Below are 62,597 nucleotides of genomic sequence, written 5' to 3'. Positions count from 1 at the left end.
ACCCCTCAGGGGGTCGTGAGGTTATTATGTGGGAGGTTCACAAGCTGTCAGCCTCCATCCCAAACCCCGCTTTGCCTCCAGCATTGAAATGGTGTTAAATATATAAAAAAGTGTTTTTAATTTATAAGGGGGGGTCACACTCAAAGGCTTTCTCTGTGAAAGGGGTCACCAGTACAAAAGTTTGAGAATCACTGGTTTATTCATTGCTCTCTAAATGGTTGATCGTGCCCAGTGATTGGACTTTCTCCCACATTTTGGCATCGGAGAGTCCATTGATATCAGAGGCTCAACCGGAAGCCTAAGAGAAATTCTGCAAAAGGTAAGCTGAAGTGTTTGTCCTGCTGAAAAGGAAGAGTTGTTTCCTTCTCCAGGAAATAGACACTGTGGTTAGAAAGGAGAGATGGTCCAGTGGTCTGACATTGACCTGGCAGCCAGGGTCTCCTGTGCTGTAACCGCAGGTCTGACGTGGACTCCAGCTGGGGGTTTGAGCAAGCCCCTGAAACTTTCTGTCCTGTCTCTCAAGGGTGCTGGGAGGGCTACTGCTAATGTAAGTCTGTAGTGTACTCCAATGGTTTCGGTGCTAATATAGTTTCCTACCATGAGAGTGAGCACATGGCAGACACATTCCGTGTTGTAATAACAGCTGTATATCATTTTATCAGAACTCCCCACTTTGTTCAGAAATCCATCACATATTGCATTGATACACCCAGTACTAAAGGTGCCAATACAGAACATGCAAGTGCCTACAAATGACTACAGTGCCACAGGATGCACTCCAAGAGCATTTAATACAATTGGTGGTTTTACTAATACATACAAAAGTTGATCATAGGTTTTTTTATGTGTTTGGATTAGTGCTTTTCTGTTAGGTTTTCTTGTTCCCTCTCCAGTTAGTGCACACATACCAGAGAGCTAAGACCAACTAATTCTGTCCTCAAAAATCTATATCTTAAACCAAACAAACACGCACTATCACATGTAACTACACACAGAACACCAAGTCGCAAACCAATGATCTGATTGTCAGATTTTCAGCTCTCTCTGACCCCGAGTGGAAGTAGCCCAGCTCAAACTGGATCTCAGTTTTGGAAGCCCTGAGTTTCATTAATGCAGCCAGAGCCTCTGTGCTCACTCTCTCTAGGAGGGCCCATGCGTCTAATCAGAGACCAGAATTTCCAGCACTGTGCAAAAGTGGGCGTCTAGTCAGAATACTCAGCCCAGAGTGGTTCACGCAGAGTGGATATAGGAGCTATTCCAGCAAATACTTGGGCAGCTGCTGAAGATTTGGTCCTGGCCTTAGTTTCTGTTGCCATCTGCTTTTAGCCTGTGATTTGGGCATACGGCATGCTGATGTAGGAGGAGTAACTGAGTGGAGGGTCCTGGAGAAACCCTACATGCACCAGGCAGCTTGCACCATGTGCTTTCCCTTCTCTGCCGACTACCCACAGCACTGCGGGACCAACTTCAGTGGCTTTGAGCATGTGAGTAAGGGTTTGGCAGGCCAGGCCGTTTGTGCAGCGCAGTCAGGAAGGTGGCCATCGTCCCAAGAGGGCTGCCCGTTCCACCTTGGAGTGTTGCTGGTTGGCTGAGGTGTTCCCCCCGACCCTTACTTCATCTGCCTAGTGCTCAAGTGAACACCGCAGCCATACCTGATGCTGGCCCTGTGCCCGCGAGAGAAGAAGGTCTGTGACCCATGCACTCCAAACTGCTCTCTTCCTGCACCCAGTGTGGCAGGTTTCAGATTAGCTGCCCCCTCTCTCAACAGACAACATGGCAAAATTACAGCCAGAACGACGGGAGAGCACAAGAGTTTCCTGAAGCGATAGAAGATGGTTTGAGGTCACAAAAATGTCTCTAGTCAGCCACACCATTAATGTTCTAATTCTATGCCGCAGAAGTCAGACCTAGCACCGCACGGTCCTTCCCCCTGGGCCATCCCAGCCCCTTGAACAAGTGGCCCAAAACCAGCCCGTGAAATTCAAGCTACAGCTAGAAAAAGCTGCTTTTTTATAATATCCACACATCCCCCCTCCCCCACCTCCCACCTGAGGCTACATCCACACTAGGAGCACTTTACCGGTATAGGAATACCAGTCTGCTACGCCAGCAAAGCTCTCCTAGCGTGGGGAGCAGCTTTACCAGCAAAGCTGCACTTTGTACCAATATAGTAACCTCCCCCCCATGAACGAAACAAGCTACCTCCCCCCCGTGAACCAAACAAGCTCCCCCCCCCATGAACAAAACAAGCATACCCCTCCCCCCCATGAACAAAACAAGCTATTCTGGTACTAACATTATCACAATACAAATTATTCCCTGGGAAAAATTCAGGTTTCTGTTTCAATTGTTCCTTTCAAAGATTGACTAAAGCCAGCTAAAGGGCCGAATGTGCCCTTGCTGTTGGCAGGCATGACCCTAGGGACCTGGCTGAAGCTGTGCCTGTTTGTGCCAATGGTAAATGTAACCCTAAATTGCTCAATAGTTCGGCGGAGCCCTAATAGGCTAATGGGTGGATTGTTTCCCCAGGACTCATCCATGGAAGGGCCACTACACACAGGGCCACTGCACTCATCATCCCCCCTGCCCTGTGCTCCAGTGGGGTCCTAAGGAGGCAGTCCGAGGTTTTTTTTTTTTTTTCATAGATATTTAGGTCAGAAGGGACCATTATGATCATCTAGTCTGACCTCCTGCACAACGCAGGCCACAGAATTTCACCCACCACTCCTGCGAAAAACCTCTCACCTATGTCTGAGTGTTCTGTGTGTATTTGTACAGGGAGAGGTTGAGCAAGGGGCATGAGCGTTGTCATGGTAAAGCTACCTGAGTTAACATAGCCTGAGACTGCATTACCTTCTCCAGGGCACCCATAGGGTGCTGCCAACCCCAGAGAAAGAGTTCTGGAGCCATGTGCCAGTGTAGGAAACCCCACTGCCAGGGTGTGGGCTGGCGGGCGAATGGAGAGTCCAGTGACACAGGGCCCTTGTGTGAATAAGCTTCACCTCCAGCCAATATCTGGTGATGAGCAGGTTCTGGGAGTGGGGCAAACCCTCCTTCCAGCATGCTGATCTGGGGTCAAACTGCCCTAAGCAAAGCTTGCAGGGAGACTCTTTACCTTATGTCCTTCCCTATGAGTTTTCCCACTGGCTGAAGAGCCCCCTAGGTGTTAAGATTTAGCACCGATGCAGAATCAGAGGCTTTTCAGACAGCAGAGCCAGTCCTCCCACTTGGAGTTCTCCCACAGGATGGCAGGTTGGGCCTCACTCAGAAATGTACCATGGCATTTTCCTGCATCTTCAAAGGGTCAATTTCAGAACCTCTGTTTTGCTATAGTCTGTGAGATTTTTTTTCCCCTTGAAAAGATTAATTGCCTCACTGGCCATCAACCGGTTATACACAGAAAAGCTCTCCTCTTGATATCCAGGACAAAAAGATTATGACATGAACCTACATTCTTTCCCTACAGTGGAAATAAATTACATCAGCAATTTGTTGGAATGACCTCTAACACTCTGGGACATAGAAAGATCCCTAGATGTGAATACTGATTTTCCCCCTGGTCATATACTCCAGTAATCTGCTTTCAGAATCAGCCTTGCCAATCATTTCAATGCATCTACTTATTAACTGGAATATGAGCTGTAGCACTTACTGGAATTGCCTGGGAGTCTCAATATGAGACAGTTTTAATCCAGTTGGGTTTTAATACTTGGGTTTATAACCTAATCTCTCCTTGCAACAAAAATGAAAATTAAGGGGGACTCAGAGGCTTTTAATGGATCCTCAAATGTGCACGCACAGCCTTGTATGTGTGCAGTATGTACACATGCCAGAGTCCATGTTAGTGCATGCAGACAGCATGTGTCTGCAAAGCTGGTAGGTAGACATCTGACTGACCTGCACATGCAAAAAACTGAGCATCCACAATTCTATGCAAAAATCGGCTGCTCTGGAAAATGTGACCCTCTATGTCTAGGAAGTTTGTCATCTATTTCGCATGAAGCAACAGATTATTTTACAATCAAATTGAGTGGAAATATGCTGGAATCAGTGTTGATGTAGGAGGCTTCTCTATAGCGCTGAGATGAATAGAGTTTAATGTCTGTCTCAAACAGCTAAATCAGGGACCCTGACTTGGTGGGTCAGATCCTGCAAGCCTTACTGATGCATGCTCACATGAGTAATCCCATTTAACTCAGTGGGGCTACAAGTCTCACGTGGTCGGGTGCACTGCATTTGCAGACAGCCATGTAGAAGGCTGGGAGGATATTGGTAATGCACCATGCACCAAACTGTTCTCCAACGAGCAGAAACAATCAAACTGAAATAAGAAATGACCACTGACCATCAAGTTACTGTAAACCACTAAATTATAGCTAAAGCTAGCATGATAGGTGACAGAGACTATGTGCATCACCATCTGTCACTATAACCACAGCTCCCAAGAGAGAGACAGTCAGAGGCAGACAGAAAGAGAGAGAACTGGGATGAAGGTGAAATAACACATGGCTAGATAATGGTTAACTCATTCTTTAAAAACCAAACCAGCTCTCTCTCAAATCTCATTCTGGTTGTTAATAAAGTCAGTAATCCTTGGCACTCCTAAACTCCGGCATACTCCATACTCTCTTGGTTGGCTCAGTGCCTCGCTCCACGTCTTCTGAAATGGTCTTGATGTTGCTGCTGAATGGGGAAATCCTGGCCCGGGATTTAAATGTCATTAGGGACAGGCTGGTTTTGTGCTTTGTGTTCCACTGCCTCGCAAGCTTCTTGGCCTCTTCTTCCTCTTTGATTTTCTCAGTGGCTTCCTGCAGGACAGAGCGGAAGAGCCGGGCTACTTCCTGTACCTCTGGCTCATATTCAGCAATAAGTTGCCGGAATCTGAAAAAGTACAATCAATGCACAACTTTAATTTTTAAAAAGCTGAGCATTAGTCCATAGTTTGATATAGAAATTCAATTCCCATTGGGAATGGATTTGATCACTTTAATTTGGGGATATTTCATCAGCTCATAATATATGATAAGACAGTTAGTTCAGTACAAATTTGGTATGGCACTGGTCTGTGCTGCAAATCAGGGTGTATCTATAATAATAATGCTTCTATGGTACCTTTTCAGGGAGGATCTCAAAGCAGTTTACAGACACTAATGAATTTAGCCTCACTACAATAGTGGGGGATAGAGAGACAGTATTATTTCATTTGAGAGGCAGGAAAGCTGAGGCACTCAGAAGCAGAGTGACTTACCTAAGGTCGCACTGTGACTCAGTGGCAGAACTAGGTGCAGAGCCCATGACTTCTGACTCCCAGTCCTGTGGTCTAACCACTAGGCCCACCTGCACTTGGAGAGCATGTAGTTCCACTCATCTGACTCACATACTGGTAGCATATATATTCTAGTTCTAGTTAAATGCTAGTGAATTACACTCAAACAGACAGACATAACTGTTTAACGCTGAGGACTGCATATATTTAATAAAACCAAAACTATATGATGCTTGTAAAGCATTTGTAGATTCTTCTATAGAATTTAATAGTGATGAAAGCAATAGATTTCTCTAGAAATTAAATATGATGCTGCAGAAATTGTCCTAAAAACCTGAAGAATTAAGTTCTTTCTATAGGTTTTTGAACCATCCTATGGAATGTACTGGGAAATTACATCTCTGCAATAGAATTGTATAGTTTCATTTAAAATCCTACAGAAAGATTATCATTCCCTTGTATTCCAAAGGATTTTTCCATATGGGATGAAGTAAATCCATGTGAAAATTCAAACTGTTTGACTTTTACTGTGCAAGAATATCATTGTGAAGCACGACTATACTGGTGAATGGCACTGAATGAGTGTTTTAACAATAGTTTTACACAGCCAAACATCTCAATGTGCTTTACTTACAACGCTAGCACAGTAAACATATAGGAGCACTGCCCATTGCTGCCTGGTGCTGAGTGCACTCAGCTCCAATAAAAGTTAATGGGAGTTGAAAGTGCTGAGCACCTTCCAAGACTGAGCCTATAGTCTCTGATCCAAAGCCCACTGAAGTCAATGGAAGATCTCCCATTGACTTCAATGACTTTGGAACAGTTCCTTAATGCAGTAAACAAAGCCCTTATGAACTTTGAGTAACAGAGGCTCTGAGAACCCCTGCACTCTCCCGATTGGACTGAGAGGGTCTGATTCCACCAATCCATACTGACATGAGCGTTCAGGATGCACATAAGCAGCACATGCTTTTACCATTTAAAATAATAGGCCGAACTGACTCAGATGCAGGGACTGAACAAATGGGGGAAGGGGCAATGCTTACGGGTTAATGTGTAATGGTGTTAATTGACAGAGACAATGTTGTTGTCACATTGGCAAAGTGTTGCTTTTAAGTAGTGCCCTTAAACTGTGTTCTTGTCTCTTTGCTTGGTCCAACTAAACTTCCAGAGATGGGACTATCCAAAAATGAGGTCCTTTCAACACCAATGAAGTAGCCTCAGCATGTAGGAAAAGTGCTCTCAAGGGATCTTTCACCCCACAGGAATGAATTTGATGATACATTCTTGTGTTAGTACTCAGAACTCAGATTAGTACAACTGAAATAATTTTCTAAATCAAATTAACTTCTCACAATCCTGACTATCTGTTGGACAGTGTGGCCAACAAGACTGGAATGGTCAGTTTCACTTCTGTGTTTTCATGAACAACAGAAGTCTACAGCATTTGAATAGGAGCATGTTTCAATGAACATAAACAACCCCAAAGCCTATTTTCACTGACATTTAAAAAAAGATTGAAATAATTTATCTGAGGTTTTGTGCTTTTTAAACAAAATGGGAATGTAGATTTAGCTCCTTGACTCTGTCCATTAAAATGTCAGCACATTAGGGGCACATAAGTGCAGCAAAAGGAATTGCCAAGGGTGACACATGGCTAGAACGGGTTAAACCTCCTGCAAAATAAATAACCCTCAAAAGACATGTGGGGAGATAATGTTTGTGTTCTTGTGTATTTACATAGGTATAAGTAGTGTGGACAATGTAACCAACAGTCCCTGTCTATGGTGTATTCTGATAGTTCAGAGATCAAAAGAACATCCTAGCATTTAAATGAATTGTAAACACGGGATATCTCGGTATTCATCTCTCTTTGAAATGTACCATGAATGGTGGAGGAACAAGCAAATTGCCTACATTAATTCTATAGCTAAGTACCGGAGATGGACCTCCTTAACAGTCATGCTAATTACCTTTTGAACTCCAACTTGTCAAAAGACATGAAATTGTATAAAAGATCCTTGGGTCCTGATTCTGTCATCTCAGATCTGCTTAGGCTTCATCAGGGAAGTTTGAGTGACAAGACTGAGGTTCCAGTTATGCTGGTATGCTCTGAATATGATATTTGGACATTGGACTGTAACCTATGAACTACTTCAGAAAGAACTCTTTGCAACTACAAAGCTCACCACCTATGCTATGAATCTGAACCTCAGTGGACTGAACTCATGTCTCTAAGTATATTGATCTTTTAACTATACTCTCTCTCTGTTGTTTTTAATACATTTTAGTTTAGTTAATAAGAATTAGCTGTAGCGTGTATTTGGGTAAGATCTGTAATATTAATAACCTGGGAGGCAATGTGTCCAATCCTTTGGGATTGGTAGAACCTTTTCTTTTATATGATGAAATAAGTAATCTTATTTGACATGGGTACCCGGACGGAGGCCTGAGGCTGGATCACTTTAAGGGAACTGTGTTGTTTGGACTTCTGAGTAACCAGTAAGGTAATAAAGAAGCTGTTTTATGCTGACTTGGTAAATCTAGATATTGGAATATCCACCAGCTTTATGGGGATTGTCTGCCCCATTCTGTGCAGTTCACCCTAATTGAGGGACTATAGCTGGCCCCCACTGGGACTCCGGTCACACCAAGTAAGGGGTGTTCCTAGATATAATGTGCAAAATATGTATGTGGAACAAAGAGGTAACTAGTTCTCAGTAGGAAGAGTGGTCAGATTATCACAGGCTCAAGGCAGGAGCCAGCTCACTCTCCAGCTGAGGTTTACATGTCTATTTATGTTGCTGCTGGACAAAAATATGTATTAACCATGGCAACTTGTGCATCACAGGAGAGACTGCCTTTCCTGAGACAAATCACCTTATTGTTATTTTTAACAGAGTAAATATATGACAGCAAACTTTTTTACATCCATAAGCCACTTTTGTAAACAGCTAGTTATTGCAAAACATTTATTTTTCTGTAATTTTTCCAATTTAAAAAAAAAAGGATTGACTATCAGTCTCAGATCCTTTCCTCCTCATCTCCAATTTAATTTTGTTGCTTTTTGGCTCCTTAGGATGAGTCAAGATGGATATGAGCTTCAATCATCTTACTTCTGTGCTTTCTTACAGTAAGATAAGAGTCCTTAGTCTTGACTCAGGCAAAACTCCATAGGAGCGTTTCTTGAGTAAGCACTGCAGGACTGGGCCTGAAGTTTGTCACTTGTTGAGGGATCCTTCAAGCGACTGGGGTGTAATCAATACATTGTGTGCAGGGTGGTGGCTTCCCACATAAGGTCCTGTTTCTCATATTTCAACATCTAGAATGGGTTTGTGCATCTTTTTCTCGTGTACCTTTCCCCCTTCTTCAGCACCAATGACAGACATGTTCTTCTGTGCACATAGTAATTGTGCAAACATCAAATTCTGACAGCTTCCAACACAAGAAGGAAGGATGAGGAGGGAGTCAGAACATTCCACTCACTAAACCCCACTGCCCATCATCTAGGACTTTGCCAAGGGAATTAATGCTTAGCTGGCATATGGTTAACAAACTGCCTCCCTGGTAAGAAATCTGCATGGCTCCCCAGTCATATTAACTGGGATGCTGCAGGGAATGAGCCATCATCAATCACAGAGGGATGAGTGGTCAGACAAGTACCATCTCATGCCAAGGAAGAACCAGATACACTTGCTACAGAGGTTGCCCAGAGCAGAGTGTTTAATCACAAAATCAGGGTCACTATGTTTCCCCACTAAACTGTTTGGGTTCCCTTCCATACCAAAACAAGCACACAGAATCATAGGACAGAAAGGGATCTTGAGAGGTCATCTAGTCCAGTCCCCTGCACTCATGGCAGGACTAAGTATTATGTAGACCATCCCAGTCTGGTGTTTGTCTAATGTGCTCTTAAAAATCTCCAAAGATGGCGATTCCACAACCTCCCTTGGCAATTTATTCCAGTGTTTAACTACCTTGAAAGTGAGGAAATTTTTCCTAATGTCCAACCTAAATTGCCCTTGCTACAATTTAAGCCCATTGTTTCTTGACCTATCCTTATGGGTTAAGGAGAACAATTTTTTTCCCTCCTCCTTGTAACAACCTTTTATGTACTTGAAAACTGTTATGTCCCCTCTCAATCTTCTCATCTCTAGACTAAACAAACATAATTTTTCAATCTTCCCTCATACGTCACGTTTTCTAGACCTTTAATCATTTTTGTTGCTCTTCTCTGGACTTTCTCCAATTTGTCCACATCTTTCCTGAAATGTGGTGCCCAGAACTGGACACAATACTCCAGTTGAGGCCTAATCAGTGCAGAGTAGACTGGAAGAATTACTTCTTGTGTCTTGCTTACCTGTTAATACATTCCAGAATGTTGCAAGAAAAGTAAACATCGGTGTTACACAGTTGACTCATATTTAGCTTATGACCCACTACGACCTTCAGATCCCGTTCTGCAGTACTTCTTCCTAGGCAGTCATTTTCCATTTTGTATGTGTGCAACTGTTTGTTCCTTCCTAAGTGGACTGTTACTTATCACCTTATTATCTTCTAGATGTTTGCAAATTGATTGCTTAACTATTTGCTCCATTATCTTTCTGGGTATGGAAGTTAACATGACTGGTCTGTAATTCCCCAAGTTGTCCTTATTTCCCTTTTTATAGAGTGGCACTATATTTGCCCCTTTCCAGTCCTCTGGAATCTCTCCTGTCTTCCATGACTTTTCAAAGATAATCACTGATGGCTCAGATATCTCCTCGGTCAGCATCCCTAATGTTATTCAGAATTGCATTAGGTGCATTCCTGAATCTTTTCTCAGATATGGAGACCATCATTTACTAAGCATTTCCATGCCAGTATTAATCAGATTAGCAGGAGTATCAGTCAAATGCAATATTTACTGATCCAACAGTACTGGCTTCCATAGGCGCCGACTCCGTGGGTGCTCCAGGGCTGGAGCACCCATGGGGAAAAATTGGTGGGTGCTCTGCACCCACTGGCAGCTCTCCACACCAGCCCCCTCACCCCAGCTCACCTCCGCTCCGCCTCCTCCCCTGAGTGCGCCACGGCTCCACTTCTCTCCCTAGCTCCCAGCGCTTGCCGCGTGAAACAGCTGTTTTGCGGCGGCAAGCTCTGGAAAGAAGCGGGGAGGAGAGGGAAGGTGGCACTCAGGGAAGAGGCGGGGCCGGGCCGGGGGTAGGTTGAGCGCTCACTGGTGCCGGAAAAAGTTGGCGCCTATGGTGGCTTCGGTGTAAAAGGTGTGACACAGATGCAGTGGTAAGACCATTCACAAGGCACAAAAGGTTAGTATCCATCAGTTCCAGTGTCTATTGTTACACTAGGGCACAGAGTTCTTACATGCAGTTGTTCAGTGGAATCCGGGTCACCATTCTTCTAGGCTGGGTTAAAACCCTAGTGTTCTGTCAGAGAATAATTTCAAAGCAGACAATCCTTTATGTTTAGCAAAACCCGTTGTGCTGGGTAGGTAACAGCATTTTTTTACTCATCAGAAGATTACCTCTTTATTTACAAAGTATAATTTGTGAACAAAACTATTCTTTAAAATATCTGATGTTAAAAGTAGTTTCTTAGGTCAGGGAATTGTCCAGTGGAAGTTGGTGTTAATTCAGGTTGTGCTGTATGCCAGCCCATTTTGTGAGCAATGCACTAACCTTGTCTGCTTATGTTCTTTCTATGACCCCAATTCAGGAGTGCACTTAAGTATGAGGCTTCACTTTAAGTAATGTTTCAGGGGGATTTAAGAACTTGCTTATAGTTATGCAGGTGCTTAAGTGCTTTGCTGAACTGGGGCTATAAATTGTTTGAATTGCTTAAATAACCTACTAACTGCTAAATGCTGATGATTAGCTGCTAGTTGATTCCCAAAGTTATTTTGTTAAACAACATTTTGGTTATACTTTGCAGCAATAAACAGCTTTACTGAAGAAAATTACTTACCGGTCAAAAGATTGCATTGTTCACACCAACCCCCACCCTCCAAACAAATCAGCTTTGCAGCTAAGCCAGTAAATTGTGAGCAAATAAACTTTTGATCTCAGTAATTTGTTTCTCATTCAATGTCAGGTAAACTATAAAATCTGCTTCCTTATTTATAATCCTTACTAAAGTTATAACCCTTAATAACTTGTGGTATTAATGATACCTTAGTTTAGTAAAATCTGATTTGCTCTTAAGTATGCAATTTTTTACATTCCTCTCCATCTTGGACAGGGTAAACAGAGTGGTAAACATAATCTCCCTGAGTTTATGGTCCTCATTTGTAAAATGGGATAATACAGTGAAACCCCGCTATAACGCAATAATTGGGGTCCAAAAAATTCGATCGCAAAAAATGTGGGGTTGCTTTATAGCGGGGTTATGAAAATTTACCATTTCAAGCCGATCAGTTTAAGTCTTGTAAAAAAAAAAAACAACGGTTATCCCAGCATGTTTTAAACACAAAAGTAGTAATTTAATTACATGTACGTGAAAGAAACATGTGAAATTGACTATACTAATCATTGCGCAAAGTGCAAAGTCAATCTGGTTGCATGACTCCATAATTTTAAATTTCATCACTTCTTAAAAAAAAGCTATCTAGTGTGGTCTGCTTATTTGCCGCAGACTGTTGGCTTCTAGCAAAGTCAAGAATGCTTCTGAGTTGGAGGATTTTGACGCTGTCCACGTCTTGAGTTTCCAGCCACCTCAAACTGGCTTCTAGGTGCTTTACTGCCTCGGACACTTTTGGTGGGGGAGTTGAGGTGCCATCGTTGTCGTCATCGTCATTACTGCCACTGGTTTTGGGCTCTGGTGGTGCAGCTTCATTCTTCCCGCTGACATTTGCGACAATTTCGTCATCTGAGATGTGTTCATATATGGGGCAGATGTCATCTGCTGAAACCAGTTGAGGATATCATGATGACTGTGCTCATATTCTCTGAGTGCTTCTTCGGCTAAACGTACGTCATCTTCAATGAATCTTCTAAATTCAGGCTCGTCATCGTTCCCATCATCGTGTGTAGATGATGGAAAAGCTGGACCAAGACCCTTTAACCAGCATCGTTCAATGCAACGTGCAGTGATAGCATCCCAGGCTTTTCCGCTGAGGTGACAGACTTCTTTCAAGTTGAGTGACGCCAGTGATGTGTCGATGGGGGAGTTGTTATCCGCTACCATCTGCTTGATCATTTTGTGACGACAGTTTTGCTTAAATACCGATATGATGCCTTGGTCCAGTGGCTGGATTTCTGACGTAGTGTTCTTCGGGAGATAAGAGACTTTAATCTTGCCTCAACGACTGACAAGATTTTCCGCTGGGGGGTGGGCAGGGCAATTATCCAACAGGATAAGAGCTTTTTGCTCCTACTTGAGTTTTCACAAATGAGCCCGAACGGCTGGCAAGAAAGTTTTATGGAACCAGTCTTCAAATATGGAGCTGTTCATCCACGCATTCTTGCTGTTGGTGAATTCAAAGGGAAGGGGCTTCATATTAACACGATGAAAACATCTGGGAGACCTTGCTTTTCCGATCATCAGAGGTCTGACTTTGTGGCTGCCAGACTTGTTGACGCAAAACAAGAGAGTGACTCGGTCCTTCCTCTGTTTAAAGCCTTCTCGTTTGTGACTATCAGTCCTGGTTGCAAGGGTGCGATCGGGTAACATTTTAAAGCATAAACCAATCTCGTCGCAGTTGTAAACTTGATAGGCTGTGTAGCAACCTTCCTCCAGCAACTTTTTAAGCTCAGTTGGGTAGGAATCGGCAGCCTCTTTATCAGCTGAGCGGATTTCCCCAGACACAAGAACTTGGCTTATAGCGTGCCTTTTCTTGAATCTGTCCAGCCAGCCGTTACTCGCCTTAAATTTGGATTCATTTCCATTGATAAGGTGATCAAATTTCTCTGCTTGAGCTTTCAGAATAGGGCCAGAAATGGGAACTCCTTCTGAGCGAGCCTGGACAAACCATTGGTACAAGGCTGAATCTAGGCTTTCATCATTAGCAAACTTGACCATTTTACGCTGTAAACCAGTTTCCTCTTCAAGAATGCAGGATAGGATACGGAGCTTTTCTTCTTCTTTTTTCCACCCTCGCAGAGTGGACTCGCTAATTCCTAGATCTCTAGGAAGCTGAGTTTGTTGTTTGCTCTTCTTTAGTTGATCCAGGGCATACAATTTCTCTTGGGCAGAAAATGACTTGCATTTGCAAACTAGCGTATCCATAACGGTAAAATATTTTTGAAAATATAGGAAATTAAAAACAAGTTCATAGGCAAACACCATACACATGTACAACCCGAGAACCAAGTGCAAATGGCCTGCAATGGCCACGAGTCACTTTATCCTATAAGACTGGAAGAACGCTGTTTATTTATAAATGTCGTAAAAGTAGTATTCTGGCAAAACGCAAACAGTATTACGGCCTTAAAGGGGAGCCAACTTATGATCGTGTTACATCCGAATTCGTGTTATCGCAGGGCGTGTTATTGCGAGGTTTGACTGTACATCCTTTGCCTGTCTTGTCTAATAGTTTGTAAGCTCTTTAGGACAGGGAGTATCTCTGATTCTGTGCATGTACAATGCCTAGCACAATGGGCCGTGGCCGGCACTTCTAGGTGATACTGTAATACAATTAATGATGATGATGGATCCTTTTTAATAAAGAAGGTTATGTCCTATTGGCTTTAGTCACAACTGCTTCACAAACACAGCCAACTAGTACTAGGGAGCAGATATATTTGCTGCAATGTAGGGCCAAAGCCTGAACAGTGCTGAGCACCTGCAGGAGCCACAGAAGTCAATGGAAGATGCAAATGCTCAGCTCCTCTTGTGATCCAACCCAGTGAGAAAATGAATCATGTTGTAAGTCAGATTGATTTTTGGTTTATACTTTAGAAGATGGGAGGCCTCAAGTTTCACCTGTAACCACCCACTGCCATCACAGGAAGCCAGTCTCATGAGATATGCCCATCTGCCAGGGGATCCTTGCTCAGTCCTCCAGAAGAAGGGGAAAAGAACTCAGGTTCCGTTCCTTCCTGTGTGGCTTGTAATGGTTTCTGGTGTTCTGGGTGCAAATGAGTGTATGGCCAGTGCTATTTTGAACTGTTCTGCTTTCAGATGAATATTACTGGTAAAACCCTGCAGGGGCCAATTTGGCCATTTTGCTTTAAACCATCAATAAATTCTTGACTCTGCCATCACCTGGGAGTCCTGCAAGAGAACAGAGGAGCCTCTGACAATCTCCCCGTCTCATCCCACAGGAAGAGAAGCAACTTCCCCAACAGGGGAAGAGGAGCACCTTTCCCAGTCTCCTTGCATTGGGCAGCAGCAGAAGGGCCCCAGGGTGTGCTGTGGCTCACTTCCCTGCATTGTTGACACTGGTGGCCAGAGAGAGGGAAACAGGAGAGCAGTTAACCACTTTGGGATATATGTTCAGTGCCTGTAAAAAGGTATATGCTCTCTTTCCCCCCACCCCCAAAATCTTTTGTTTCCTAATCAAAAGAATGGGAAATGTATCTTAAAAAAACAAAAACAAAGGGAGAGGAGAGAGGCTCAGGCCTGATTCTCCTTTCATTTGAATCAGTTTTACTCCAAGGTAAGTGTACTACTCTCACTGGAGTCACTCCTGATTACACCAGGCTCGCTGCATTGATTCAGTGGAGTCACTACTGATCTGCACTGCCATAAATGGGAAGAGAAGCAGACCCCATCTTTAATATCAAATTTAAATAATTCTCTCTCTTCTCAAGCTTGATGCCCTATTACAGATTCAGATCTATTTCAGCCAATCTGAAACCATCCGCACAATAGAAGAGTTGTGTGACTGCCACATAGGTTGACTCAACAGTGAGCAGAGCTTCCCCCAACCAGTGGCTGGGCAGGCTGTGTGCACCTTTCAGGCCTCAAACACAGACCCTCGTGGTCCCTCCATAGTAACTCTACCAGGTAAGCCAAAAGGGAGCATTTTGCTGGTCAAATACAAGGAGCTCCCTCTCAGCCTGTCTCAGCTGTAAGTTGCTTTTTGCATCTCTTCTTTGCAGCAGGAAATACTTTCATCTCTCACCCCTGTATTAACAAACTTTGACCCTAAACGATTAGATCTTTGTTCCCGCAACCTCCAAGACTACTTCCACTTGAACCATTCTGCTTCTATTTGAAATAATCTGCTGTAGTAAATGGCAATAAATATCACCGTGATCCTACATGTAGTGTTGCTTTCTGACTGTGAATTTGAAAGACAAGGTTCTCATGATAACAATTAATAATAATGAATAATACTTAATACTTCTGTAGCACCTTTCATCTGAGTATCTGAAAGCACCAAACATTAACTGACTCTCATACTAACATTGCAAGGCAAGTATGATTATACCTGTTTTACATATGGAGAAAATGAGGCATAACGGTTATTTGGCCAGTGGTCATACAGTGAGTCACTGTCACAGCCTGCATTGAAACACAGGTATGCCAACTCCCAGTCCTGTGTTCTAACCACTAGGAAATCTGCCTCCCTGTGTGGGATGTGCAGCAGTCCTGTGTCTACAAAGCCTCCATTATACCTGAGTAGGACTGGCCCACAGTAGGAGGGATGTATTTTGGTGCACATGTCCTCCAGCTGCAGCCGCTCCCCTGGGCTGATGTCATAGTTGTGCTTAGGCTTTGGGTAGCTAACCAGCCAGCCGTAGTCTACGCCCGTCTTTATCTTGCGATACTCATTCTCTCTCTCTAGTTGCTGTTTCTCTGCCTGCTTGATCTGCCAGCCTAGTTCCATCATTAGTGTTTCCACCACCATCTCTGTGGGGTTCCTTTGGGAAATCCGGCTCGGTGGCTCATTCCATCTGAACCAGGAAGCCAGCGACATGCTTCCCCAGTTCTTTTACCTGTAAAGAAAAAACACATTATTGTTAATGCTTTCACTGCATTTGCTGCATCTCTCCAATTTGCGGGACTGGATTTTCCAGAGCTCAGCACCCAGCACCTCCCTACCCAGACCAGTAAGTGCTGCTGGTTGCTGAGCACTTTTGAAAATCTCATCAATAGGGGCCTGATTGTGCCCGGCCTTTGTGCAGATTTGCAGGGGGAGAAGGAAGGTGCAAGGAGACACTGCCCCCCCCCCCCCACTATGCCCATTAAAGGGCCGCGGTCACAATCACAGCGTCTGAGTTTAGAAGAGCCCAGTGCCTGCTGCTTTATTCATTTAACCATGGGGAAGAATAATGCATTAAAGGGAACAGGGGCAGGAGCAACTTCCACTGCCAAACCCCGGCATATTTGAGAGCTGAGAGAGAGGGACTGTGCCCTATAGGACAATTCTCCCCACACTCCCTATGGGACAGAGAGGCTCCACGCCACCCCCAACCTAGGCCTTGAATGTTCCTGCAGTTTTCTTCCAGTAGCAATGGAGCTCTCAGGAGCTGATCAAGTATTGGGGGCAGCTTCACTGGTGCTGATCGAAAGTGGTGTGAATTACAGTAATATCTCACATCTGGCCAACCGAGGATCTGAGGATAGGAAAGTGCTTTACAAAAGTGGCTATGATCATCTCCATTTTACAGATGGGTAAACTGAGGCACATAAAGGCAAAATGATTTGTCCAAGGTCATAGAGTAAGTCGGTGGCAAAGCTGGGACTCTCCTGTACGTACACACATTCTCTCTCTCTCTCTCTCTCTCTCTCTCATGTTTTTAACACATAACCATCACTATGGTTCCTTCTTACCATTCACACCTTCCTGTTCCAGCAAAAGCTTCCACCCCAGGAGGAATTCACGCCAAAGGAGGACAAGCTGTGTTACCGCCCCCACCCTCCCTTGGAGCTTCCACTGGCAGAGGTAGCTCCAGTTTGCAGCCAGAGGTCCCGAGTCCCGCCAGCAGATTGAGGCAGTGTGCTGAATCAGCACATCCTGCGCTCACTCTGGCCACACTCCCTTTTCAGCCTTCTGTGGCCCCCTAGTGGAGGTGCAGATGTAGCCACATCCTGCTAATGACCACAGCATATTATTGTATCTGATGATATATCTTAGTGCCCTTGTCATAAGTAATTCCTCCTAGTTAATGGCAGTGGTTAGCAGACAGCTGGCACCCAGGACTTTGGACAGATTTTTCTTGGCTTAGACACTGAGTTGCTGCCTGACCTTGGGCAAGTTACTTAACCTTTGTGTGCTTTGGTTGTATATCTGTAAAATGGTGACAATGATACTGACCTGCCCCACAGGAGCTTTGTGAGACCTGATAAAATGGGGGACGGGGGTCACACACTCCACTGCTTCTGTCAGCTGAGTTCATTGCATGCACCAGAGGCTCCTTGCATCTCTCCATTCCCCTCACAAGCTCTCCATGTGCTACCCTTCCCCCACTCCCTATTTCAGCTATTCCTTGCACCCCACCACCCTCCCTTATGCCAGGGGTTCTTTGTTTCCCAACTGCTCCCTTCCCCCATACCAGGGTGCCCCATTCTCCCCCTAAAACCCCATGCCAGGGGCTCTGCATGTGTCTCCTTTCCTAGAGGGTTGCACACTTCATTGCTTATCTTGCTTAGGTAGGCAGAGCTGTATTCCTTCCACTCCACTCCCCCTCCCCTGACAATGCTCACTCCCCTCCAGGTCCCTGCTTCCCCCCCATTCCCAAGCCTTAGAGGAAGCATTTTTAGTGGTGGAAGCAGGGACCGAGAAGTAGGCAGGCCACTCACTCAGTGTTAAACTGAACAGTCATTTGCTTTTCTAGGTTATGGTTTTGTCCAGTATTAGATGGGGGATGCCCTTTTGAAGAGAGTATTGCTCTGCACAGATCACGCTGGCGGGGGCGGAGCATCATGCTCTTCAAAAATGGCACCCCCTGTGTAGCGTGACCTTGCACACACTGCACATTTGATAACATACCAGCATGGGCAGGCCCACACCATTCCCAGAAGTACTGGAAATGCCCAGTGTGCCAGGAATGTGTGAATGGCCACCTTACCCAGAAGGGATTGTGGGGAGGGATGAGGAAGTACTACAGCTCAACTACATAAGCAACAAAGTGTATCCCCCCCATCATGGGGCTGGCGAGTATCCTGCCTGTGTAGGGGCAGAAGTGTGGGGGTGCCATGTAATGCCCTGAGAGCAGTGCAACGAAGAAAAGCCACTCGCATGCGGGAACTGGGTTGGGCTGTGTGTCTCTTTGACACTCCTACAAATGGTTTTCCAAGTTTTCTGATTGTCACCAAAATCAAGCGGATTCTGCCCATTGATGCCTAGCACATTCCATGAAGTTCTGGAATTCACCGGATGCGGCCTTCAAAAGTTATTGCGTTGCATACAGACAAACAGAGAAATGCCATCAAGTTGTGTTTAGGGCCTCGCTTTGCTTGGCCAATAACATCTGTGAAGTTCTTTGAGATCCTCAATTGAAAAGCACTGGAGGGACAATTTTGTGACAGTAACGATGGGCTGAAGAAGCAGAGTGCAGGTGGAGATTAGATCTAGGCTCAGCTCTAGAGCCTGGATTTGAGGCTGAATCCTGCCTTTGGGCTCAATAGTACTAAAGTCTTATGAGCTGCCATCGTAAGATTTCAGCACCAAGTAGTAGAAGCCTCACAAGATCAGTTCGTCCCACAAAAGTTCCATCTTCCTGCTTAGCATTTAAGGAACTCAGGCAGCCTGTGCAAGACTTGTAATTGAATCAGTATACCTTATCCCTACTGGTTTTTGCCCACCAGAGGCTGCCCATGCCAACTATAGAAGAATTCAGTGAGTGCCAGTCACCGTCTGCTCAACACAACGGCTGCCTGGTTCCTTACTTGCTATGTGCTGTGTTGTATTCTTGGAATAAAGCCTAAAACTGCTTCAGCTGAACCTGAGTCAGTTGTGAGTGTTGAGAGTTCCACCATGTCATGGAACAAGCTAAGACCAGCCACTCTCATATTTCAGCCACATCTGAAGATAGGTTTGGGATCTGACCCAGAACCAAAACAAGAGAAGCAGGTTTGGAACAGGGCATTCAAATGTGAACACCCTCTCCTATCTAATATACGAAGGGGTTTGGATCTGGGGGTCAGCTCATCCCTAATTATATTATTACTAGTCGCAGTAGTAGTAACCAGAGTGTCATGCAGAGCTTTTGATTTAAACGGAGGAGTTACATGCACTGAGGGAAGGCCCTGGGACCCCCACTGACTTCTAAAAACAGGTGGCCTGACTGTTCTGGTGTGCTGGAACTGTACAAGCAGGCAATATCTGCTATTAATATCAACTATTAACGGAACAGCGAGGGCTGTCCTGGGGGGGAAGTGAAAGCATGCATATGCCTGCACTATTATTTTCAAATTAAATGCAACTGTGTTGCTGGATGTGTTTATATTGTATTTGGGCAGAACATACAACACCAACCAGCTCCTCCTAGTGTAGTCATTTTAACAGCACTCCGTATCGACCATTGTAATGACCATTATTGTTGACACAATAGAGTCCGAAGCAGATGCTCAGAGCATGAAGAAGAGCATGCACAAAACAGCATCTACTATTTCTTCTCCTAACACACTTACATGCCTTGCTGTTTCTGTCCGTTAGCCCTCAGGGATGGGCACAAAGGATATCGGCAGTGGAGGTTACAGAGAGGCTAATGTCAACCAGTTCTAGCTCGGTCAGGAGATGACATGCCATGACTTAAAGGGGCATATGAACCAGGTGATGGGCTTAGGGCCTTGATCCTGCAAAGCACTTGGGACTAACCAAATAATCAGAGGGTGGAGAGATGTTTACATGAAGAAATATTTAAGTCAACACAATGAGCAGGCTCAGTAGGCTGGCCAAAAATTTTTCATTTAAATTTTTTTCCAATGGAAGATTGTTTGCAACAAAATGAAGATTTTCACAGGAAATATCTGCTTTTGTCACCATTTTTTTTTTTAAACAGAAAACTGAAAATTCAAAACCCACATTTTCTTTTAGTTTTTAGCTGAACATTTTGGGGTTCTGTGGTTATGTTTTTTTGATGAAAAAAGTCAAAATTTTCCATGGGGGATTTCCCCCTGCCCCCAACCAGCTTTAGTGCTCAGCAGCTTGCAGGACTAGATTCCAACAGGGTGTTCCTACATCTGTGGATCCAGGCCTAACACTCTGAAAGGGTTTGCCCCCAAAATGAAGAGTATTGCATCATGATCCAAATGTTGTGATGGCACCAGTTAAATATCACAGTGTCATTTATCAGCTTCATCCATTGCTGTGTGAGCAACAAGTAGGGTTGCTAACTTTCTTGTCGCACAAAACCAAACACCCTAGCCCCTCCCCAAGGCCCTGCCCCTTCCCTGGGGCCCCGCCCCCCACTCACTACATTCCCCCTCCCTCGGTGGCTCACTCTTCCCCACCCTCACTCAATTTCACTGGGCTGGGGCTGGGGGTACAAGAGGGGGTGAGGGCTCTAACTGGGGGTGCGGAGTCTGGGGTGGGGCTGAGGATGAGTGGTTTGGAGTGCAGGAGGGGGCTCCAGGCTGGGGGGGTGGGGCCGAGGGATTTGGAGTGCAGGAGGGGGCTGCGGGTTGAGGCATGGGGTTGGGGTGCAGGAGGGGGTGAAGGCTCTCAGCTGGGGCCACAGATGAGGGGTATGGGGTGTGGGAGGGAGCTCTGGGTTGGGGCAGAGGGTTGAGGTGTGGGGGGGGTGAGAGCTCTGGGCTGGGGGTGTGGGCGCTGGGGTGGGGCTGAGGGTTTGGGGTGCAGGAGGGTGCTCCAGGCTGGGGGGGGGGGTCAGGTCTGGGACAGGGGGTTGGGGCTCAGGGTTGGGGCATGGGCTTACCTTGGGCGGCTCCCAGTCAGTGGGGCAGCAGAGGGGCTAAGGCATGCTGCCTGCCTGTCCTGGCACTGTGCTGCGTGCACCCTGGAAGTGGCCAGCAGGTCCGGCTCCTAGGCCATGGTCCAGGAAGATCCACGTGCAGCTCTCGCTTGCAGGCACTGCCCCCCCAGCTCCCATTAGCCGGTTCATGCACGCAGAGCCCCATGACCCCCCACCTAAGAGCTGGACCTGCTGGCTGCTTCCAGGGGGCAGCATGGTTCCAGCCAGGATAGGTAGGGACTAGCATGCCTTAGCGCTGCAAGCCTGGTCGGCAATGCTGACCGGACCCCCCAGGGTCTCTTTTCGACCCTGCTAACAGCATGTTTACAAAAGAAGGCAGGGATTTGGGATGGCTCAGGTTTTGAGTGTCCAATGGGAGGCCTTGACTTCAGATCCTCAGCACTGAAAATCAGTCCCTCGGAGTCTCAAGTTGGGCACCCCAAAATGAAGCCTGGCAGAATTAATGGACACTTCTGAACAATTTAGTCTATTTTTTTTAAAACATAGAAGGCGGCAGCAGCCATGCACTAGCAGAATGAAAGCCTCATAATAGAGCTAGACAAAAATGTTCTGTCAAAATGCTTTCTTTGATGGAAATTTTTTTTTTTTTGGCAAATCAAAATTTTTTATGAAAAGTGTCCATCTGTGTGACAAAAAAATTGGATTTTCATAAAAAGGTAGACAAATTTTCAGCTTTAAGTAACTGAAAACTGGATTTATTTATTTTTTTTTAAACTGAAGCTTTTCTTGGTTTGGGTTTTTCTAATGAAACACACCAAAAATATGAAGAAATTTTTCAATGAAAAGGAAGAAAATTTCATTGAAATTTTTCACAGGGGAAAAACGTAATTTCCTGATGAGTTCTCCCTCATAACCATCTCTTGATCATGGTTGCTAGTAAACTGTACATCTAAGTCCTGACGCTCCATAGATTTACACGGAACATTAATAGGAGGTGAGAGTAGCAGCACAGTAAGTGGAGTTACGAACCAGCAGTGAAGCAGTTAACACAACGTGTAGAGGCGGTATATAATGATTACACATTATAATTCACCTTCCACTTGCATGCTTCAGAACACTATCTTAAGCACTCAGCAAGCTAAGCACCAACACATCCACTCCTCCTCTAGGCAGGAGGACTTACAAGATAATTTCTACCTTGATTTTCTAGGCCAAATTCAAATGTAGCATAAGCTGATGAAGCCCCTAGAGAGAGATGTACCAACTAACACAGGTCTGAATTTGGCCTTATATCTCTATGCTTCTGTTGATGCCTTCATTCAGTCAAAAAACCATTAAAATAAGCAACTCAAACAGTTAAATGACTTAAGAGCACAAATCTCATTGACTTTCAATAGAACATATGATCCTAAATCACTTAGGTGCTTTTGAAAGTCTCACCCGTAAGCTTAGATCTAAAACCTAAAAATGGCAGCAGCCTCAGAAGCCAGGAGAGAAGGAGAATTTCATATCTGAGTTGCAAAGTGACTAAAGCTCTAGTCCCCAGTATAGTGAAAATTACCAAAAGTTCATAATCACTTAGAACTCAAGGTACAACTTGGAATCTCCTCCTAAGTGCTTCTGGACTCCCAGAAGTAGTAGTGGTCAAAGGGCTTTTCTTCTCCATATGGCAAGGAAATTGTTCCAAAAGTGGACCTTGCCTCACTGAGCCACACCTTTGTCACTTCAAGACTGCATTACTGCAAGGTGCTCTATTCAGGGCTACATTTGAAGACCACTTGGAAACTTCAGCTAGGGTGGAACAGTTGTCTGCTTGCTTACTGTTGTGCCAGGTATGGGGCATAATGCACTGTTACTCCATAGACATCACTGGCATCCAATTTAGTATTCAGGTGCAATTCCTGGTGTTGATTTTAATCTAAAAAGCCTTGCATGGTTTGGATCCTGGTTATCTTTGAGGCCACTTCTCTCTTCATGCCTCATCCTGGAGGTTGAGACCAGGTGGTAAGCTTGAGCTGACAAATCTAGATTAGTATATTTAGCATCAGAGTATTCTCTGGGAGGAGCCCCTCAATTTTGGGGCTTGCTTCTTGTGCTTGTCCAGAAATTCACAAGTCAAATGACTTTCAGAGCATGATGTAGATCTATCTATTTATTTACCCCGGCTTTTGCCTGATGAGATAAGCTGGGAGGGTTGGAGTTGTGTTGGCATGGGAGATTTCCAGTTTGACACTACGTCATTTTAAGATGTAATTGTGTATGATTTTCTCCATGGCCCGAAAAGTGCAAGTAATAAAATGAAAAATAAAATAAATACAAATACAGTAGGGAACAAGATCTCTAAGATAACATTTGTGGAGTTCCTAGAACTGCAATTTGTAACGTATGTAAATTCGATCCTAATACAGAAGGACTGGGAAAACATGTTGAAAATACCTAGCTTTGGAAGAACCTTTTTTGGTAAGATCGCCCCATGCTGCAAGGGTTTTGCTCAAAGATCAGTCAACAAATCAATAAAGTCACATTTCCAAAAGTGGAGTCTAGAAGTGTGTTATGCATCAGTACATCAGTATCGGAGTGGGGCACAAACCTGGAAATGGTTTTTACAATTACCTCCCAGTTTCTTACAGCATCTACAAATCTAGGTGATATGATTGTCCATCAATGTGCATGTCACTAAAAGAATCCACACCATTAAAGAAAGGTGCCTCAAGAAGTCTGTTCTTGGGGTCCCAAGTTTGAAAATATTGCAGTCTAATTCTTAGACTCTTCCAGATTCAGAAAATGTGCCACACTGGATCAAACCACTGGTCCAGTATCCTGCATCTAACAGCAACCTGATCCTTCAGAAGACGGTAAAAAACAAAGCAAAGATTGCAAGTTCTGTGGGACAAGGACCACAAGTGTGTGTAAAGCAACACTTACACTTCTGGTGCTCTATAAATAATGATACCCTAACTAGTTGTGCACCCTGTGGTGATTAGTTTATGCCCCGAAGCTTTGATTACCCTTACGTTAGCAAGCAGAACAACAACTATTGGAAATGATCCTGCTCCTACTGAACTCTCATACAGTACAGTGGGAGCAGGAGCCAGTTCCCTTCCTATTAACGATAATGGTAATATCGCCAGGATGACTCCAGTTCTTTCAAGACAGCCTCTCTTACTTTCACATTACCACAGATGGCAATGTCTGCCTGTTGCAGGTCTAGTCCACCTGCATAGGTGACTAAGCTCAGATGAGAATGGTGTGCTGATGGTTCTGAATCCATAACTCCATTACCCTAAAATGCATCTATGCTCTGTTACATACTTAGACGGTATTATTGTATTTGTGAGTTTAGCGTGTGTTCACCACTATGTTATTAAAGGTTAAGATACCTTGACATGATCCAGTGAGAGGCACTGAGGCAAGCTCACTGCTAGCAAAAGTGAATGGCAGAATGAACTGAGATGTTGTAAAGATTTAAATGTCTCTGCACTCTCATTCACATGACTGTGGCAAGTTATATTAAAGAGAAACTCTTCTGCTGTTATTTAGAAAAGCTGCAAATACCTACAACACTCAGCCAGCACCTTCCTCTGATACAGGTTGAGCTGGGTGTCTCATATAACATATGGGTATTTTACCAGCATCTGTTAGCAGCCAACAGGCTAATTAGTGCTATATTCCTGTCAATTAGCCTGTTCTTATTACTGTCTGAGTCTGACCTCACACTGGTATATACGCACCAGTGTACACACAGCCTAGTGAGAAGAGAGCTAGGCCCTGTACGGGTAACTTGTGAAGCTGAACAGATTATGACCTTCCAACATCTTCCAGCTATTTCCATTGCTGGCTGTTTTATTAGAGGCAGCAGGGCCCCTAGTGGATAGAGCAGGAAACTGGGAGTCAGGAAACCTGGGTTTTAATTCCCACTGACTCACTATGGGTATGATCTTGCAATGTGGTGAGCTCTTCTTATGGCCTTCAGCTTTTTGATCTGTTTCAGTGGCTCTTTATCAAAGAGACTAGTGCTGTGAGGGAGTACACCTTTGAAAGGTGTTGCTGTAGCAGGGCATCAGAGCTGTGCCACAAGATGATAATCACTTAGGAAAAGAGTTCAGGCACACTGGCATCAAAGGGAGTTTGGTCTGAGCAAGGACTGCGAGTTGATTTGTCCAGTCCCCACTAAGTACCTAAGTGACTTGGGAGTACAAGTCCCACAGGCTTTCAATAGGGCTTGTAGTCCTCAGTGTCCTAGGTGCTTTTGAAAAATCACACACCCCAACAAGAAGGGTGTAGGGCGGGCAGAGCAGATTACCTGCAATTCACACTGCCTGTTTTCGAACAGAGGGAAAATCCAGTCCAAATATCTCATGCAAAGCTACAGTCAGTGCAAGTTGTCCCAAGATGGTTCTTGTTTGCATGAAGCTGTTTCTCCATCCTCCTCCTTTCTAGTACTGGAAACTGGCCACAAACACTCAGTGGAACTGACAAGCCACCCCCACTCATCCTGCCATTGGTCTTTTCAGCCCAGGGAAAGGACCAGGGGCTCCACTAATTGCAACTGTTTTCAATTTAAAGTTCACACTGGAGCTAATCATTAAGTAACATGAAATGTCTTTTCTATTAGGAAGGACTGGGGCTTACAGTCAGGTTGCAGGATGCTGATGACCAAGGGGGCATCTGTGGTAAATAAAAACAGTGCTGCATCTGGATACAAATCCTTCTGTTGGACAATAAGTCAGTTTTGCTGCTACTCAGAGTAGTCCATTCATGTTTCAGAGAGCTGGGTTTGACCATGCTCAGTTTATAAACTGGTCAAATACTAATAAATTAAAAATATTAAACTGTTCATAAAAATCTCCACTCCAGAAGTAGTGTAGAGTTTCGGGAATTTTGCCTATTCAACTCTATATTTCCTTTTGGAAATAACACCTTCTCCTCAGAGTTGACCATGTTTGACATCAGATAGTATATTTTACATGGTTGCTTTTTCAATGTACATGTATAACTATACCTGTATCTAGATGTACATGTAACTGGATTATACAATACTTCTATACATTGCTGGATGTTAATGTTGGCCTAATGGGTGTTTCCTTAATTGTCAGTGATTGCATTCAGAGGAAATGCCATTGAGTAACCTTAGCTGTAAACTAACAGCCCTTTCTGTGTAGGAATTTCCTTGTATTTTTAATGATAAATAAAATGAAGTCTCCTAACCTGCCTCTCAACACCACTTATGTGCTCTGACTCACCAACTGCCCCTGGATTTCTTTCCCCCCCACCCTCTTGTGTCCTGCTTCTATATGTTCCAGGCCTCTCTCCCCATCCTTTTCCCACTCCATCCCCTAAATCTCCACCAGCTCCCTGTGATTGCCTCCATTCCTCTTCCAAGTCTCCCTCCCTTGACTCCCTCAATGTTCCCCCTTGTGCTCTTTGTCTCTGGCTCCCTGTTCCACCCTTAAACATTTATAAATATAAAGATGTAGAAGAGGAAGATCCAGGAAGGGAGGAAATCAATAGGGGAGCTAATGCAGACAATGAACTGAGGAGCCAGGAAAGTACCAAGCCCATGTGTGTTGTGGCTAGGGTGACCAGGTGTTCAGTTTTCTACTGGAACACCTGGTTAGAAAGGGATCCTGGCAGCTCCAGTCAGCACCGCTGACCGGGCTGTTGACTGTCCAGTTGGCAGTGCCATGCAGCAGGGCTGAAAGGCTCCCTGCTAGCCGCCATGCAGCACAGCTCCCAGGAAGCAGCAGGCACGTCCTCCCTCCAGCTCCTAGACGTAGGGGCAGCCAGGGGCTTTGTATGTTGCCCCCGCCCCAAGTGCCGTCCCCGCAGATCCCATTGGCTGGGAACTGCAGCCAACGGGAGCAGCGCCCCCTCCAGTACCCCAAGCCCCGCATCTCTGGCCCTACCCCAGAGCCCGCACCCCCAGCCAGAGCCCTCACCCCCTCCAGCACCCCAGCCCCAAGCCAGCCCGTTGAAAACGAGCGAGTTAGTGAGGTTGGGGAGAGTGAGCAACAGAGGGAGGAGGGATAGAGTGAGCAGGGTGTAGGGCCTTGGACAAGGGGCGGGGAATGGGTAGGGCCTCAGAGGAGGGGCGGGGCAGTGGGCAGGGCAAGGGTGTTCAGTTTTGTGCAAGTAGAAAGTTGGCAACCCTAGTTGTGGCTTCCTAGGTCAGCTACCTACCCTTCCCCCAGACCCACTACTGAGCTGTGGTATACATTTCTTTGACTAGCTAGCAGGCTATTCTGACTGCAGGCTGCACATATAGACAGACAGACCCTTATCCCCTTCAGGGTCCTAGAGATCAGTCATGCTCAACCCAGTCTGACAAACTTGCTAAGTTTTGTTAGAAGATGTCTGCTCTGTTGTCAATCACAGGAGGTTTATCAGTTGGAGAATGCGCTTCCATGGCAGAAAGAAGAGTTCAGCAAGCAAAGTTCTCCCTTTCTCCCTGACACCATGTCCTTGCCTACAACACCAACAAAAGGGGGCATGAATCAGTGTTCATGTCGCACTCCCGGTCACTACCTGGCCTGGGACAGGAAAGCTAATCATCTAACCAGCAGACAAAATTTGGTGATGAATCCTGATCACATGCCACTTGAGGCACGTTGTACATACACTAAGAAGAAGACAGCAACAAACAAAATGGAGGGAGGAGGCAGAAGGAGAGACTGGCAGTCAAATTGGGTTAAGCAGGGCTTGGATCTTGGAGGGGCACATTGTCAAACTTACTATAGAGTCCTATTGATAGCTGCTTTCAACTACCTGAAAGGGGGTTCCAAAGAGAATGGATCTAGACTGTTCTCAGTGGTAGCAGACAACAGAACAAGGAGCAATGATCTCAAGTTGCAGTGGGGGAGGTTTAGGTTGGATATTAGGAAAAACTTTTTCACTAGGAGGGTGGTGAAGCACTGGAATGCATTACTTAGGGAGGTGGTGGAATCTCCTTCCTTTGAAGGTTTTAAGGTCAGGCTTGACAAAGCCCTGGTTGGGATGATTTAGTTGGGGATTGGTCCTACTTTGAGCAGGGGGTTGGACTAGATGACCTCCTGAGGTCCCTTCCAACCCTGATATTCTATGATTCTGTGATCATCAATCCAACTGTCCTCTGAACAGCAACTGTGTTAAATCTGGAGACTAAATTCAATCACTGACATCTCAAATGGGAGTTTTAATCCTGCTTTAAGTGAAAAGCTCAGCACAGCCCTAATTATGAAGTTGCTACTGACGCCTCTGTAATATTAATTATATAACATGCCATACAATTGTAATAAAAATATCTGCTTTCTTCCTCCCATAGTTTTCAGTAGAATGAACTACATCAAAAGTTTTCCACTTTTTCCATACGGGGACCTCTTTTTCCATACCAGGGCCCCCAGCACCACCACCCCTTCCCATCTAGCCAAGATCCTCCCACCTTTATACTTAGCAATAGGGGAAGGGCAGAGTGATTATGACCTCCTGATACCTATTTGCAACCACCTTGGAGGTCATGACCGCAGTTTGAGAAGCCAATCTATGTAATAAACCATAAAAATGGAAGGAAAGTCTTGTACTTAAGAGGCAAGATTGGAAGTCAGGAAACCTGGGTTATATTCCTGGCTGTGCCACAGACTCCCTGTGTGATTTTGGACTAGTTGCTTAACCTCTCTGTTTCCTCATTGGTAAAATGGGCATAATCATATGTATCTATCCCACAGGGATGTTGTGAGGCTTAATTCGTTAGTGCCGTAAAGCACATTGACCTTCTCACCTACAAAGCAGGACAAATATAATGAGTTATGCAACATCTTTCGTGTTCCCGACAAGTGGAATTAAAAGGCATAATTCTTGCGCACATTTCAGTTATTCTGTTTTGTACCACAGTGGACAAAATATTGTTTGTTTTGCTTTACAAGCTGGACAATCCAAGTGTTATGGAGGAAACAAGATATGGGATACAAAGGGAATTGTCAAAGTAATTAACAGATGTCAGAGGACATGACCTGTTTCAAATACCAGGGAGGTTTGGATAACTGAGGTACCTGTAAGTGTAACACTGTAAGGCCATGTCTACACTAAGGACGCTACAGTCACACAGTTGTAGTGCTGCAGCTGTGTTGCTGTAGGTCCATATTGTAGAGGCTTCCTACATTGGTGGAAAGGGTTTTTCCATCACTGTAGTTAATCCACCTCCCAGAGTGGCGGTAGCTCGGTTGATGAAAGAATTCTTCTGTAGACCTAGCCATATCTATACTGCGGCTTAGGTCAGGTTAACTTTGGCATTCAAGGGTGTGGATTTTTCACATTTGATATAGCTAAGTCAATTTTAAGTGTAGACCAGGTCTAAGTGAAACATATTTATTGTCAGTCTTCCTGGCTATAGGCTTTGCAGGGCTGTAAATAGTCTGACATGATTTCTAGGGATGAGCTAATTCGAAGGTGACAGTTTGGAATGCTAGCAGTCGACTTCCAGGTAAGGACCTATCCTCCCATCCCTTTCTTACATGAGTAGTGCTTACTGACTCAAGTAGTCAGTAACATCAATGGAACAAGTCAACGTCAGGATTGGGCCCTGCCATTATATTAGGTTGCTTTTGATAGAGATGTGACATGACTGACAGTAACTTTCAGCGGCATGTGATGAGTACATTTTTAGCTCCAAGTACAGCATATCATTTTTGTATTTTATATTATGGAGTAGATGTACATACACTGAACAGAGGACCTGGCCCAGTGTATATTGTACCGCTTAAAGGGTAATTTAAGGGAGAACAAGAAAATCTTACACAAGGTGCTGTGAGATAAAAGGCTAAACACAAACCAGGGGATATAAAGACATCATAATTTCTTCCAAGATGCATACTACAACTGTGTTGTATTTTCTACATTTCATGGCACCCACAAGATTATGTAAGGAACCTTTTTATAAAATTAAAAGCATATGACCTTCCCTATGATTGTATAATTTCTGAAATATTTTGATTCCTAGAGATTTGTTGTTACAAAAGAAAAACTTTTTTCAATGTGTTTTCAACATACACTTTAATTACAAGAGAGTAAAGGAACATGACATGGACTGTGACAGGAACACTGCAACGGTCATGATCAGAAGTTATAGAGAAAGCATGTGTTTTGGCTGATTATGGGAAAATATAACAAGGACCATGTGCTACTAAGCAGAAAAAAAAAATATATCTACTCCAGATCTACAGCTGATGTAAGAGCCATAGTTCCATTGACTTTAATGGAAGTCCATTGTGTAAATCCACATAATTCAAATGAAGCCAAGAGTTATGTTGATTTACAGCAGCTAACCTTTATATGTCAAATAAAAAAAGCCAACAGAGTAGATCCCTATGGCTAGGAATCTCCACAAAAGCTAACCTTTATGTTATCTGCAGAAGCAAAAGGGTTTTTGTTTTGTTTTTCACAATTTGCTTCAAATGCATAATAGCATTTCAGTCTGCCTACCTATCAGAGCAAATCAGGTTCATCTGCCAAGACCCAGAACTATTTTCATGCCAATTTCCCACACAGACTTCAAGCACTAAACATTTTCTAATGCAAACCACAATAAACAAACAAATAAATAATACAAATGATATCAGTGGAGTGGTTTAAACCTAATAAGTCAGGAAGTTCAGAATTAAGACAAACACCCTTTCCTTAATTCAGCCTCCTGGGCCAATTGCATAATGTTGATGTTTGCTGCTTAAGGGCTGCCATATTTTACCCAAGAAGTGGCTGCATGTCTGGGATGGAGCAGGTAATCACTAGATTCATATATCTTAAGTCCAGAAAGGATCATGTAGTCTGTCTTCCTGCATAATACAGACTATCAAATTGCACCCAGTTATGCCGTAAATAAGAGGTAAACAAAGCCCGTTGCCAACTGTGTCCACATATCTACTCAGGGGATACCATCATAGGGCCTAATCACATCAGCCACAATATCAGAGGCTCTTTCACCTGCACATCTACCAATGTGATATATGCCATCATATGCCAGCAATGCCCCTCTGCCATGTACATTGGTCAAACTGGACAGTCTCTACGTAAAAGAATAAATGGACACAAATCAGATGTCAAGAATTATAACATTCAAAAACCAGTTGAAGAACACTTCAATCTCTCTAGTCACTCGATTACAGACCTAAAAGTGGCAATTCTTCAACAAAAAAACTTCAAAAACAGACTCCAAAGAGAGACTGCTGAATTGGAATTAATTTGCAAACTGGATACAATTAACTTAGGCTTGAATAGAGACTGGGAGTGGATGGGTCATTACACAAAGTAAAACTATTTCCCCATGTTTAACCCCCCCCCCCCCCCCGTTCCTCAGACGTTCTTGTCAACTGCTGATTATCACTACAAAAGGTTCCCCCTTCCCCCCTCTCCTGCTGGTAATAGCTCACCTTAAGTGATTGATTGTTTCATGTTCTCTACGTATATAAATCTCCTCACTGTATTTTCCACTGAATGCATCCGATGAAGTGAGCTGTAGCTCACGAAAGCTTATGCTCAAATAAATTTGTTAGTCTCTAAGGTGCCACAAGTACTCCTTTTCTTTTTGTGAATACAGACTAACACGGCTGCTACTCTGAAAAGAGGTAGAAAGGAATCCCGCTGGAACACATACCATGAGCAACATCTCTTTCCTGTCATTTTGTAGCTTATCTAATTTTAAAGATATGTTCAAATAATGTTAAGGATCTGGTGTAAATCCACAATACAAAAGGATTTCAGAATTAAAACTAAATATATATCCCTGACTCACCCATTGTTAATCCTTAGTTATTGTAACAGTATTCCTTAGCCACAAAAGCGTGAGTCAAGGATGTAACTTCAGCTCAGGAATCCCTTGCATTGTGGTTTATACCACAGGCTTATTTAAACATAACACATTATCTTCATATTAAATGAACAGAGCTATTGCTCATGCACTGTGGCCTCGAATTACAAATTCTTATATCAATGGATCTGTTAAGGTTAACAGAGTTTCCTATCGGGGGTAGCGGTGTTAGTCTGTATCCACAAAAACAACAAGGAGTCCGGTGGCACCTTAAAGACTAACAGATTTATTTGGGCATAAGGTTTCGTGGGCTAGAACCCACTTCATTAGATGCATGGAGTGAAAATTACAGATGCTAACATTAGTAGATGTGCAGGTGAGAGGACCAACCACATCAGCCACACCATCAGAGGCTCATTCACCTGCACATCTACTAATGTGATATATGCCATCATGTGCCAGCAATGCCCCTCTGCCATATACATTGACCAAACTGCACAGTCCCTATGTAAAAGAATAAATGGACACAAATCGGACATCAGGAATGGTAACATACAAAAGCCAGTAGGAGAATACTTCAATCTTCCTGGACACTATAACAGATTTAAAAGTAGCTATACTTGAACAAAAAAACTTCAGAAACAGACTTCAAAGAGAAACAGCAGAACTAAAATTCATTTGCAAATTTAACACCATTAATTTGGGCCTGAATAGGGACTGAGAGTGGCTGGCTCATTACAAGAGCAGCGTTCCCTCTCCTGGAATTGACACCTCCTCATCTATTATTGGAAGTGGACTACATCCACCCGGATTGAATTGGCCCTGTCAACACTGGTTCAACTTGTGAGGTAACTCCCTTCTCTTCATGTGTCAGTATAATAATGCCTGCATCTGTAATTTTCACTCCATGCATCCGATGAAGTGAGTTCTAGCCCACAAAAGCTTATGCCCAAATAAATCTGTTAGTCTTTAGAGTTTCCTATATTATTTCTATATTCCCAGCATAGACCAGACTATGTGCTATGAATATGCAGATGGGATGGCACGAACTCTATAACCAATCCATCATCTGGAAAGTTCTGAAGGGATATTTTATTCACAACAGATACCATAGTGGCATATGGTGGGAATATATATTCACAGGAGCATGTGTATCTGTGTACAACAGAGCCACCATCATGAAACTAATAAAATTCCTACTGAAAATATTTACTGTGGGCTAAATCCTGAAGATCTCACTCACTCCCACACAGACAAAACTCCTAGATTACTACATGGGAATTTTGCCTGTGTAAATATTGCAGGATATTGGGCTCAGTCTCAAAGTTTGGTGTAGTACAGTAGCTGCTTAAAAATACATATTGATATGAAATTAGTGCTCACGACAACAATGCCAGTTTTCCAGCACTGAAAACTGAACTCCTCTCTCCATAGAACAAGTACAGAAAAGACAAAAGCAGGCAAGCTTCCCTTACTCTGTAAAACCCATTTAGTCCCGAGCTTCTCTGTAGAGAAGGCTATCAATGATGCTCATTATGACAGCCGTACCTGTCCACTGAGACTCCAAGCAGCCTTCCAGGAGGTAACTGCTCTTGGTCATTACCAACCTTTGCTGAAACTAAATTGAGGTATTTAGCACTGAGAGCAGAATGTGTGCCTCCATTACACTGGAATAAACGCAGAATAACACAACTGATTTCAGTGGAATTATTCTGGATTTACCCAGATGTAATTGAGAGCAGAATTTGTTCCGGAGTGTGTAAAAAATACCAGCTGCTTACAGTTCTGCACACACATCTTGATCTGAACAATACTTAGAAGCTAACATTGCTTTTCTCTTGTGTTCCTTTTCTTTATATGTACCCTGTTACCCCATGCTTAAACCACCATCTTAGTGACCACTATTTAAATTAAGTTCAATTATAACATCTGAGCTGGTAACCGATGTTCTTCTGAAAATACCAGAAGATCACAGAGCCTGATCCAATCCTTATTAAAATCAGAGGAATTATTCACATTACTTTTAAGGGCTTTGGATCAGACCTACAGTTTTTATGGACAGAGAACTCTGTTTTTTTAATTTTCAATTAGAGGATGATATAAGATACTATGATGAAGCACATATAAGTCCTAGATAGACAGACATATACTTTCATTTTAAAAACAGCCGAGGGTTAGTTTAAAAAAAAGCATAAAAGCATATGATATTTTACTACCCTCATCTCACTAAGTGACAGCACAACAAATATTTTAGGACCTAATTCTTCACGTGTCACTCCAGTTTTACAGGTGTAGTCATTGCCACAGAGTCTGGTTGAGTTATGCCTGCGTAAAACTGGAATTACTGGGAAGGGAATCAGCCTCCTAGTTTTTAAATTGTGTTTTAAATAAGCACGGCATCCGGGGAAACGACCAAAACAAGCACAGTGGTATACCAAGATTTGATTTCAAGTGGATGCGTGACCCCTTGTAATGACTGTCACAACAGTCAATGGATGGTCTGTGACAGAGGCTGCCCAGTGAATTCTAACTCATTTTCCTGGTAGAATTGCCGCAGTTAAATGTAACTTTGCTTGATTTCAAGACTGCAGTAGTCTCGAGTCACTTGTTTGTGCTCGTTTATTCCCCGGAAGGTGGCAAGTCAAATACAAACGAACCTACTCCGGGCACTTTCTAAGCCAAGTCAGTGGTAAATGCTGACCGCCAATTTCGAAACTCCTAAAGGCGGCTGAGGGGGAGCAAGAGAGGAACATACCTCCAACCAGAGCAGACCGCGTCCCCGCGCTCCGGGCAAAGGAAAAGCCCCGCAGGCTCCGTCCAGCGCCCTAACCGAGCTTCCGTGCGCGGAACACGCGGCAGCACCCAGCCCGGACACCAGCCCGGCCTCTGGGGCCAGCTCCCACCGCTCCCCTGGGTTGTGCTGCCTGCCGGGGACGGGCCGCCTTTTAGAAGCGCTCCAGCTTCCCCGCCCCTGGCACCTGCCCAACCCAAGCCGCCGCCCCCGGGTCCCACCGCCGCCACTGCGCTGCCTGCCGCTGCAGCCCCCGGGCTGCCACCGCGGAGGGGACCCAGCCCCGCCCGAGGCACGTGCCCCGGCTGGCACCCGCCGAGAAGTTGGGGAGCGATGGCCGGGAGCCAGGCAGGGCCGCTCCGCCGGGCGCTCCCCGGAGGACACGGCCCGGGGGGGACAGTGCCCTGGCTGCCCCCAGCCGCGACCTCCGGCAAGGCGGGCTAGCCCCGGGCACGCCAGCGAGAGCCGGGCGCTGGGCAGGGCAGGCCGGCGGGCACCCCCGCCGCCCGCGTCGGCAGGCTGGACACACCGTCCCGGTCCCGGGACTCTGCCCCGCCGCGCTCCTTACCCGGGCCGGGCCGCGGCGGGTCTCGGGCGAGGAGCGGGGGCGCCCGGAGCCGCGCGGCGGGAAGCCCGGGGGCCAGGGGCGCGGCGCGGCGCCCGGCGGCAGACTCCGAAGTGACCGGCGGGACAGGCGGGAGGCGCTGCCGGGTCGCCGCGGCGGGCGGGATCAGCCTCCGCTGAGCGCCCGCCCCGCCCCCCCAGCTCCTGAGCGGCGGTTGCCATAGAGACCGAGCTAAGCCAAGGTGGCTGAGAGCGGGGCTGGGCCGGGAGGAGCCGCGGGGCGGGGCAGGGCGTGGGGGTGAGGCCGAGCTCGCGGGAGCGCGGGGCCACCTGCTCCACTGGCTGTCAGGGGGGTGGCCCCCAGTCCTGCCCCACGTGGGGCCCGCCAGCTTCTGATCTGACAGCTCGGCTCGGTGCCACGTGGCCCTGAGAGCGGGGGCCCGCGCGCCGCTTCCCCGGAGCCGCTGCAATCGCCGCCCCGGCTTGGCGTTACTCGCTCTGCGGCCACCCGCCTCGCAAGACTCCTCTGTGGTCTCGTCCCCACAGCTCAGCGCCCTCCTAGGCCTGGACGCGGCGGCCAGGGGTCCGGGTCCAGCGGCTCGGGTCCGCCCATGGGACCATGTGTAAAGTTCGCGTCCGCATGCAAACACTCCCGAAGTCTGGAAATGCTCAGAGCCAGGGGGTTTGGTTTGAGACCATCTCTAAATTCCCCAGCAGTCTGGGAGAAAGAGACGCTAATTTATTGTTACCATCTGTTGCCAAATTTCTAAGGCACGGGTTACCTTGGCATGAAGTCTGCATCGCCAGCGTAAGTCTTAATAAGTCAGGCCCCGCAGCTGGAGCTTCAATATACAGTGATAAACTTTGGGGCATGGAGTCTGGAATTTTTCAGAGTAAATTGATACCATTTTGAATCCAGGGTGTTTAATAACACACAGCTACGGCTGTGCGAAATGCAGCACTGTCAGGTCACAGCAGTTAGTACAAATCTTTTATTGGTGGTGGGTCCTGGGGACAGAGACGGGATGGGCTGGTAGGGATGGTTGAGAGGCAGAGGTTGAGGGATGATGGCCTGGAAAGGCGGGTGTGTCTGGAAGGGATGGGGGAAATGGACAATGACATCTAAATGATTGTGATTAGATAAAACATTTCTGTATCACTGTACATTTACTCAGGGTGGGAAGAGGATCTTTGTGTCCCTCTTGCTTACTCCCTCATGCTGGAGCCAGGTTGAATCTGGCTCATAGAAACAAATACTTCTCTGCCCCAAAGAACTGGCTAAAACAAACACAGGCAAGAGACGGAGCAACAGTTCAAAATAGGGAGAATCTCAGGATAACTGATGAGATGAAGGTGGTTTCTTGAAGATGGAAGATGGGATTAAAGGTGCATGGCAGATGAAAGCAGTGAGGCTGTTCCTGGCAAAGAGCAGCATGATACAGAAGGAGGGAGTGGGAAATGGAGAGGAAGAAGGCAATAAGGCAAGAGAATTGGAAGAGAGCAGGGAGTGAGAAGGGAAGTGGAGGAATGACAGCAGAGGTGAGAGTGGGGGGGGGGGGAAGATAACGTAGGGCCTAGTAGCTGAGTACAAGGAGCTGGAATGTGATGTGGTTGGAGATGGGAAACCAATGGAGGGTTTCATGGAGTGGAGGGTGGTGATATAGTCGGAGTGCAAAGAGAGGAAAGGTGACTTAGGCAGTAGTGGTGGGAGGGTGAGGGACAAGAAGTGACCAGACTTAGCAGAAAACCAACTATGGGGGCAGGAGAGAGGAGTCAAAGGAGAAACTGAGATTGCCTGGGAGTCAGAAAAAAGAATAAAAACAACTAGGAGTACGTCTACAGTATGAAATTATTTTGAAATTATTCTATTTGAATTTTTGGAAGCAATTTTATACATTTGGTCTTCTGTGTCCCCACTAAAGCGTGTGAATTCAGCGGAGTGCGTCCACAGTTCCGAGGCTAGCATCAAATGTCGGAGTGGTGCACTGTGGGTAGCTATCCCACAGTTCCCGCAGTCCCCGCCGTCCATTGGAATTCTGGGTTAAGCTCCCAGTGCATGATGGGGCAAAAACATTCTCACGGGTGTTTCTGGGCGTGTGTCGTCAATTGCTCCTCCCGCCGTGAAAGCTACGGCAGACAATCGTTTCGCGCCTTTTTGGCGTGCAGACGCCATAGTGCTTTCAGCAGTTGGTGCACCGCTTCTCTCCTGATACTATGAATCCACCTCACATTTCCTCTCGTCTTTCTATGTAATCTCTATAAGTATCTACTCTTTCTCTTCCTCATTGACCGCTTCCGCTGCCAACTCTGCTCGGCCATCGTGAACTGAGCAGCACAGCTTCCACCGCCAACTCTGCTCTCCTACTCTTGCTGCGTTACCGAGCTTCTCTATGTTATCTGTCCTGGGCTCCCACCTCTGTGAAAGCTTATAGAAGACAACCATTTCCCGCCTTTTTTCAGCTACCGTGAACCGAACAGCACCTCTTCCACTGCCACTCTGCTCTCCCCTATGTTTCACGCCCCTTTTCCAAGATTACCCATGCAGGCGCCATAGCGTGGCAAGCATGGAGCCCGCTCAGATCTCCACTGCAGTTTTGACCATTGCAAATACCTCGAGCATTATCCAGCAGTATGTGCAGTACCTGCAAAACCAGGCGAGGAAGCAACAACAGCACGATCACTATACTGATGAGGACTTGGACACCCACATTCCTAGAAGCACGGCATGTAGCGATTGGGAGATCATGGTGGCATTGTGCCAGGTTCATGCTGTGGAACACCGATTCTGGGCCTGGGAAACAAGCACAGACTGGTGGGACCGCATAGTGTTGCAGGTATGGGATGATTCCCAGTGGCTGCAAAACTTTCGTATTCATAGGGCTACTTTCATGGAACTTTGTGACTTGCTGTCCCCTGCCCTGAAACGCAAAGACACCAAAATGAGAGCAGCCCTCACAGTTGAGAAGCGAGTGGCCATACCCCTGTGGAAGCTTGCAACGCCCGACAGCTACCAGTCAGTCGGAAATCAGTTTGGAGTGGGCAAATCTACTGTGGGGGCTGCTGTGCTGCAAGTAGCCAACGCAATCATTGACCAGCTGCTATCAAGGGTAGTGACTTTGGGAAATGTGCAGACCATTATGGATGGCTTTAATGTGCTGGGGTTCCCTAACTGCGGCAGGGCGATAGATGGAATGCAAATCCCTATCTTGGCCCCAGAACACCGGGGCAGCCAGTACATAAACTGCAAGGGGTACTTTTCCATGGTGCTGCAACCACTGGTGGATCACAAGGGACGTTTCACCGACATCAACGTGGGATGGCTGGGAAAGGTGCATGACGTTCGCATCTTCAGGAAATCTGGCCTGTTTGAACAGCTGCAGGAAGGGACTTACTTCCCAGACCAGAAAATTACTGTTGGGGATGTTGAAATGCCTATAGTTATCCTCGGGGACCCAGCCTACCGCTTAATGCCCTGGCTTATGAAGCCATACACAGGCACTCTGGACAGTAGTAAGGAGCAGTTCAACTATAGGCTGAGCAAGTGCAGAATGGTGGTAGAATGTGCTTTTGGACGTTAGAAAGCGCGCTGGCGCAGTTTACTGACTCGGTTAGATCTCAGCACAACCAATATTCCAATTGTAATTGCTGCTTGTTGTGTGCTCCACAATATCTGTGAGAGTAAGGGGGAGACGTTTATGGCAGGGTGGGAGGTTGAGGCAACTCGCCTGGTGGCCAGTTTCGCACAGCCAGACAACAGGGCGATTAGAAGAGCGCAGCAGGGCGCGCTGCACATCAGAGAAGCTTTGAAAGCCAGTTTCATGACTGGCCAGAGTATGGTGTGACAGTTGTGTTTGTTTCTCTTGAGGTTACCTGCCCCCTGTATATATGAAAGGACATAAAGTCACAATTGTTTTAAAACTGTTCTTTATTATTTGTTGCACAAAACATTGAGAGAAATTAGAAGGTAGACCGGGGGGAGGGGGCCGGGTATTGGGTTAGGGGGGTGGAGGAGGAGGGAAGGACAAGTCTAGAAACCAAATCAAAATTTCGGATATGCCAGCTTTCTGCTGCTTGTGCAATCCTCTGGGGTTGAGTGTGTGGGTCCCCGTAGCCTCCCCTCCCACCCCTGTGTTCTTGGGCGTCTGGGTGAGGAGGCTATGGAACTTGGGGAGGAAGGAGGGCGGTTATACAGGGGCTGCAGCAGCAGTCAGTGGTCTTGCTGCCTTTCCCGCATTAGATCCACCATACAGCAGAGCATGTCAGTTTGCTCCCCCATGAGCTTGACCATAGCATCCTTCCTGCTCTCATCGCGCACATCCCTCCTCTCTTCGTATTCATGTAACCCTTTACGGGACTCCGCAATTGTTTGCCTCCACGTATTCAGCTGGGTCCTATCAGTGTGGGAGGACTATATGAGCTTGGCGAACATGTCATCCTGAGTTCTTTTTTTCCGCTTTCTAATCTGGACCAGCCTCTGGGACGGAGTAGATAGGGGCCGCCTTGAAACATTTGCACCTGTGGGAGGAGAAAAAGGGAGGGCAGTATTTTAAAAGATACATTTTAGAGAACAAAGGGGACACTCTTTCTCCGTGAAACAGGCAATTCATAGTACACAGCACATGTTCTTTCTGTACAAGGTCGCATTTTGCCTCTTATACTGAAGTGCCTGCCACTTTGGTGTGAGTAAGCCATCACATGCGGCCGGGCAACAGAATTTAGCTTGCAGGCAGGCATGGTAAGCCCTAGGGGCACGCAGGGTTCTGCTTCTTCCACATTCATTTCAATGCTTTCAAACTGCTGGGCCCCCTTTCCCATAGCAAGCAATGCCTGGTGGGTTTGCCATATAAAAGGAGGGCCTGTGGGCTCTCTGGGATGATCGCTTCACACAACACCCTCCCCCAACACCCACCGCATGGCTCCGATGGGGCTCTGAGCAGGGATGAGCCCTTTAAACTTAACACGAACGGCCCAGCATGGCTGGGTTTTCCCCCACCCCCCACCACATGGCTCTGATCAAGCTCTCACCCACTAGAAGTGCCTTCTCCAAGATCATGGTCCGGGAGCCTGCCTTGGGAGTGGGAGGAGGCTATTGACTCCACCGTTAAAAATAGTTCCTGGCTAGGGGGAAAAACAGATTCCGCACTTGCTGCCTGTGCACTGTCCTCCTCCTCCTCCTCTTCGTCCTCCAAAAACTCATCCTCCTCACTTTGTGCAACTCCCCCCTTGCATGTGTCCACGGACAGTTGTGGGATAGTGGTGGTGCCACCCCCCATAATTGCATGCAGCTCACGGTAGAAGCAGCATGTATGGGACTGTGACCCAGAGCGCCCGTTCGCCTCCCTGGCTTTTTGGTATGCTTGCCTGAGCTCCTTGATTTTTGTACGACACTGCTCTGTGTCCCTGGAGTAGCCTCTTTCCGTCATGGTCCTGGAGACTTTAGCATATGTATTTGCGTTTCTTTTTTTGGAACGTAGTTCTGCCATAACAGATTCATCTCCCCAACATGTGATGAGATCCAGTACCTTCCATTCGGACCATGCTGGAGCTCGTCTGCAAATCCGGGACTGCGTGGTGTCTTGTGATGGTGGACTCTGCATGGTCGCCTGTGATGGTGGACTGTGCTGATGGTCACCTGTGCTGATGGTGACCAAACAGGAAATGAAATTCAGAAGTTCCCGGGGCTTTTACTGCCTACCTGGCTAGTGCATCGGAGTTGCGAATTTTGTCCAGAGCGGTCACAAGGGAGCAGTCTGGGATAGCTCCCGGAGGCCAATAATGTCGAATTGCGTCCACAGTAGCTGTAACCTGGAGCTGCGATCTCAATTGTAGCGCTACTCCACTTGCCAAGGTGGAGTATCTAAATCGGATTAAAGAGCCCTTTAAATCGAAAAAACTGGTTTGGTCGTGTGGACGGAATCAGTTTTATTTCAAAGTAACTCGGCTAATTCCGAAATAACCGCGTACTGTAGACCAGGTCTAGGAGTCCTTGTGTCACTTAGAGACTAACTAATTTATTTGGGCATAAGCTTTCATGGGTAAAAACCCACTTCATCAGATGCATGGAGTGAAAAATACAGTAAGCAGTATATATATTACAGCATATGAAAAGATGGGAGTTGCCTTACCAAGTGGGGATCCAGTGTTAACGAGGCCAATTCAATCAAGGTGGAAAAAGAGTGGAGTTCTCAGTGGAGTCAGATGAGAACAAGAGTCTATTAATCATCATCAAGCACCTTGTACTGTGTGCAGGGAAGGCACAATAGGTAAATATGAAACAAAGGGAGAAGAATATGGCTTGTCACCATCCCATGCAGATTAGCTCTCACCTTCTCTATGCCACAGACCATTTATGGCATCACACAGCTGACTGAAAATTCATTAAGGAGCCAGTCCTTTTCGTTCCATCCCCCCGCCCCCCCCGCCCCGGCTCTCCTGCTGGTAATAGCTCATCTTAAGTGATCACTCTCCTTACAGTGTGTATGATCACACCCATTTTTTCATGTTGTGTGTGTATATAAATCTCCTCACTGTATTTTCCACTGAATGCATCCGATGAAGTGAGCTGTAGCTCACGAAAGCTTATGCTCAAATAAATTGGTTAGTCTCTAAGGTCCCACTAGTACTCCTTTCCTTTTTGCGAATACAGACTAACACGGCTGCTACTCTGAAACCACTGAAGTCAGTGGCCAAACTCCCATTGACTTCATGGGGAGCCACACCAGGCCAAATAATCACTGAGCCCAGGCCCTGATTCAGGAGAGCATCCCTGTTCAGGATATCATTTAAGCATATGTGGGACTTAAACATGTGCTTGACTTTAAGCATATGCTTATGTGCGGTCTTGAACAGGGATGGATTTAAGCACATGCTTAAGTGCTTTCCTGAATCAGGGCCCAAATTGTGAAGTCCTTACTCATTATCTACGTAGTACTTACTCAGGCAAAGTGCCCAGTGGAGATTTGGCCCAATGTATATATCACTACAGGGAAGTGGTTCTGAGGATATGAATAAAGCAAAAGAAAGAGACTGGATGGCCAAAGGTTCAGAGCAGACCAGCTAGGCAGTCCCCTGGTTGAGCCCTGTAACAATATATATTACAGATGAAATTAAAAACATGATGAGGTTTTTTTATTAAATGCTGTTTATTATTAGATCGACTACCACAAGCAGACTAACACAGAGATTAGCAGAGTCTTCTGCTCTAATTAATCAGGGAGGATTATGTATCTGTCCTCAACCTCAACTCTAGTCCAGCAGATTCCCCGGTTTACAGCGATTTGTAACAACATTCAGCATATGCTCTATCCAGCACAGGATTGTGGGGTTTTAATTTAACGCAAACATCACTATAGATGGCTAAAGTCCTTTAGGTTCACATCCACAAAAATTTCTTTCAAAAGTAACTATCTCTAACTGCATCTCTACTGCAGAACAAACCCTAGCTGGGAACCTCTAAGTGCCTAGTAAATTAGTTACTATACTTTGAACATGCTGTATTCTCAGGAATGACCTGCAATGAATCGCAAAGATTTATGATTAAGGAACAATTTATGACTTTTGGGGGGAATATATGGGGCCTCATAATAGAAAAATCATTCAAATCCCCTAAACCCACCCCAGCAGGTGAAATCTAAGGCATGCTATTTTCAGATTATATTGAAACTTTCTTAAACAACCATTCAAGAGAAACAGCAATCAGTTGCTTAATGGAGATGTTCTTCATTCTAACAGAGATGGGGCACAATTGTATTCAGTACATTTTTGAAGATATGTTGAAGCAATCTCTTAAGAGAAGAGGTGGCATCTTGTGCAAGTACTTTCACTGTACTGTTCACATTATATAGATGTAGAGTTGTTTTAGTTGGTTTGTTTAGAAGCACACCAAAGTCTGCACTGACTCACTGGAATAAATCCAGACACAGTTACTACATAAATCACAACCACATCCTTGTGGAGTTAAAAATAGAACCTTGGTCTTTCAGCTCTAAGAACATAGGCCTTGGATGCTGGAGGTAAAGAATGATTCCCTCAACTAGAAGCAATAGTAGGTTCTTTATCTTCTTTGTGGGCCCAGCCACAAAAGGGCAACCTCACTCACGCACTCACTCACACAAAGCCAGTACATTACATTACATTACACTGGGTTTACGAGTCAGAACAAAATTTGGCCCGTTGGTTGGGTTTTTTTGGCTAAATTACTGATGTGTACTCTACTAAGCAAATGTAATAGACCCTGCTGAGAGAAGAAGTAGGACTGGGACAACATTACTGTTTTCGAAGTTCAAAGCCCTGTGATTGCGAAAGGTGCCAAATCCATAGCTGTATTTTTGTAGCATTTATTTTCTCTCAGTAAAGTTGTCTTTTCAGTCACAGAGAAGTGTTTCTTCCTGTTAATTGGTTCAAATCCAGTCAGTCTGCCCATGCAAAAGTACACTATCAGCAAAGAGAAAAAATCCATTCATTTTAGATGATGCAGAGAAACATCAGCTCAGAAAGGAGTCACTGTCTCATATGACTGAATATGACAAAAGAGGCTTTCAATGGGACCTCACATTCTGGCGGATTTGGAGGAAGGACTGAAGAATGGACCACCTTGGAAAAACCTGTTAAACAGAGAGCTGGGGACGTGTTAAAGGTAGAGATATGCCCCGTATGGGATTTTTGTCTTCAAATAAGCATATTCTTTTGTCCTTGAAAGAGGAGCCCTCCAAATTGGGTGAATTCCCCTCTTTCTACTACCCTTTCAGCTGACAGAGGAAGAGGAATAGACATGCTATTATGTCCTGGTATGCACAAGTTATGCCTTTCCTCTCTATTCTTCCTTTTTTTGTCTTTTCTTAGGAGAAAACAATAGGGTCTTTGGCTAACTAAACAAGGGAGGTCTTGAAAAACCAACTACTGTTTCTCCCATCTCCAGGAGTGTCTGTATGGCTTATTCCTGCTCCAATTTAGAATTAGTGAGACTGTTAGGATGGGCCCACAAAAAACAAGAGCCTGAAATGTCAAGGATGGAGAGGGATTATGTAGCATAATAAAAAGGGTATAACTCAGAGTAACCAAATTAAATTAAGGAAATTAAGGAATGTAGCAGATATCAGGATAAGGTTTTAGACAATGAGATTTACATGACTGGGGAACAGTTTTCCAAGCGAAGAAGTCCCATTCATGCAGGTCCTGACTAAACACTAAAAAAATGTCTGGTGGAGAAAAGAGCTTCCCTGCAGGGGGATGGACTGGATGACTTAACTGGAGTTTCTCTCTTTAACTTCTGTGATGCCAGGAATTAAAAATACAAAAGGCATTCTTAGCTGCATCCATTGTCTGCTGAGCCCAGCTAGTGCTAACTGTATGTTGACCCTGGCATACTTTAGAGCAGCCTGAGCACAGCTGGTGGGGGGAGGGAGTTGGCTATACATTGACCCTGCTATGCTTTAGAGCAGGGGTCTCAAACTCAGTTTACCTTAGGGCCAGTGCCAGTCCTCAAATCCTCCCAGCGGGCCAATAATGTTACTGAAGATGGTGTTCAGAAAAAAAAACGTTTATATTGTATTTTTTATTTTGAATTTCTTAGAAATAATAAAAGTGTCATACAACTTTATACAATTCTTTGCCTGCCAGGGAGTTTTTAGTGTTGGCCAGACACCTGGCAATGCTTCAGTTCTGTCAATTTGTTGATGTTTGGCCTCAGTGACTGAGCAGTTGAAACCTTCAGGATTGCAGCAGGATGTACATCGGATAGTTGTGTTTGGTATTTTGACTTGTTTATATTTATTGTGGAAAAAAATGACCCTGCCTCCATGGCTGAGTCTGCCCGGCAACTAGTGATGATATCTCTGTCCCCCTCTCCCAGCCACTGTGTGGGGCGGGGCCTGCAGCAGACAGAGCTGGCAGCATGGCTGCAGGGGTCTCTCCTCCGTGGGCCGCACTGGGGAGGTTCTCGGGCTGCAGATGGCCCACAGACCGGGACTTTGAGATCCCTGCTTTATAGCAACCTGGGACTGCTCTAATGTATGCTGGTTAGCCATGGCCTCAAAGAACCCTTATGCTCGTGGAGAATAACCAGAGCACAGGTCACGCCCCTCCTTCCCCAACTTACCCTCTGTCCTGAGGGCTGCAGAGTGGGCGGTGTAGGAGCTGGGTGAAATCTTCAGCTGGGAACATCCTGTGGCTTTCTGGCCCCTGTGAATGACCAAAGCTCCACAAAGGGGCTATATCTTTACCAGAGAATCTGGTGTGCAATTTTAAAATTAGCAGCATTTCTTTTCCATGTTTCTGTTCACCCTTCTAAACAGTCATTCAGTGGGATTTTAGTATCTGTTGACTGCAAATGTAATTCTGTTTAGTTGCTTGTTGGTACTTGATAATTATCTTAAGCAACTATTCGTTCCATGCTTTTTTTCAGCATCAATGAAAATGGCCAAGTGTCATGGAATATTCAGCAACAACACAGATGCAGAAACACAAACAGAGCAGCAAATATTACAACACAGATGGTGCTTGATAAATTAATTGAAGACACTAGGCTGCAGGGTGGGGAGATGCAAAAAATTGCCATGGACTCTAACTGTACACAGATGTCAAAAATAACCAAGATTATGTGCTTAATTGCACTCTTTATGATTGCATGATTCCAGATTTTCTAATATAAGCTATTTAAAAAAAAATCTCAAAAGGACCCTCAAGGTTGTTGACTTTGAAAATGAACCTACATCACAACCCATAATGTCGGCCTTATGGGGGGACATAATTTCACTAGTATGACGTCTCTTTGGATAATGAGAATATTCCTTGAATATGAGGCACTCACGTTCTTTCCTTCAGCATAAAACTTGCAAGCTTTTTTCTACCTCTTGCCCAGATATGCATTTGTCTACATATTTGAGTCTGCACTTACAGACCGTGATCCAAACGCTAATGACATCAATGGACACACTCCCATTGGCTTCAGTGGGCTTTGGATCATTCCTATAGGGCCAAATTCTGTCTCAGTGAAATTCAGCAGGAGTGTTGCCATTGATTTCCGTAGAACCAGGATTTTGCCCTGTTAGATCTTGATCCATAACCTGCTGAAGTCAAACAGAAAGATTCCTATTGACTTCAGTCGACTTTGGATCCGGTACTTAATGAAGTTGGGGATGGGCCACAAAACAAAAGGAAAAGGAACGTTACAAGGAAAAGAATGTGATAATGCTGTAGTTTCTATTTATACCAATGCAAGGCATATGGGGAATATAATTGCTGCTGCACATGGAGAGTGCAAGCTAATCATATCACTGAAACTTTATAGGGTGTACTACATCAGGAATAACAACATTAACAGATATGGTCCTTATAAGAGAGACTGATGGGAAAAGAAGCAAAGGTATTTATGAAAGAAGTAACATGGGATATGAGACTGGAGGAGGCAGCAGTGGAGAAATCCTCTGATTCAGGAATCAAGAACAAAGCAAAACAAAGGAAAAACTAACAATGCTGGTCATGTACTACTGACCATTAGACCAGGGAAAAGTGAGGATGGAATGTATCTGGACAAGACTCAGAGATCCAATTCAGGAGCATAAGATTTTAATACTTCTACCCATTGGACCCTGGCTATTAGTTTTCCAAACTCCCCAAAACTTGTTCCTTTAACTGGTTGCCACCATAGTACTGTGTACATGAACACAGCCTCCTTCAAAATTCATTTAGTTCATAATTCTTGGTGCCAAGTTTCCCTCATACTCTCACATTCTCAGCATTGCTTCCCTCTGGATAGCTTCTCTTCTCCCAGTTGGTGGCTTTTGCTGCTGGGTCATAAAGTTCTCCTTCATAGCATTCAAGAGTCCCCATGAGGATCGCAGTTAAGAAATAGCACATGTCAGGATAACTGAAGTTCTCCTCTCCCACTGCAAACCCAAATATGCCCTGTATTTCCAAAAGGTTATAGGGGGTCTTTTTTAGAGGATGTACTGTAAGTAAATGTAGGATTTTCAAGTCTAGTGGCAAAATGATAGGGAGTGAGGCTGAAGTCAATGGGTAGACGCATGACTTTCTGTACCCCAGGAACCTCTTGGTGCCAATTGGCAGAGGGCACAGGGGGTGCATAGAGTTTTATAGGAATCCCCATAGTCAGATATAAGCATAATGCACCAGAGAGTGATAGGCGAGGTCTCTACCGAGAGCCAGTAGCCCACTGGTCAACACAATCATTGCAAAATGTGTGTACAGATAATATTTAAGGAGTTATATGTCTAAACTGAAAATTATGGTTTTAAAACAGGTAACCAGGAGAGTGAAATGTCTCAAACAGGATCCTTTCAGATAGAGGGTACAAACAGATGCTTATCTCCCTGTCTGGTTATTGTGTATTGTCCAATTCACAGTGGTGGTCTATTTGCATACTGAGCCTGATGCTAATCAAAAGTTTTCAAAATCAACAAGTGAGGGAAGCTGCAGGAAAGAACAATCAGCAGGAAGTGTGCTGCTTATGGAAATGAACAAAGGACTCTCCTGATATATCTAAGGGTACCAAGAGACATCCTGAATCTTTCACCGAGGAGGCAAGCTGACAACGTGACATGTCTCATGAATGGAAGATCACAGCCAAGCCTGGCCATAAAATGCTGGAAGGACTTTGGGTGAGCCTTGCTCTGTAAGACAGGAGATTATTTAGGTAAGTAAGTCTAGGTTCTAGACTGAGTGTTATGATTTTATTTTATATGTAACCATTTGTTTCCAATACTTCTATTTGCTATCAATAGAATCTCTATGGTACGGTAAATCAAATTTTACTTGTTTCCACTATAAACATATCTAAGTGCTGTGTGTTCAGTGAAGCAATGATCTGAGGTGGAAATGGTAAGCAGCGAATCTGAAAATACTGTGAGTGTCTAGTGGACAGTCCAGGGAGACGCTCCAAGGGTTTGAGGGTTGGAGTGTGCCCATCACTAACCTGTAGAGAGACAGCAGAGCCTATATAGGTCTAGGGGGGCAGTGCTTGTGTTGCCTGCAGCTGGTGGATTTGGGGAGCTGACTCCCCAGTAAGGTGACCAGGTGTCCGGTTTTCGACCGAAACACCTGGTCAAAAAGGGACCCTGGCAGCTCCGGTCAGTACTGCTGACCGGGCCATTAAAAGTCTGGTTGGTGGTGCTGTGGAGCTAAGACAGGCTAGACCTACCAGCAAGTCTGGCTCCTAGGCGGGGGGGCCACAGGGCTCTGTGCGCTGCCCCCACCCCAAACACCAGCTCCGCACTCCCATTCGCTCGGAACCACGGCCAATGGGAGCTGCGGGGGCGGTGCCTGCATGCAAGAACAGCATGCAGAGCCACCTGATGCACCTCCATCTAGGAGGCGGACATGCTGGGTTAGGGTTAGGGTGCCAGGACAGGAAGCCTGCCTTAGCCCACCGGCTGTGCCACTGATCGGGAGCCGCTGGAGGTAAGCCTGTGCCCCAGCCCTGAGCCCCCCCAAACCCGGAGCTCCCTCCTGCACTCCAAACCCCCCATCCCTGGCCCCACCCCAGAGCCTGCAACCCCAGATGGAACCCTCATGCCCCTGCACCCCAACCCCCTGCCCCGGCCCAGAGCCCCCTCCCACACCCTGAACCCCTCTGCCCCACTCCCCAGCCTGGAGCTCCCTCCTGCATGCCAAACCCCTTATCCCCGGCTCCACCCCAGAGCTCACACCCCCAGACGAGCCCTCACCCCCTCCCACACCCCAAACCAGAGCCTCCTCCAACACCCTGAACCCCTCATTTCTGGCCCCACCCTGGAGCCCACACCCCCAGTTAGAGCCCTCACCCACCGCCTGCCCCAGCCCAGTGAAGGTGAGTGAGGGTGGGGGACAGCGAGCCACCGCGGGAGGGGGAATCTAGTGAGCTGGACCTCGGGAAAGCGGCGGGGCAGGGCCTCGGGGAAGGGGTAGGGCTATGGTGTTTGGTTTTGTAGGATTAGAAAATTGGCAACCCTATTCCCTAGCAGGCACAGACGAGGCTTCTGATGCTAAGGGCAAGTGTAGGAAGATGCCTCACAACCCTGGGTACTCCCAGGAAGTGTCACACTTTCCCATTGACAATAACTGGAGAAGAATAAAAGGTCCTGAAAGACCAATGTTTAGATGCACAGAGGGAGCCTACTTTGGGCCTGATCCTGAATGGTGCTCAGCAGCCCTTCAGATCAAGACCTTTGGGATACTGTTTATGCCACCAATGTTATTCCCATGGCACACATTCTCTGAGTCAGCACTTGGAAAGCAATGGACTGTAAACTGAGTTTAACATAATCACTTGAGGTACAATCCTGCATTGCATCCCCCCCCACACACACTCCCAGGCCTCTGAATGTTGCCTAAGGCCTAGATTGCACCTTCAGGCACAGCCCTGAAGAAAGGGTGAACGTAAACTGTGCCACCCGTGGACCAGCCGTGGAAGGCATTGTGCCTCAGAACCACTCCCTTGCTGCTTCACCCTTGCTCCTGCTGTGGGTATGGGGGTAGACGTTTTCAGCTGGCCTCTACCAGAAACAAATTAGAACAATGGCTTAGCTATGCGGGCAAAAGTAGGGGATGGAGCCAACAGCCAAGGCTCTGTCCATTCCCTGCTCACCTGCTGTATGAGGCATGAACTGATCGTGCAGCACCTTCTTACTGTGCACCAAAGGTCTGGGTAGCCTGCAGAGGGTCGGCTGTGTGAAGTCACAATCTAGCCCTAATGAGTCAGCATCCTGAGGCAAAGCTAGGGATGAGGGTGCTTTGGGTCTTTCAAGCCCGCTCAAACTTGCTTTTTAAAAGTGTGGCCTTTGTTGCACTTTGAATTTCAAGGAACAAATTTCCCTGTTGTTAAAATTTCAAAGGGAATGTAACGCTAGAACCCCATATTCTGGTATTTCTACCTATAAAGAAGCCTGTACTTGGCAAACATGAAAGATCCTTGTCTGAAAGGCATTTTCACCCTTCCTTCTGCACCACCAGGGGAATAAACCTAAAAATCTGCAGGAGTGGCCCTGACTTTGTCTCTTGCCAGAGTCAGCAGGAACTGAGGCCCACATACTTAAAAGTATTTAGGTGTCAAACTTCTATTAAAATCAATGGGAGTTCGGCACTTTAATACCTTTGAGGATCTGGGCCTGAAAACTTATGTTTAAACCTCAACTTGGCTTCTCTTCTTTCCATTTAGATGTCTATCCTAGTGGAAATTCCAGGTGAGGATTTGTGACTGGTTCTAATTGTTCAGCTAGGTTTTGGTAACATAGCACCAGCTATGGATCTACTCGTTTCCAGAGCTGCATTTCCTCCAATTGAAACACATGCTGATGGAGTGTAGTGGAATTTCTACTTGGTTTGCAGGCATAAATCAGTTACTCATGGACCAATTTATGCAACCGCAAAAAGGGAAGTCATATTTAAAACTGTGGTTCCCAAAATTCTGAGCTTTATTCTAAAGTTAGAACCTGTGATTTTTGGCTGGGTTCTAAATTGAGTTAAACAATTTCTTCTTTCTCTAGGCCAAGTCACATCTGCTGTGCTGTCCCATGTACCCATTACCCAACAGTCCAGTGAAACGTCATTGGATGCCCCAAAAAGGCTGCGCTGGTGAAGTTAAATACAATTATTCAGCAATGACATCCCCTCCCAGTTTCATAAGCAGACAATGATTTATGGAAGCAGATGCCTGTGGCAAACTGTATTCCCTACAGCAGGGTGCAATCATTCATTTGTTCTGAAGCTTTACATGCAGGTATGGGTGGCATCACATTGTGTCATTACTTGCTGCACCATTGGAATGTAAAGTTACACACATGCAGTGTGAAGGCTGAAAATGGAAGCAGAATATACAACAGCTGTTGATCGGCAACTGTCAAAGCTATATTTGGGATAATTCAGGCTCAGCCTAGTGGAGATCCTCTTCTGCATTAAATATTTTGCAGTTCATCTGCCATATTACCCTCTATTCTATATGATGTAACCCTTCAATCTGACGAGGAAATGTTTACATTCTAACTCAAGAAAAACTATTTGTGAGGTAACTGCCCATTTGCTATTGTCACTGTATCGTAGCAGCTTTCTGAAATCTGTTTCCATTCTAAATGGTTAAACAAGCTATATACCAGTAACAGTAATCTGCTGTTCTGTAATATGGTTAGGACTAAGGTATGCAGTTAAATTAGAGTGTTGCTTAAGCTCTAATCTCAGAAAAATCAGTGATTACCCACAGAAGCCAACTGACAGACTGTTTACAGTATAATCACAAGACAACTTGTGAGCTGTTCAGAGTGTATTTGTCTGAAGATTAACAACATTTAGCAGCTTAATGATTTTTCAACTTTCTTCTTCTGGCACTTCAGTTGATATACAGCAAGTAAAGTTTGCAAAAATATAGGATATATGACCACTTGTAACTGCCAGCAGAAGAATGGAGAGGTCTCAGTTAACAGTTACTAGCAGTTGTGATGTAAGAGAACTTCAGATGGTGTTTCTCCACTTGGAAATCAGTCTAGGGAGGAGTAGTGGGGAAGGTGCAAGCTATATGACCCTAGATCAACCCCTCTCTCCCCCCTACACACACACAACACATGTACTCCCAAGGCTATATATAAAAGTGCCAGGTGTCTCCTTTAAAGCCTTTCCTTCATTTGCACAGCAACCCTTAATGCAGTTGGCCACATGAGCATTTCACATCTACAGGACTACAGACTTAGGCAGCAGTCTGGCGGCCCAAACTTCTCTTCTCTTGTCCTTGGCCATGGGACCACCACACCCCTGAGCAACATGTTGTCAACTGATGATGTGAGAGAGTGGGATGGAGCCACCAGGGCTTGCGAAGGCGAGATAGAGGGGGCAGCCATCCAGAGAAAGGACAACCAGAGAAAAAGAAAGCTAAAAAGAGGAGAGAGAGAGATGGTAGCAACTCTACTGAGGCCTGGCAAAAGGGAACATGGGGTTGGAGAGACATAGGTGCCTAGCTGTCAGTTCACCTTAATGGAGGGAACTTTACCTTCAAAAAAGCCTGTTAGGCGAGGAGGTGAGAGCAGAAGGGATTCCTTGAGAAAGGGAGCTCCTGGGGTGAGGAGAAACTGCTCTTCTCTTGCACTCCGTTTTTAGAGGGGCAGTGTAATACCCAGGTTCCTGGAATTTTTTGTTTATTGAGAAGACTATTGCCTTTGGGTCAGGAAGAGGGATAGATAATGCCTGAAGCTGCCATTTCAATCCATAAGACAGTGTGCTCTCCAGGTGGGTCAGTCTTGATACTGTAACAAATCCACAGGCATACAGGAACTCTTTGGCTGTCATTAGCCATGCTACTCATCATGACTGCTCAGAACCCCACAGGAGCAGCAGGGATCGAACTGACCCTCCTGCTCCTGAAGCAAAGGCTCCCTGCTGCTTGAGCTAGAGGAGAATGGCTGTTCACTAGCCTATTAGACAAACCCAGGGGGTAAGGGAATATCTTTTACTGGCCCAGCTTCTGTTCATGGGAGAGACAAGCTTTCAAGCTACACAGGGCTCTTTTTCAGGTCACAGAGCTTTCGAGCTCCATGTAGCTTGAAAGCTTGTCTCTCTCACCAACAGAAGTTGGTCTAATAAAACAGCGGTTCTCAACCAGGGGTCCATGGCCCCCCGGGGGTCCATGAGCCCTTTCAGGGGGTCCCCAGAGCCCCACGACTGAAACCTGGTGTCCCGAGCCCCAGTGCTGAAGCCAGGAGCTGCGCAGGACTGAAGCGGGTGCCACCCTCCCCCCAACCAGGAGATGAAGCCGGCAGCCCCCCCGCCCCAACTGGGAGCAGCATGGGGCTGAAGCCGGCAAACCTCTCCCCACAAGCCAGGAGCAGCGCAGAGCTGAAGCTGGGAGCCCCAGTGCTCCCCTCTGCTGAAGCTGGGAGCTGCACTGGGAGCCCCCCCTGCCTGTACACAGCCCCTAGCTACTCCCCTGCCTGCACACAACCCCTAGCTACCCCGTTCCTGCACCCTGAGCTACTCCCCTCACCTCACACAGCCCCTAGATACCCCCTCCATGCACCCTGAGCAGTTTTCAAACTTTTTGAATTGAGTGCCCCCTGTGAGTTATATTTTTTGGTTGCATCCCCCCACAGCCCAGACAGGCTGGGTGGCCTCTTGAGTGAGTCGGGGGTGGAGGTGGCGTGCTGTCCTTGGACCCTGCTGTGCTGAACTGGCTAGAGCCCCACCAGCCCTTGGGCCCCCCCAAATAGAAGTAAAACTACACCTATACCCAAAACTACACCTATGTCTCCCCGCCCCAGCCCAGAGGCCTGGCATTCTTATAGCATGCTGAGGGAGTTAAGAAAAAGGTTGAGAACCCTTGTAATAAAAGAGATGACCTCACCAACCATGTCTTTCTAATATCCTGGGACCAACACAGCTACAACACAGCATACATGATTCTATTAGGCATACAGGGACTATGACACACAGTTGAGCAGTTCCATTTGCATCCAGTGTAGGGCAGAGGTGACACAGACATACGAGCCAGGTAATTACTCGGTGTGTGTGCTGCTGTGGGAACATGGTGGAAAAGTGGAAGGATTTCAAGGAACCACCTGCCACTTTTCCTCACACTCGCATGTGCAGTAATGAACTGACTCGTATTTTTGTACACCACTGCCCTTTACAAACTCGACTGGACAGGTTATACTACAGAGGGGAGCTGGTAACTAACCCTCTATTTCAGTTGGATGCATCTGAATCCCCCCTGCCGTAAGGCTGTACTTATGCTGCTTTTCTTCACCTGAACTAGGCCTTGTTCACCTCAGAGAGATCAATCAATTGTAATGGCCTTTGATAGATTGAAATTCACCTTGTGTCCACACGTAAATGTACCCCAGTTGATTGATAGGCAGGCCACACAATTGATTGAAGTTACCCTGAGAGCTTGTAGGAGTAAAGCCTCAATTGATTGTGTGGGAATGGGTATGCAACACAGTGCAGTCAACTCTGGCAGCTGTCATCTTTGATAGTGCTCCTAATCAGCCAGCAAAGTAGGACCAGAAGCAGCAGGAGGTGCAAAGGTAGCATTAAACTCCTACTTTCAGCAGTGTCCCCCTTAGATTCCTCCCTGCCCAGAAATTCCCCTCCAACCATGTTCCCATATTCCCCCTGGGAAATGCTCCTGATCTGTATTTCTTCAGCGGGCAATCCAGTTGTAAAATGCTAGCTGAGACTACAGTATACTCCCTTCCCCCTCCCACGATATCCTTCTGTCCATGCTCCCATACATACACTGGTCCCCTCACCAAATCCAGTAATGCCCCCGCTCTGATAGCTACAATTGTCCCGAGGAGTGTAGCTCCTACCTTTGCGCCTCCTGGGCTCAGAGGGACATAAATGGCTCGAAGGGCCTGTGCTATCCCTCTGCGAAGGGGAGAATTTCACCCATTGTGTATATATCAAGACTTATTTGGCAACACTGTTTGGTCCATACTGGATTACTAGTGCCTAATGTAGTTGGAATTTCCTTATTAGCGAGCTGCAGTATTATAGTATTGAGTGTACATTGTCCGTACCATTCTTTTTGCTGCTGTTCCTTGGATAATGCTTTTCTTTGTACATAGCTCAGGAAATGAGCCTGGGGGTGGGGAAAGTGTGTGAGAGAGGAAACTACAACAAAGGCTCACAAAGGAGATATTTTTTCCAGTTTGGCCTTCAGAGTTTTATTTTTTTTTAGACACAAGTGTCTGGGTTATATAGTGCTTACAATATATGGCTTTTGTGTTGCTTGGCAACTTTCTGAAACTCTCTTGTTTTGAGCAGAGATGTAACTGTTCAAAATGTACATTCGTGCTTCCAAATACAATTCTCTTAAATTATTTTCTTCTATTCTGTTCAGTGCTCTGGTGTCTCTTATTGATATATGTCAAAAAGAAAGGCACGTCCCCACTTTACTCTGCAGAGCCCATTGTAGGTGAAGTGCCTTTTTAGACCTCTCTTTCCTTGGGAAAGATTCAGCAAGTTTATATAATTGTGAAACAAGCTGTGCTGAATAAAGGACCAGCCCCTGCACCCTTACTCCTACTTGGGCACTTAAGTATGTACTGGAGATCTTTCCTGAAATGGAGTTTAAAGCAATAAACTGGAAGGTCTCTTTTTGTCACTGAATGAGAATCCTGCTTTCATCATAAAAATTATACCAAAGGTACTGATTCCCCCCCACCTTTACACCAGTTTTTGGGAGTCAGTGGAGTCACACAGATATAAAGGTGATGTAAATGAGTAGAGAACATTGAATGGCACATATCAGAAGCCAGCTTGCAGAGCTTTCCCTCTAACCCTGCTGAAACTGCTATGGGAGGTTGTCAGCTCTCTTGGTAAGATATAGAATATGGAGTGCAGTTTTTCATTTCCCCTCTCAACAAACTGGGTAGTTCTTTTGAATTTATTTTCCAGTTATTAAAAGAGAGAGAGAAAAGGTCAAGAACAGAGAGTCATTGTGCTGCCATTATGGACCTGAGTCAATGTAGAAAACGGGCTGTCGTGTAATCCTTTTAAACATGTGTTAGTAGCTATTGTGATCATTCTTCAGAAGGTCACCATAGCCTAGCTCAGGGGTGGGCAAACTACGGCCTACGGGCTGCATCCAGGCCTTCAGACATTTTAATCCAGCCCTTGAGCTCCCGCCGGGGAGCAGGGTCCAGGGCTTGCCCCGCTTCGGCACTCCAGTTGGGGAGTAGGGTGAGGGGCTTGAACCATGGCTCTGCGTGGCTCCCAGAAGCAGCGGCACGTCCCCCCTCTGGCTCCTACACGTGGGGCAGCCAAGGGGCTTGGCACGCTGTCCCCGCCCCAAGCACCACCCCCACGGCTCCCATGGGCCAGGAACCACGGCTAACGGGAGCTGCAGAGGCGGCGTCTGTGGACGGAGCAGTGTGCAGAGCTTCCTGGCTGCGCCTCTGTGAAGGAGCTGGAGAGGGGACATGCAGCCGTTTCTGGGAACTGCTTAAGGTAAGCCTGCACCCCTGACCCCCTCCCATGCCCCAACCCTGTGCCCCAGCCCTGATCCACCTCCTGCCCTCCTAACCCCTTGGTCCCAGCCCGGAACACCCTCCTGCACCGCAAACCTTCATCCCCAGCCCCACCACAGAGCCTGCACCCCCAGCCAGAGCTCTCACCCCCCCCCCGCACCCCAACCCGCTACCCCAGCCTGGAGTCCCCTCCCGTACACTGAATTCCTCATTTGTGGACCCCCCACAGATCCTGCACCCCCCCCCCAGCCAGAGCCCTCACCCCCTCCCACATCCCAACCCCCAATTTCATGAGCATTCATGGCCTGCCATACAATTTCCATACCCAGATGTGGCCCTCGGGCCAAAAAGTTTGCCCACCCCTGGCCTAGCTACTACTAAGGCATGAAGAAAGCATAGCCAGAAAAAAATCTATGTGCATTTTGCCGACCGCTCTATGGGAGTTTTAATATAAGCTGTATTTGAAATGATGGCACAACTCACTTGGGCCTTACACACTCCCCTATGGATCGGATACTTCGCCACATGGCAAAATTGGAAAAATAATAATAAAAATGTTATTTGTCTGACAGTCGTATCTAGGGGGGCACTGGACAGATGCATAATAAAAAACAGTCCCTGTTGAAAAGAACGTACAATCTAAAGGAACTATTGTTATCCTCATTTTACAGGTGGAAAATTGAGGCACAGAGAGATTAAGTGACTTGCCTAGGGTAACACAGGAAGTTTGTACAGAAATGGAAATGGACCCCAGATTTTCTGAGGCCTGTGTCTGTGTCTCAACCACAAGACCATCTTCTCTCTAGCTGGTATTTATATAGCACCTTTCACTCAAGATTTAAAAGACTTTTTCAAACAAAATGAATTCCCATTCCACACCAAAGGTGGTATTAGCATCATTATTATTATCATCCCCATTTTAGAAGTAGCTCATATGAGGCACCGAGAGGCTACCGTAAATGACTTGTCCAAGGTAACATAGCCTGACTACCCAGTCGCTGTCCTAATCACTAAACAACAACATTACCTCTCTTTGTCTGTTAATTAGCTGTGGTAAAACTTAGCTCTGTGTAGGCCAAATTCTGCCCTCAGTTACACCCATGGAACACCACTGAGTTTAATGGGGTGCCTGCGCTTAACTGAGAGCAGAATTTGGCTTCCATGTGACTAAGATTTGCCATCCCCAAGCCACATTATCTCAATAGACATATCCACAGCAGTCAAGCTGGAGGAAATCCATTCTAGGTCACCTACTTTGTAGGAACTGCATATATCAACAGTATGGTGAGGAGCATTTTTGCCAGGTGCTGTCAGTCAGAGTCCATAGTCACTGCAAGGCCAGCCAGTCAGATCTCTAGACACCGAGCCTGCACTGGTAGCTTACATGACAGGAATCTTGCCCAGATGCAGATATGATGCATTTGAAAATTCTTCATGACAAGAAAGATTTGTTTCAGGCTTATCTGTACCAGCTTAGAGAGAAAAAAACTTGAGAGAATACTGACTTTATAAATATGTTGGTGCCAGCTGGGCCAGACAGGAGGCTTTTGTTTCCTTTATCTGGTATTATCTCAGGGAGAAAGCCCAGAGCTTTTAGGACCTGATTCTGCAAGGTACTACTACTGAGTTTCCTGTGTACCTTTCCTGTCAAGAGATCACAGATCTGAGGAGCACTGCATAGCATCAGCCGCATTGTGGATCACATTAACCCAGTAGATCAGATCAAATGTTCCTATTCAAGTGAAGGTACTTGGATTGCTCAAACCCGGAAAAGTTGGATGATCAGATAGTACTGAGAGCTGAAGCAGATTCTGTCTGGACAGCAACTGTCTAGTAAGAGAGGTTCTTTTCAGAGGTAAAAAGCTGTCATCCTTCTTGCATAAGACCTTTGTTTCAGGTTCCCATACCCGTAGAGAAAAAACAAACCAATAATTACGCTGTGGGGGTTAGCAAAAAATACTGAGTGCATGTTTGCTGCTGCCTGGAGGACAATTTACTGTAAAAAGACAGTCCCTGCCCCAAAAAGTTCACAATCTCTTAGAACATAACAGACAGATGAGACATAACAGGGGTCTAGGCAACAGTAAAGTGAGTGAGTACAATCAGCTCACCCCTTGCCTCACCAGTGTCAGCTGGTGCTGCTTTGAAAATACCCAAGGGGAGAGTTTTAAGGTGGCTCCTCCAGGTCAGGCTACACTATGAGGGAGTAGAGTACAGAGAAGCTTATACCGCCCACTGCCTGTGCGGTGTCTGCTCAGAAGATAGAGAGAGGCTTCCCAGGGCGGACAGTCTGGCACCATGTGCAAGCACTAAATTCACACCATTTTTTTAAAATCACAGCTGAATTGAACAGAGACTGTCAGGAGCTCACTGTCACTGAGCAGGATTTCTCTGAGTAAATACATGAGGTGGGGGACTGATTATAAAAAATAACCCGCCTTCATCCCTCCCGAATACAAGCGCTCTTAAAAAACAGCAACTCTCTGCTTGCAAAGCACCTTAGAGCTTGTCTACATGGGAAAAATGACCAGAACAGCTATTGTGGAATTCCAAGAGAGCTCCCTGAGTGCAATAGCTATTCTGGTCAATTTCCCCTTGTAGACAACCCATTAATAGTGATGTGTCAAAAGCATGAATGACCAAGCCTTTTGAAAATAATAAGCATAATGGTCCAAATCTTGAAAGGTATTTAGGTGTTGCTGAGCTCAGGCTCTAGCTCTCTGCGGGCACAGCTTTTACCAGCACCAATAACACCTGACCTAGAACAGAGAGAGTGCCCCATGGAAATAACAGAGGCAAAAAAATGGCCTGTTCCCCTTACAGCTGCCGACAGATAAGGGCAAAATGACCTGTCACCAAAGAGCAGATGTGCACGTTATCACGTTGTCCATGTCCTACAGTTTGTGAGCTGTCTCAAGAGTCCGTTAGTGCAGTGCTTCCAGTACAATGTGCTGCCAACATGGCGTCAGATTCCTTTCCTAGCTGCGATGCAGCAGCGGGCCCTAATATTGCCCCTCTTGGTCAGACTGCAGCAGGTGCTAGTGCCAGGCTTACTACACTTCGAGCAGTAACAAACAGACTGTACCACCTGGCTCCTTGTACTGAGCTCTGCCCCATAATGTCCTTATGTGATTCCTTTGACAGAGAGCCTTCCAGTGGCTTCTCTGTATGTACTGGGGAGAGCCAGAAGTGGGGGGAGGGGAGGCCGAAAATTAGCTCCTTCACTGCCCCTCTTGGCATGTTTTTCTGCCAGGTGCTTATGTACAAAAGGCAGTCACAATTTGGCCACTTTTTCTTATAAATACCAGTTTCCAGACTTACACTCTGCCTAAGCAATACTGCTCTTCAAACACTCTGTGGTCTTTCTGCTTGGCTGTCTGGAAGTTGAGGCTCTTCTGGCTCTCTGTAAATGATTGGCACTGTGCTTGGATATGGAGGTTTCTGTTCCTTTTCTTGTTTTGGTCCAAAATCCTAATGAGAATAAAACGAACTTCAAAACAAAAGTGAAATCTGGGGAGTGCCCTCAAATATACACAAGGACGAGCTGTGAGTCCTTGTTAATATTTTCTGGCAAGCTAGTAATTAAATATGAGCTGACACTCCAGAATACACAAGGCAGGAGTCATCTGTAGTTAGTGATTTGGTATGAGACCAAGCGTGTGTGTGTGTGAGATTCATCCCTGGAAGTCAAGGCAGTTCTAAACGGGGTGACTTTGGTATATATAACAGAATTATCTAGTTCTTTTGATGCAGTACTTTTCTGATTGGTGTGGATTTTATCTGATAATTTTCTATGCCATGGGCCAAATCCTCAGTTGGTATAAATCAGTGTAGCTCCATTGACTTAAGCGGATTCACATCACCTAAGAATCTGGGTCACAGTGCACACTTCAGGGTTATCTTTGCTCTATGCCTTCTCTTCCTTGCCTCCATTTCACTCCTGCCCACCCCCTCACCTAGTCATTTGTGTCCGTCATAATCCCAGGTAAACTGTAGACTAGAGATGAGCCCAAACTGGAACACCAAGATTTAACTCCTTTGAACTTTGGGGAGATTGGGATCTGGAGGTTGGCCCATTCTCTGTTGTAAACATTTATCCAGTGCAAACCTAATGCTTCAGGAGACAATAATAGAAGATTAGAATTATCATCTCTACGGAGGGGTTTGTCATGAGTCATGAAACACGAGTCAGCGAATGAAAGAGTCCCGCACAGTAGATCAGATACTAAGACGCTGACAGAGACAACTGCTCATGTATTCTTAGTGATAGAGTAGAGAGCTATAGGAGGATTAGCTCTGTAATGTCTGAGTCCAGTGTTCCAGAAACTGTACAATGCTTTGCAGAACAACATTTCATTAACTCTACTGAAATGCTTTGTTGTGGATTTGGAAGAGGCACACTGAATGTCACACTGAATCATGGGGCTCAATTCTTGGAGTCAAATGGGAGTTACTTGTCTCCCTCAGGGAGAGAACTGGCTGCTGCCCACATGCGTAAAATAGACAAAGAGCAACTAGAAGCACCCTTTCTAGAAATGCACTAAATATGTGATCACATGCAACGCTCCTTAAAATCTATGGTGCCTTTTTGGCAGCTGAAGTACCAGGGCTGAGAACAGCAGGAATAAAGTATAGACTTTTCTATTTAAGGTCTGGATGTGAGGCCCATTGAAGTCAGTGGAAGGCTCTCCATGGAGTTCAATGAGCACTGACTCATATTCTCAGACCTTTAACACAAGTGGTTGTGGTACATGCTTTTAGCACTGCAAGTGCTGGGTTCAATTCCGCAGTCAGCTCAAGCTGGGTTGGTTACATACATGCAGTTGTGTGCACTGTTTCCTATTCCAGCAGTGTCATAGGGAGTCACTTTGAAGGCACTGGACATCATTTAGTGTGGGAGAGTTATTGCTCTTCCTAAACCTACCAGCTTTGACTGAGTCCTTTGTTGTAAAATACTAAAAATGTAGAAAAGAAGCCAACAGGTTGATGCTGTGACACTATTGTATCTTTTAAAAGACAAGGTTCAACACTCAGAACAGCAGCAACATGAAGAAAACATGAAGTTTCATTGAGTGGAAGAGTTCACTGTGCTCACAGAATAGCATTTTATTTTCATGTCAAGGTGTACTGGTCTCTGACAGACAAAAGGCGGGATAAGTGGGTTTCTGAGTGACAATAGCAAATTAAATGGAATCCTAATAAGAAATAGGAATGCCACCTTCAGCCAAAACACTGCTGGTTAAATCTCCCAGGGATTTGGAGGTTCCATAATTCAGGTGAATTCTGTGACAGGATCTAGCTGAGGACTTCATTTTTAAGAAACTTTCTTGCTGTTTGAGCCAATAGGTGCCTTGTGCGTGCTTTATTATAGTGATCATGAAAGGTTTAATCATCCTGAAGACCAGTCCTCTTTTTATTCAAAGAACAGGTCCAGTATGGACAACTCCTACTCTTACTATGTGCCTCAACCCTGACTAGGAGGGACCACCTGTGGAGGAAAGAGCATCGTCATTCAGTTACCATTGACACTAAGTCCTTGACCTCTCCGCCTGACTGCCAACAATGGTGCAAATAAGTGGCAGTTGCCATGCAGACACCTTGCCAAGAGGAACAAGACTGAGACTGTCAGCCTAGTTAATGGGAAAGATCCTTCACTGGTATAAATCAATGTAGCTCCATTTAGGTCAACAGAACTACAGTGATTTACACCAGCTGAGGATCTGGCCCTATACATCACTTCTCTGATTCTGCAATTAATAGGAGCAGTACAACTTGACCGAGTGTACTGTGTCCCTTTATACAACCAAACTTGGTGCCACTGCTGGTATATATATATATATATATATATATATATTTGGCACGGGTCAAACAGCAGATATCAAAAGATGTGCAACAATAGAGATGACATTTTCCCCATTCTACACCCGGTCTATTGCTTAGTAAGTGGTTTCTCAGAACGTTAGCTTTGGATCTTGTAATGAATGATTGCGCTATAGTAAATGAAAATATGTACTGTGCCTTCTAACAGTTTGGAATGATTTCATGATGATCATATCTAGGAAAGAAGGGTGGCACATAAACACTTCCTATATGATACATTTTGGGAGCTGATTCTATAGTTGTAGCTCTCATCTAAGTAAGGCTTTGGGCTGAGAAATAAGACTTTATTGTAATGAGCCATCCCTGGGATAAACTGTGTTTCAGGTAGCCTGGGAGTCAGGAACTATACTGTATGAATTATGTATGAACTGGAGATAAAGACACCAATTCATGTAGGCTGTGAGTCTGTTGGGCCAGCAAATAAGAAATTACATAGATTGAGTTGCTGTAATAATAAAACTATTACAGATTACAACATTGTTATAATGATTGTGAACCCCTGTAGGGTATGGCCTGGGATAACCTTACCTGAAAATAAAGGAAATACCAGAAAACTGAAGGTTTTCTACTGCATTCTATAGCTGCCCCTCACAAACACTGAGATGTTAAAAAT

General features: G+C 45.6%; 1 protein-coding gene across 3 annotated transcripts; it reads right to left on the bottom strand.

Annotated features, from left to right (window-relative positions):
• Positions 1-2,261: 2,261 nt before the first annotated feature.
• On the bottom strand, positions 2,262-35,301 carry RD3 (RD3 regulator of GUCY2D). Of its 3 annotated transcripts, none has more exons than XM_043543688.1 (3): positions 35,164-35,301; positions 15,826-16,146; positions 2,262-4,881 (listed from the first exon to the last, which is right to left on the bottom strand). In XM_043543688.1, exons 2-3 carry the CDS (start codon positions 16,125-16,127, stop codon positions 4,584-4,586), a joined length of 600 nt encoding a protein of 199 aa, XP_043399623.1. In that variant the 5' UTR covers positions 16,128-16,146; positions 35,164-35,301; the 3' UTR covers positions 2,262-4,583. The 3 variants fall into 3 exon arrangements, with proteins under 3 accessions (XP_043399623.1, XP_007058077.2, XP_043399624.1); XM_007058015.4 differs by lacking the exon at positions 35,164-35,301 and adding an exon at positions 34,560-34,735; XM_043543689.1 differs by lacking the exon at positions 35,164-35,301 and adding an exon at positions 34,560-34,735 and having other exon boundaries at positions 4,773-4,881; positions 15,639-16,146.
• Between the last annotated feature and the right edge of the window lie 27,296 nt (positions 35,302-62,597).

The sequence above is a fragment of the Chelonia mydas genome, chromosome 3, assembly GCF_015237465.2.
Source record: "Chelonia mydas isolate rCheMyd1 chromosome 3, rCheMyd1.pri.v2, whole genome shotgun sequence".
NCBI classification, from domain to species: Eukaryota; Metazoa; Chordata; order Testudines; family Cheloniidae; genus Chelonia; species Chelonia mydas.
The sequence above is the reverse complement of the archived record's forward strand: the minus strand, read 5'-3'. Positions and strand labels throughout refer to the sequence as shown.

Coding starts and splice junctions, on each gene's coding strand:
- RD3 (XM_043543688.1), bottom strand. CDS start 16,127: ATGTCGCTGGCTTCCTGGTTCAGATGGAATGAGCCACCGAGCCGGATT. Junction 4,882..15,825: donor TGTGGGCCAGTCCTACTCAG/GTATAATGGAGG, acceptor GTACTTTTTCAG/ATTCCGGCAACTTATTGCTG.